We start from the raw sequence: 58,914 nt of genomic DNA, 5'->3' as shown, positions 1-58,914 counted from the left end.
CTTCTATTCTAATCTAAAGACAAAACAAAAACTACTACCCGATTCAACTACATCCCGAGGAAAAGAACCCATGCACAAACGAGGGATTATTACTATCTATCTATCTATCTATATAGTCCCTCAAAAAAATTGTCTAAGAGATCCATCATCAAGAAAAGTTCAGTCATTTCATTTTTATTTTTATTTTTATTTTTTTGTTAATATTAAATAAGGGGAAATACGAAAATAAAAAAAATTAAACACACGAACTAATTAGTTTATCTAATATTTACAACAACAACAACAACAACAACCCAGTATAATTCCACTAGTGGGGTTTGGGAAGGGTAGTGTGTACGCAGACCTTACCCCTACCCTGGGGTAGAGAGGCTGTTTCTAAATGACCCTCGGCATCCTTCACTCCAAGAACTCCTCACCTTGCTCTTGGGGTGACTCGAACTCACAACCTCTTGGTTGGAAGTGGAGGGTGCTTATAATCAGAGCAACCCACCTTGTCATGCATTGTCCCCAATGTATAGAGAATACCTTCCACCCCACACTTAGTTCATGCATTGTCCCCAATGTATATATAAATTCATAAACATAAAAACATGTAAGGTGGTAGGAAAAATACCCTGATCGGTCATCGTCATCGCCCTCATAGTCGAAAGCTCCATCTGTAGTTGTCATGTCCTCATTCTTAGCTCCCTCATCTGCATCATCATCATCATCATCATCATCATCATCATCGGACTTCTCTGGCTCGGCCTCGAAACACTGCGATGTGTTGATATCCTCATCCTCAGGGAGTCTTTGGCCAGGGCCAAGCCCAACCATTTGTTGGGCATGAGCATTGAGCGGAAAACGCTCCTTCATAATGGCCCTTTCCTCTGTAGTGGCCGGCCTTAGTAGGAGCAGTAGCTTTGTCCTTGCCTTTACCATCGTCTTTCTTAGGAGGCATATTCCTACCTACGCAAGTGAAAGTTCCTCAGTCATATAAAATATGAATCAAGTCAAAACATGGTCTTGCGACCCCACACTTAAGAGTTCATGATATGATGTTCAACCATTTTGAGGCTACTCAGACTTCACCTCTTTATTTTAGCATAAGAATCAAGCAATGGCAAAATGATCTTTACTACAATTGCGATGCATTTAGCTACCCGTGAGCCCACCTAAACTTTCAATTTGGAGTGGTGATAGGCAATATAGCACTAGTATTACAATCCCAGAGACTAGAACTCTATTGGGGACAAAGAATGCCTTTGAGGCATTTTGACAAACACATAGCGTTGCCTCACCCTCCCAAAATTGGCATGGGGATTTCATGTTATCATCCTTGTACACAACAACAATACCAATCCTATGGGTTTTATGGGATTAGGGCGAGCAAGCACATTGTTGCTATGAAGATATACCCAAAAGTTGTGGAATTGCATTACTTAACTCAATTCGAATTTTTGACAAAGAAAAGAGTTAGAAACATACCTTAGATGCTTAGGAGGGGGATTTTCTCTTTAATTGATGTTGCTATTGAGAGAATGAGTGGATGAATGAATGTCTTCAATGGTGCTTGTGTGTGAGGGAGAGGGGAAAATAGGATGGCAATATTGTGTTTTAACTAATGTGGGTGTGTGTTTGTGTGGTGTTTTAATAGAAACAAGTTAGAAGAAAATAAAAGAAAAGAAATTAAACGTCAAACTAACCTGGCGTCGCGAGCTATACATCGAGAGTGAGAGCAGGTGACGTGATGTTTGCCGCTAATTGGGCTACGCGAGGTTTGTCGCGAGGTGGAAGGGTGGCGACGCGAACTCTACTGCCATGTCCGCTATGCATTGGGCTGGGCAACACGAGGTACGCAACGATGTCTGTAGCATACACATGTGATTTTTATTTCGTGTTGTGCCCGACTCCAAGCGCAATGACTTCCCAACGTGCTCCATTACCTGTTCAAACACCAAGACTTAACTAAAACTTGTTAGTGACTAAAAACAAAGAGAAATTTCTAGTTAAGCTAAAATATATTACAAATTAGTTTGCCTTCCAACCAGCGCCTGATTTAACGTCGCGGCACGACGTGAATCAACTTTACCACTTTTCTCTCCACTTAGAAGATATGAATTGGGCACTTAACTTGGAATCAAGCTTGTGACCACGAACGGTAGGGGGTGGTAAGTATATGATCAAGCCAAACTTTAATTTTCTCGTTTTGCATTTCTTGGTTTTCTTTGAGGCATGTCATTGTGTGTTCTTGAATTTTCAAATTGCAATATGTATGGCTCTTGTCTTTTTTCTTTGAACTCCCATTTGGATTCACATGGTTCGATTTATATATCACCAAACAAGTCCAAAGTTGAAAAATGCTTGGAATGAGATAATTGCCTCCCCACTAGCAACTTTTTTCGGATTTTGACATCCTCTTTTTCTCCCGAACTAGAGTCATTTTTAACCATCTTTTCAACTAATCCGGTTGACTCTAATTCCAATTTTTTCTTGTCATCACCAACAATCATGGAGTCAGTTAGCAGATGTTCAATGCTTGATTCCTCAAAATAAAGCTCACTTTCTTCCTTGAAGTTGGACTTTTCCTGAACTCTTTCCACACTCTAAAGTTGGTGGGTATAATGAGCCTCAACCAATATTTTTATTTGATCTTTTAAGGTGCGGATATTCTCATCATTTTGAGTTAGTACTTATTTCAAGTCCTCGAGTGCCAAGTTGTGCTGCTCCTCGTTTTCAAAAATGGCCTCCAACATGAGTATCATTCTCTCATTTTTAGCATTTGAGAGTTCTTCTTGGTTTTGATCAAGTGCCAGAGAAGGATTTTCGACTTCAACCTCTAAGGAAGGTTCTTAACTATCATCCACTTTCGAGGGTTTTTGGACCTCTAAAGCTTCAAGCATTTCTCCCATTTGTAAGTTCAACCTTTCAAGCGCCAAATCATTTTGGAGACTATTTTCCAAAAGCTCTTCCAAGGCCTTCTACTCTTTGTTTCCTCCTTCAAGTAGGCATTCCATCATGAGTTTGAACTCTCCATTTTGACCATGCTCAATTTCTTTCACTTCCGCATCCCTATAATTATCATCACAAAAAGTAGAATCATCATAGCGGGGGGTCGGGGAAGGGAAGGACATATAAGCACAATTAGTCCAGTGACCATTTTGACCACCACACTTATCATATATACTCCACTCATGGGTTTGAGATTGTGCGCACAATCCGCCCCGAGAGAATTCAAATAATTTTGCCATGAGTGTGGACAGGGGTCATCAAGTATGAACAACTACCATACGATCAATTTTCATTATGCGATACCATTTTTTAAAACTAAGAAAATAAACAAGAAAATAATTAAGAAGATAAACAAAGATAAGAAAATAATAACATAAATATTCACAAGCTTGGACCAAACTAAGAATTCTAGCAATCTTTCTAATTGTAATTAATAACACCGTTAGTTCCCCGACAACAACGCCAAAATTTGATCACGCCCAACTATGCCTCCTAAGAGGTCTAGCGGTCGTTGCAAATATAATCCGGTTTACAAGTTCAGAGTCGAATCCCACGGGGAAATAACGTACTAATTACAACCAATAGTTTTGCATGAATTCAAGTAATCAACCTTTAGAAATATTATATAACGATATGAGAGTTTACTAATTAAGATCAAAGTAATTAAAAATGCAGTAATTTATAACTAATAAAGCAAATGTTATAAACAATATTTGAAAAAGTCTAAGATTATGATTTCCCATATTGTCAAATCTTTTCCGCTATGTTTCCTATAAGTTTGCCTAAATATTCTCTACCAATAATGAGTACTTTGATTGTCGTAGCTCTCTCGAGCAACTACCACAATTTACTAGACATATTCTCTCGAACTACGCTAGCTGACATTAATTTACCGCTCACTACGATCGCACCAAGACTTCGTTATCTCTAATCCCGTCTTTAAACCCTACGTATTGATCTCTCAACTACGTTAGGAGTGGTGTTGTTCAATATTGACCTAAATGTGTACTCTCTATCGAGTAATATACACACTACATAAGCACAGTTAATTGAGAGCTCTTCAATTAACAACAATGAAAATGTAGTTGAACAAGTAGAGAAAAATCAAAGGTAAATCTATGTTAAACGCAGTAGAAAATCATCCTCCAATAGGTTCCATCAAACCTTAGATAAGAGAGTTTAACTACTCATAAATAAAACAACAATCAACATAATGTTCAAACACATTAAACTACAAAGTAAAGAGATAAAGGAAGAGAAAACTCATTTGATTCTTGCTCCACGGTGCTTGGCAACCTTTTTCTTCTCCAAAATCGTGTCCAACCCTAGAATAACTCATTTGGGGAGTATTTATGTCAATCCCCGGGTCCAAATCCGGGATTGGATCTTTTAACTTGGGACTTTTAATTACCGTGTTATAGACCTCGCGAAGCCTGATCTGTAGCATGGTCAACCTGGCTATAGACCTCGCGAAGCCTGGCATATAGCACAATCGACCTGGCTATAGACCTAGCGATGCCTTGTCTATAGCACGGTCAACCTGGCTATAGACCTCGCGAAGCCTGATCTTTAGCACATTTTGGGTACTTGATGCTTTTTGGCTCTTTTCTTGCATTTTTGTCCTCTTTTTGTGCAACTTTCGTTCGATGACTTATTTCGATGTTCCTACACATAAAAGAACATAATTTAGCGCAATTGTCGCATAATAACTCACTAAACCAACAAAATATAGGGCGAGTAATGTGCTAAAAGTATAACATTTTGGCCTAACATTAGGTTTATACTCTAATTGGATGTTTTCCTTTTATATATAAACTCATGGGGGGTCAATAGGTTTGGTGGCCTAATGCCGAACTTTAATGAGAGGCTTTATTTTAAAAAAATATTTATTTATTTTTGTTTTAAGTCTATGTTTTTATCATTTTGAGGTGTAAAGTTGTAATTAATTTTTTATATTTTTTTTGTTCTAGTAATTTTTTAATTGATAATATAACTAATCCATTTATCAACATCATTTCATTAGCCAGGTTACGAAGAATTTATTCTTTGAAAAATCTTTCTCGGTTGAATTCGTCCCTTGTATTTGTGATGACCCAAAATATCATCTTTAAATTTAATAAGTAATTATGTATTCTAAAACCTCAAAAAGTACCATTTATCATTCCTCGACTTGCGTGCACAGTCCGTATAATTTTCTGAAAAGCTTTTATGTGAAAATGGATTAAAATATAAAATAGAGCTTTAAAATCTCAACTGAGTTGACTTTAGTCAACATTTTGAGAAAACAGACCCGGATTCATATTTTGACAATTCTTGTAGGTGCGCATCGTGATTTGGGACTTGGGCATATGCCCGTAACTGAATTCTGAGGTCCCTAACTCGAGATATGGAATTTTGATGAAAAATTAAAAGCTTGAAAGCTTAATAATTTTTAAGAATTTACTGATGTTGGATTTATTGACACCGGATAGGTATTTTGGTCCCGGAGCCTGGTATAGGTCCACTATAATATTTATGACTTGTGTGCCGAATTTGGTGAGAATCGGATTTGATTTGATGTGATTCGGACGTCCGGTTGTAAAAATATAAGTTTTAAAGTTTTTTTGAAAAATACCTTTGATTTGGTGTCCGATTCGTAGTTCTAGGTGTTATTTTGGCGATTTGATCGCGCGAGCAAGTTCATATGATATTTTAGGACTTGTGTGTATGTTTGGTTTTGAGCTCCGAGGGCTCGGGTGAGTTTTGGATAGGCTATGCGATGATTTTTAATTTAGAAAATCTGGATTTTGAGCTTCTGCTGTCATCTGGTGTATTGTGCTTCGCGATCGCGAAGGCATTCCTGAGATGGTGAAGAGAAAATTGTTAGTAGTGAGTTTTACCCTTCGTGTTCGCGAAGATAGGCATGCGATCGCACAAGGTAAACTCCAGTGCATTGCGAACGCAAGGGACCAGCTGCAATCACGTAGAAGGAAGGAAGGCAGAAGCTAGGCACGTCAATTGTGCTACGCGATCGCACAAGTAAGTACGCGGCCGCGTAAGGCTGGAAAAATGTACCCCGCAATCGCATGAGCATTTACGCGATCGCGTAGAATTAAAAGTTTGGGCAGCCAAAATGTTCTTCGCGTTCGCGAAGCCATTCCCGCGATCGTGAAGAGTAAAATGAACCTGGGAAAAAGTTGTTCTACGCGATCGCGAACGAATTTCTGCGATCGCGATGAGTAAAAATCCCAGAAACAGAACTTAAGTTGTGAAAATGTTGTTTCGACCCATTTTTAACTATTTTCCATTTTTGAGCTTGAGTAAGGCGATTCTTGATCGATTTTCACGGAAAAACATTGGGGTAAGTGTCCCTTATCCTATATTGATTATATTTCATGATTTCATAATCATTTATATTATGAATCCGTGAAATTTTGGAAGAAAAATCAGATTTTTATAAAATCTTCCAAAAACGAAAATTTAAGATTTGAAGGTCCATTTGACATCGGAAATGGATAATTTTTATATGGTTGGACTCGTCTCGGAATGGGTGTTCGAATTTCATACGTTTTTTTCGATATTTGAGACGTGGGTCCCATTGTCGAATATTTTTATGAATTTCGGATTTTTATCCGAAAAATTTGTAAATTTATATTGAATTAATTCATATGATTCGTATGGAGTATATCAAATTGTTTGTGAATAGATTTGAAGCTTTTGGAGACAAATTTAAAAGGAAAAGTTGTGGTTGAATAATTGATTGGAATTTACAAAACGAGGTAAGTGTCGTGGTTAACCTTTACTTGGGGGAATAGAACTCTTAAACTATTTGTTATGTGAAATGCATGTGAACGACGTATAGGCGAGGTGACGAGTGTCTATACGTCGCCAAATTAATTGTTTGCATAATTACTTGGAAAATCATAAATTATTTTAAATTATGAATTAATTATTATAATAATTGTTTCTCTCCTATTCCTTGCCAAATATTAATTCTTGAATTCCTACATTAATTGTTACATGCTACTTGAATTATGTGTCTTAATTGTTATTTGGCATTTAGCATATTAAATATTAAACTGTGTATTTTCTTCCTGATTTCTATAATAATTTGCTATTTGACATTGTTTGTTTCATGATTAAATCATAATTATTGTATGGCTTGTTGTCTTATAATTTCATATTAATTATTGCATTTATTGGGGGAAATTCCTTCTATAAGAATTGGTAAATGAATATATTAGAGGAGCGGGTTGCACGCCGCAACCGAATTAATTGAAATGAATATATTGGAGGATCGGGTTGCACGCCGCAACAGAATTGATTGAAATAAATATATTGGAGGATCGGGTTGCACGCCGCAACAGAATTGAATTGGTAAATGTATATATTGGAGGAGCGGGTTGCACGTCGCAACAGAATTGATTGAAATAAATATAATGGAGGATCGGGTTGCATGTCGCAACAGAATTTACTTTTATATATTTTGACACACCTCAACGAAAATTCTGGCTCCGCCACTATTCCCTCCCTCACTATCTATATATTAGAGTGAAATCAATATGTAAAGCAAGACGTATACGCTATAGTTCAGTACCTATAAGTGGTTCATATATGAATCGATTCAACTTAACGATACATTCAAACGTCAATTCATGTGTCAAATACGCTGCTAATTTTTGTGTGCTAGAAACCTATTTAGACAACAATAAACGTGCTTTCACCTTGAGCTTTCCTTTCAGTACTTTTTTCACGGCAAGAAAATGTCTTCCGGTAAATACTTACCCGGCCGTTTACATCAAACAAACCCAACTTATCATGATTAAGTTATTTATGTAGTGAAGATATACATTAATTAACAATGATTAAGTTATAGAAATGCATATACAAACACATGTTATATCCACAGTTATCGTGAAGTTAAGATTTTTAATTTAAAATTTTAGGACAAATAAGTACTGGCTAATCTCCAAATAGCATCCCGAGAATGACTACCTGTGCACTTGCCCCTTTCTTTTTTGTGAAAATGACACTGAGTAGCCACTTTTAAGCATGTTGTTTAAAATATATCCACAGTTTACAATACATTTAAAGATTAGCCACTTTCGCTCAAACTTTATGACACAACGTCCTAGAGTTTAAACCTCAAAGTTCAAATTTCAGGACATCGTATCCTAAAGTTAGAAAAATTGTGTTTAGAAATTCGAATCTTATGTCTTGAATTTTAAATTAGTAGTTCATAAATTTAGAGTACTTAGTCCTGAATTTTAAATTAGCAGCTAAAAAATTGAGGACACTAAATCCTAAATTTTCAAATTCAGGATACTTAGTTATGAAGTTTGGGTGAATTGGCTAATCTTTAAATATATTGTAAATTATAAATATATTTTAAATAGCAGACTTAAAAGTGGCTATTGCTGCACTTCGCCCTTCTTTTTAGCTTTGGGCCTTTGGCCCATTCAATTTCCTACCAATTATTGCTGCGGCCTTTATGTTGTTGCATTTCTTCTCTTCTAGAGCATACAAGGGAAGATGGAATTCCAAAATTCTCATCTTGAGTATTCCCAAATGTATCAAAAAATTATGCTTCATTTGGGAATTAAAAGTGATAATATATAATGACCTTAAGTTGACTTACAATAATAGTTGGCTCTTTATAGCAATATTAATATAGTAATTTGAAAAATATAATAATACAACTAATAACCTATTATATGAGCGTTTTTTTAAATTTACTTAGATGAGCATTATTTTTTCTATGATTTTCGTTATATAAGGGGTTTAAATGATAAATTTTATAATATAAAGATCATTAAGTGTTTGGTTTAAGTGATATCCATCATATGAGAGATTTAAGGGTTTGATTTACAAATACATAGAATATCTGTAGTTGAGTTATATTATAAGGGGTAATTTGCTCAAAAAAACAAATGCGCAGTCGGGTCATGATAATAAATATGACGGCTCAATCACAGCCGTCGAAAAAATCACGAGGGGAAAATAAAATGACCTTGAAAATGGCGGGAAAAATCCACCATTTTTTCTCTGCACTTTGCTCTCTCACTTGCCCTTCTCTTCTCCACTGAATAACATTCATTTTACAGATAAACATATTATGGAGAAATACTTGGCTTCTTCAGATCTCTCTTCGATAAATCCTAAAGCCAGTAAAAGGTAACTCCTTTTTCTTTTTATTTATTTTTTAAATTTGGTGAAATTTGTAAAATAGAATAAAAAGGGATACTTTTTCTTAATTTGAGGTCACAATGGAAGAGAAGTCTAGTGGAATTAAATGGAAAATTTGATCGAAAGTACCAGCATGATGTTTCTGGGTTACTCATGCAATCTTATTCAGAGGTCAGTTATGTGTGTGTGTGTGTTTCCTTCAATTTTGACTATTGTATTTTAGTTGCTCAATTAATGTTTAAATTTTTTTGGTTGTTTTCTAAGGTTATGGCATTACCTCATACTTATCACATCAATGGAGCACCTTGTCAAACACATGTACTGTTAATCTATGCCTTTCTTTTAGTTTTCTTTTTGTTCAATTTGTTGCTAAACTGTTGTAAGTTTATCATCATGTAGTATAATTTTTGAAAAAGGTAAGATCAATTTTTTCTTGTTGACACTAAATTTCATAAGTTTTAATTAAGAAAGCTTGCTACTTTGCACAAATTACTCCTTCCGTCCCGGAGTTTAAGAGAAAGAGATCTTTTTTTTTAAAAATTTGTGGTTTAAAACCATTCATAGATATTTTTGTAGCTATAAATCATCTCATTGAAGGTAAAATAAAAAGATTAAAGTTAAATTGCTTCTAAATATAGAAAAACATTTCTTTTTGAAATGGAAGTGCAACAATAACAACAACAACAATAACCCAGTGTAATCCCACAAGTGGGGTATGGGGAGAGTAGTGAGTACACATACCTTACCCCTACCCCGAGGGAGTAGAGAGGTTGTTTCCGAAAGACCATTGGTTCAAGAATGCGAACAAAGGCATTAAATCAATACCATCAACAGAAACTATAGAAATAATAACAACATAAGCACCAGAAAATAGATGAGAAGCAATAACAATAACAAGTAAATAAGGCTCGGTACTATGTAAAACGGAAGAATAGTGTAAACACAACATTAACCACCAGCAGTCTAAGACAAAACCCTATCAGACTAGTTTCTCACCCGGTACGAAGTAGAAAAATGCTCAACTAGCTCCTAACCTACAACCCTAATGCTCGACCTCCACACTTCTTATCAAGGGATATGTACTCAGAAATGGAAGTGCATCACATAAATTGGGTCGGAGGGAGTATTAGTGTATACTTTGACGCCCTTTTTTGAAAAGTTAAATATCTCTAATGCGGTCTTCGTCACTTATTCTTATGTGAGCTTCCAGGTGAACTGGTTTCTTGGTGGTGCTGGTTCTGACTATAGTCAAAATCCGTCAGGCGGGTACTGTCTTCTTTTGATTTGTTTTCATTTATTTGGTTGTTTGATTGATGGAGCAATTAAATTATTACTTGTGTCCGAGTCTTGTCTTGTTAATGGCCCTTCTCTTGATTTCATTTCTTTCTGCTTCCAGAGAGGGTATCTCAGCTTTGGAATTTGATAAAAAGGTAACTGCTGGATTATTAATCTTTTGAACTTGATCTGAAGCATTGTTATTTCTTTTTTCCCCCTCAAGTTTGTTGTGTTCTTCCTTGTCTTGGAACTATTTGGCTGCTATGATTTTTTGCTTTATCTCTTGGTCTTTTTTTGTTCTTCCAGTAGATGCTTTTTAAGTATGCTGCTATCTTGCATAGAATTTCAATTTCCGTCTCATTTCCATGTAATTACTTGGGAATTCGGATTAACTGTAAACAATGGCAAAAGAGAAGCTTCTTGTATCCTTGTGCATACTCATCAAAACTGAGAGAACACATCTTGTTCTACAGGCTGTTCAAGTTTGAAATTTGAGACAGCAACAAGATATTTTTTCTTAGTCTATATCATCTCATGCCAGATAGAATAACCTCTCAAGCAGTTGACCCTGTAAATAAGTGTTCCCCATATCAATCCAATTTAGGCAGAAATGGCCGACATGAAAGTTAGAACGTTGTGTTGGCTAAATAGAAGTAAGATATGGTATCAGAATGTTCTTCATCATACGTTATGAATCCAAATCAGGTGTTAGATCAACATAACTGTGTATTCCTGCGACAAGTTAGAGAGGCGAATAGTTTAATGCTAGTTATTAAATAGTTCAGTCAGTATTATTGATTCTATAAGAATGAAATACATAAAACTGTTGAATTTTCATCTTCAGCTGTCTCAATTACATGACAAACTCAACCTTGATTACTGAGTCTGATCAGGATTCTACATAATTCGGCCACTTAGTTGTGTTGGTGTGTGCCCCTGACCCTGAAGGTCCATTATCCATACTGCTAAGCCAACACATCATCTGTTTGCGACTTGAAGACTAGTCATTGTCTATTACAATTTTGTTTACAATTACAATCTGTTAGCTGTTCAAACAGTTCTTCTTAACCATACTCTTCCCTTTCTCTAATACTCCCTCCGTTTCAATTTATGTGAACCTATTTCCTTTTAGGTCCGTGCCAAAAAGAATGACCTCTTTCCTTATTTGGAAACAATTTACCTTTATGCAATGATTTATAGCCACATAAAATATATGTGCCTCATTTTGCACCACAAGTTCAAAAGTCTTCTCTCTTTTCCGAAACTCCGTGCCCAGTCAAATGAGTTCACATAAATTGAAATAGAGGGAGTAATAAGCAACAGGAATCTAACAAACTCGCAGTTAGAGTTCTTGTTGTACTTTTTTCTTTTTGCTGCTTGAGCAACACTCAGCATGCCTTTTCTCCCTTCAAGATACCTATTATACTGGGAGATGCCTATTACTGGAATTTAATGGTGATTGGTGAAGGTTTTAAGTTCTGGTGAATTTCTTATAAGCAGAAGATAGTAAACGTGGTGGAGCTGTGGCTCGGGCAGAATTGGTAAGAAAGAATGGGAAGACCATGGTAGTTAGCTGCTTTTGAGTAGGACAGCCAAATAAGAAAGAAGAAAAGGAAGTCGTGTGCGAAAGATGATGAGAAACTGTTAGATGTTATTAAGTTCACTGTATTTTCAATAGCGGGGATGTAGAGAACCATAAACTTCATTATGGATTTCTCCACCTCAATTATTTTAGTGTTGCATTTTTTGTTTTCTTAAGGAACTATCAAGGGAAGAGGTTTCTTTTCATAACCGTAGACAAACTTATAATTTATGCTTGCTTTAGGATTACCTTATCCTATGCCTGTCGGTCCCTTCTCTTAAATTATCTCCTTCTGTTCTTCAATTCGTCATATTTTATTGCATCTTCATTTTTGGCAGGGCGTATATCTAGCATCAGTGACTAAATCAGGTTGCTTAACTGTGCATGACTATGAGAGTCTCTATTGTGATGGTAAGATATAAGTTTCTTCATCATATGTATTTGTTCTTAAATTTATGTTCCCGAGAATTTGTTGTCTAACCATTCTGATCGTATTAAATGGGGTTGAGTGAACACAAGACTCTTTTAGTTTGATAAGTCTGTAGGAGTTGTCTGTGTTTACAAAGTTGGGCCTTATTCTGCTAGCCAGTTTTAGTGGTATACAGTATGAACATGCAGATTAAAAACACTGCTGGATTAGATTAGGTTAAGCTGATAAAAGATTTAAACTATGCATTTTCATGTGTAAATTTAGTTAACTCTGGAATTATTCCAGGTTTGTTTTGTCTACAATTTTTTGGGTGATGATGTGCTAGAGATATTTGACCCTTTGTCCATGGTAACTTTGCCAGAAAGCTATACCTAGTTAACAAAGTCAGCTTGACTTTTTTATGAGGATGAACACGAGAGAGATAGAAGGGGGAAGTAAGTGTTTACTCATCTGCAGTATTCCATATATAAAAAAAAGAAGGAAGGAAGAAGATCTTATTATCAGTCTTTATGGATCCTACAAGTAAGTTAGGAGAGAGTTTCTTTGGACGGGCTACTATAAGACTAGATACTTTTTATGTACTTGTGTCTGCACCCGAAGTCTTGGACATATTCTGCTGTTGAGTTACACCCATTTCCTGCTAAAATTTTTGTAGGACACTAATGTTAATTGGAAGCAAGACAATTTCCCTTGCAATTATCCACAAGATCATACTATTCACTTGCTATCAAATTCATACTTTTATACTCACATTTAGTGATGAATAAAACCAACTCTTTTACCTTTCTTATATTGTGATTGTTTATGCATGCATTTTCCCACGGTGTAGGTGTTCCTAAGAAATTTATTCAGTGCTGGAATTCTAACTATGAGAAAGATATTTCGAAACATAATTCAGCCTCCGCATCTCGAGTTGTTTAATGAAACAGGATAAATTTTTTCCCTAAACTTGCCACAAGTGCAGATGTTCGAGGATAACTGTTCCGGTTCCACGATAAGATCATGGATATTGAAAGATCAAACTGGACAAGCACTGCATGCTTTGCCTTTTGATGTAGTTCATTATTGAGCTACTTCTTACAAAATGTTGTGGAATTTGAACACTTCATATAGGCTCAAAAGAGGATGAAACAAAGCAGTTGCTGCACATTTCTACTGGTCAACAACTTGATGTTGTTCGATGGAATGTTTCCAATCAAGATGAGGTTTGAGCACTTTCCCACTACAAGATTTTATGCATCGGAAAAGTTCAATCTTTCTTCAGTTTTTGATAGCTTAAATATCATGATTTGAAGTTTATCATTTGAAGTTGATACCGTATAGGAAAATTTGGTGAAGTTGTTGAAAGAGTAGTGCAGCAAGTAGAAAATGAGAAAAAAAGAAGATAAACTGAGTAGCAGTGGATCAATTACCAAGATTCTTGGTAGGAAAGCTAAGAACTTAATAGCAGTCTCAGTAAAACATAGGAAAAAGATAACCCAAAAGGTGAATAGAAAGCTCCAAATTATAATCCCTTAGGCCTTTAGTAAAATAATGCTAAATTTCAAGGAATACCCTTTAGTTAAGTCTATGTTACATAAACTCTTTGTTTTTTTAGATGTAAGTTGCACAGTCATGATGTGGTTATTAGTACTGCCTATGGGTCTTTAAATGATACCAAAGACCTGCTAAAACTAAAGATACTTGTGTTAGATTCATACACCAATGCGATTGTTACGACCTAGTCCATGTAGCCTAAATGTAGCTTAGAAACTCGTTAAAGAGTGCCTAAGACTAACAAAACACAATTTGATATTTAGGTTCAAGAGAATCATTTTTTGTCCGCTTTGCACCGCATAATTCTCTGTAGCTGATAGGAAAGTTTCCCTTTAAGATCTGTTTTTTTTTTTTTTTTTCAAATTGATCAGCTTTTGCATCTTGTTCTAGCTGGAATGTATGACTTTTAGTTGGACTTTAGAATTAATACTTCTTATTTTTTCATTATCAGGTTGCAAGCACATCTATGAAAAGTTCTGAAGTATGTATATTTGACATTGGCTATGTATCCTCAGAACCTGTTGAAGTAAGTACCATCTTCTGTTTCACTAGAGTTTCAAATAATTACATTTTGTAATGTGGTGTCGCTCCGCTCCCTCCTTCATAGTTATCTACATTTGATTAGCCACAGGGCCCAAAAGTGTTGATGAAGTAGTTAACTCGTAATCATTGAAGCTTATTAACATAAAGTGGGTCTCACTTCACAAATAATGTGAAACTGAAAACACAGGAACTTTGTGGTTTTCTATTTGGTGAAGAGTGGCTGCTTTTCTTCCCCCTCCCCCCCCCCCCATTTTGGTTACCTTCTCAAAAAAAAAAAAAAAAGAATTTGTCTGTCAATTTAGTAACTTGGCACATCTATGAGAAAAATAGAAGAAGTGGCTGGATTTCAGTTTGATACCCTTTTCCTGTGTTCCAGGTTTAAGTCAAATTGAATTTACAAAGGAGCATTTCTGTTATCTAAGCTCATCAGTTCAGAAGGCTCTGAATCCCCGTTGTCGGGAGAAATTAATTTACTTTAAGAACCGTAGTTTGACAATTGGAGATGTTTTTAATTTTACCTATCAAGGTGTGAACTGATAAAATTGTAGGTTACTGAACTTTTACTTAGGACATGAACCTGGACAAGTGTAATTAGTTGTGTCATCTAGAGCTGGATCAACCAATTCTTCTCGGATTTTTATTGTGTTATTTGCGAATAAGTAATTAAACTATAAATTAGGCTGATAAAGGATCTTTAAGAAACCAGGCATTGGTACTAGTGTCTTTGAAGTCAGTCCACCATTACAAGGAAATTCCCTATAGCTCAGTCTGAACTCTGAAGAAGCTGAGAATGAGTGATCTGAGAAGTTATTTGTCTATGCTGGTTAAACTGACAGAGATAGATAATAACACAAGAACTATGTCAAGTATGCATAGAACTTTATCAAAAAAGTTTGCGTGGAACTCCCTGTTCATATAGATGCATATTATGCAGATATCTTTCATGTGCCTAATATTTTCAGCAAACCCAAGGAGCAAGTATTGTGGCTGGCTTATTTCTTTTGCTTATAGTACTTTTTGATAAGCACAAGAATAAAATTTCCTACTAAAATTTTTTCCTACTAAAATTTGTTCTTTTGCCTTTATAATTTGTGCAGGTGTTAAAGAAAAGGCCTACTATCTCCGTTCATGGATATAATGTTCATAAAGGTTTCTCTGATATAGCATTTTGTTCCAATGATGATTCAAGGTTAGCCAAATAGCCTTCTTTTAGCAGTTATTTCACTCTAGTAAATATATTTATAAATTATCAGTTGCTAAAAGATGAACTTAACTTTGGAGAGCCAATGCTAAAGCTAGGAAATAATGATGGAACTTCTTTATCGAGGCTTTAAGAGATTTGGCTGTTCTAATTTGCCTTAAAGTAAGGCTAAGTTTGGTAAAGCATCAATTTTCTGTTAATTTTACATAATTTTTTGATGATGTACAACCTTAAACTATGTTTTTGTAACATGTAGTGTATATATATCTTTCCTTATTTTAAGTATAATTATTTAGTAGAGTTTTAGGTTTATAGTTCCCTAACGAAAAATTTTCCGCATTTATTTTAGGCCCTAATGAATAATAATATGCTTGCTTCTTCAGGTTGCTTGCTTCTGATGTTTCTGGTGTAATAAATATATGGGATAGAAGAGCGAGTGATCTTCCATGTCTTGAGCTAGCAACCAATTCTAGTAGTCCTCTTAACAGTATCAAATTGAATGCTGATGATCAGGTTACTATTCAGTTGGAATCTTCTTTAGCCATCAATAACTTTATAGCCTTGGTAAAGTAATTCTTCTTTTCCTCTTCCCAAGACTGTAGCATCTCATTGCTTTCTCTTCTCAAAGGTTATTTTTGGAGCTAGCAAGCAGGGGACCATCTACATGTGGGATATTCGTGGTGGAAGATCGTCTACAGCTTTCCAAAATAACAGAGTGGTAGTAGTATTCCGTTAATGTTCTTTATGCTAGGCTGCCAAGTAGCTCATGGTAGAGCATGTAGGAAAATAGTTTATTGCTTTCTTGTCCATATAGATTTAAATAGTTGACTAGTACAATATCCAATGCTCTTTTTTTCTTCCATTGTAAGTTCTCATCACTCTGTAGTTACGAACTTTAGTTGATCTAAAGAGTTAAAGGACCTCTGGTGGTTGGTGTTATATGTTATATTTATGCCATCAATAAGTAGAACATGAGAAATTAAATGATCTAGGGTTCCCGATGACTTGTGTAAATTCTTAATAGTGTCTAATAGAGATCTTTTTGGTTTCCCAGATAAGTTATTCTCCTATAACAGCAGTGAAATTAGCATCTGAGCTAGAGAAAATTGCTTCTTTGAAGGTATGTTAACTTCTAAGTCATGTTAGCTAGCCATTGACTTTTTGCACAACTAAAGTGGCGTTATCTACTCTCTCCAATTTCACAAATATATTGTCATTTGTGATTCTTCTTGGTATACTGTTGAGTCCCACTGGTGTGGGAGTTTTGGGGTTGAGTTAGGCCCAAGGTCCATTTATCATGGTATCAGAGTCAGACCGACCCAATTTATTGTTATCGATGTTGGTTCCCCATTTATGTTGTCCATGCTCCAGTTTGTAGGCCTGGCGTGGGGGCTGCGGTACATGTTGAGTCCCACATCGGTGGGTGTGGGAGGCCATTTGTCTCCTTATATGGCCTTGCGTAATCCTCACCTCATGAGCCACCTTTTGGGGTTGAGTTAGGCCCAAGGTCCATTTATCGTATACATTTGGTCGTGCCAAGTAGGGCATTGAGGTAGTATATTGCATGTCTAAAGCACATGGCAGATCTATCACAGACTGCTAGTTATCTTCTCTTTTTGGGAGGCTAATTATCTATTTTCAGATATTCTTATCTATAGCTTTTTCCATAATTTCCGTACACTTTTTATTACTATCTTATTCACGACATCACTTTACAGGCTCAGTCAAATATAGTTTCCAAGGAAATACACTCCATCGATATAAATCCATCTTGCCAATATCAACTGGCATTTCATCTTGATGATGGTTGGTAAGTTGGAAAGAAAATGCGTAGACTTTTATTCGTTTTATTTCTTGATGTATTTGTCAATCCAATGTGTTCAATTATACATTGTTTATTACAGATGTGACCCCTGTAGATTAGAAGCTTTGTCTTGGTTCTTCTTTCTTTCTCTCTTCTGTGGATATCTATAATCAAAATAGATGAGTAAATTGCTGGAAAAAGAAAATCATACTGTAAAAGAAGCAAACTAAAACATATTGATAAACATTTATATGACACTATGTTACCACAGTATAGACCTCAAAGGCCTGACATATATAATCAGTGACTCCTTACTAAGGGGGGAACATGTAGTTTCTTTCTTGGTCTAGTTATTGAATTTTATAAACTTATTATATTGCCATTTTAGCAAATTTTCGGATAATATACAGCTTTTATTTATGTATATTTCTTGTGATAAATGATGATTTCATCTATGAGAATTGATAGCTGATTATATGCAAAAAATGTGGTGCACGGTGGACTGATGGAAATGTTAATATACCTCGAGCTCATTTACCATTTGTCGAATTTTATGTTTTCACCCCTTCTATGCACATAAAACTCATTTAGAAAGGTTCTGCCTGACTCATGGCTGTTTTCTCAGAATAAAACATCCAGCATAGGACCTGTAACTGATTAGATTGCCATACTGCGTGCTTCTGCTGATTTTACCAGATCATTTTTGCTGGGCAACCCCTTGTACTTGTCGTATCAAGCAGCCATGAATATCCCATACAGGTCTCGAGTACACATGCTAAAGTGTGAAATTTTTTGTCTCAACATATACTTGGGTGCAACATTTGTTTCTTGGTCCTCACCATTTTAGCTGTTACTATCAGTGTTGTCAAAAGCGAAAAGCTCTAAAAAGCGCTCCAGGTCTATTGGGGCTTTAAGCACAAAGCGCAATTAAAATGTGGGCTTTAGTAAAAAAAGGCGCAATGATGGAAAAAATAAATACATATGTAATTCAAGAAGAAAGAGTAACAAATTCACTCATAATGTTTGACTTAACAACTGATGCACTTATTTTTCAATTATTATTGTTGTTTAGTACTGCTCTATCAAGATAGAACTTATGGGCAATAAGGCACACGCCTTAATGCTTTGCTTACACTGAAGCGCAGCTTAAGCGAGGCGAAGCGTGCTCCCTGAGCTTTTCTGAGCTTCAGGGCTTAAGCGCGCCTTAAATGAGCCTTTGACAACACTGGTTACTATCAATAACCAAATGTGACATACTACAACAATCTCACGCTTACTTGTTTTACTATTGATATACATATCACTCCTTATAAGTAATATCTTGTTAGATGAGTGTCATTGTTTTTGGGTTTTCTACAGGTCAGGTGTTTTGGATGTCCACAGTTTGAAAGTCACACATATTCATTGTCCCCCTCCACCCTGGCTGTGAGTACACGGCCTTATCTTAGTTCACACTATCTCTAACTGGAGATTTGTTAATAACTTTTGACTTACATTTATTTGTCTTCTTCCTGAGCGTAGGGATGCCTTCAATGATTTGGCTAACTTACACTGCTTACGGAAACCTTCATGGCTACCAGCATATTCGGTAAGCTTAATCCTTCTGCTGCACATACTCTTTCAGTTCCGCCCGAGTTGTATTCATGCACATGATATTCATTTTTGTTGAGCTGGTTCTTTTAAAAAGTTATTGCATCCAAAATAGTGGTTTCTTTTATCTCTACATATATGATATATCAACCTGAAAAAAAGAACTTATATGATATACCAATGTTTTGATCAGTGTTTTAAAAGGCATGGGCGTAAGGCGAGGCGTTTTACATATGCCTCAGCGAGGCGTAAGCCCCGAGGCACGTATGGGTATTTAATTTTTAATATTTTATAAAATAATATAATTACAGTAAATATTTATAAACAAGTAAAATTGCATAAAAATTGAAGAAAACTATAAATATGTGAAAAATATATATATAGATGTGCTCCATCCAACAAAAAACTAGTCAAAACAATATATTATACGCTACTTACAAGCACAAGTAACTTGAGTCGAAAAGAATAAAGTTTTCTATATGGAGGAACAAAAAGGATGACTAACCTGCAATTGAACTTTGAATTTGCTGCTATGAAGGAGAATGAAGTTCTCTTTGTATTTGTAAAAAATAAATTGAATATTAGTTGCTTTTGGGAGATATTAGCAGACTAGCGGACAAGATAAAGAATTGAGAATGACCTTAAATTAGGGCTTCAATCAATAAAAAAGGTCTTGACTTTTAAATTTAATACATTTCAGTTCCTTTTTAAAACTTTTGAGTAATTACAAGCTGACTTTTGAGAATTTGGGTATTATATGAAGGACGTATTCAACAAATTTTGTTTTAATTTGAAAAAGTCTCTGGGGCTTACGCCTCACTACAAAAATGCACCTCAAACGCCCGGGCGTACGCCTCGAACGCCCGGGCATACGCCCCGAATTGCTGGGCGTACGCCTCTTGAGACTTTCGCCCCACACCATCGCCTCGGGACATTTTTGGTGCGCCTCGCCCCAGGGCTCGCCCCGAAAACGCCTTTTAAAACACTGATTTTGATCTCATACAACACTTGGCCATGCCAAATATTGGTATGGACAGGGGTTCTGTCTCTAATTTGCTATCTGTTTGAAAGTTGAGTGAATGAGTGGAATCAGTTGGCCTTTCTATTTTCTAGTGGTGTACTCATCAGTTTCCTATTTTAACAGGAAATCCTTTGGCATCGTTCCTACTAGAGTTCAAAAAAGTGAATAATATAAGAAAACTCATGAGAGTAGCAGGAGATAATAGTAGTTTTGTTTTCCTTTTTCAATTTAAAATTTTAGAACTTCAATAGCTGATTGTTTTCTTTTGATTCTTGACCCGAACATGGTGATATCCTGATCACCTCTCGGTTGATAAAATCATGATAGGGAATGCCGATAAAACCAGCTTCATTGCTTCTCTAATGTGGATGAAAGAAATTGATCTGTTTTACTTGACTGCATTAAACCAACATTGACACCATAAGAAACCAGTATTCTTGGTAGCTAGTTGAATTGTGCATGACGAAACTAGAGAGGAAATACTGCTATTTGGGGTAGGATTATATCTTAGTAAGTTGTTTCTATGTGTCTATAAGCCCTGTTTCAAACGCTGTTTTACAATGATGTCGATCATCCTTTTACTTTTATTCTTGCTTCTTTTTGGGTGGCTGCATGGGGGATAGAGGTAAAGGGAGAGTGCTTTATGAAGGCTGTTTGGAGATGCCACATGCTGTTCATTTTTGCATGGAAGTGAAATTGATGGTCCGGTTGTTATATGCAGCTTTCACTTCTTTAGTGTTTGATTTACATGTATGTTTTCTTCAAATAGAATCTTTTGCTGGAATGTGAGTTCTTATGTTCTACTGAAGTTGCTTTTGCTGCAGACTTATGTGGTTGGATCATTATCAAGTAACGGGCTCTATCTGTTGGATTTCTATTCAGATTGTAGCTCCCCTTGCCATGTGGATTTCAAGTAAGTTTCGGTTTTCTTTTCAGGATCATCTTTTTCCTTTGACATAATTGCATTAGATGGCCATAGTGTGGAATGTTTTCAGGATCATAATTGCATTAGACTAATTGCATTAGTCTCAACGTACTTGATGCAGACCTTTACATATGATTGCTTTGATGTCCATAGTGGACTGTTTTGATTTTATGTTTTTACTTTCAACGTACTTGATGCTGATTTTTAAACGTGATTGCTTTTGTGTCTTCGATTCTTAACTGGCCAACTTGACAAAATCTGGGGGACTCAATGTTTTTCATTTTGCTTTGAGAATACAAGCTTATATGGGCATTCTTCTTATAGTGAGGAGATGCAAGAGCTTTGCGGAGTAAAGAGCCAGCATAAGCAAAATCAGTTCATTCCAACATCTGAAGGTGTTACTGCATGTATTGCTCATCCCTTGACTGGAACCATTTTGGTCGGAACTAAGGTCTGTATTCTGAGGATTCACCTTACTTGATGGACCTTATTTGCTGGTTATGCTCAAAATACTTCCATATATATATATATATATATATATATGAAGCCTTTGTACCTCATGTCTTTGTAACGTACTCCTTTTGGCCCAATTTGCATTACATGAATTCTATGGTATGTTACAGAATGTTTTACGTCATGCCATTTATAATGTTTATTATATTTATATATACCACTTTCACAAGTTTCAAGAACTTCAAATAATTAATCATTTTCAAATTTGATGTTATGTTTCCTCTATCAGCAACCTTCCTTCAATTTTATTTTAACATTTTCTTCTACTGCTTTATGTAATATACAAGTCACAGCAATATTTTAAAGACAACAAGGGTGCTACTGGCCACCCAATGCAGCAGGTAAGGGGCAGTCGGCTGTAGAGTCTAGTGCTACCACCTCTCTTTTGGATCATCCTGTGGTTTCTTTTAGATGCAGTTGCTTTGGAGGCAGCCGTGCCCTTAACTCTGCTTTGTCTGCCACGAATATAAGTTAATCTGAGACTCATTTTGGAGGGGATTTTGATTTTGAAAAGAAATAAATAGAATTTGAAATGCTTGTAGTCTCTGGAAACCTCTTATAGTCATTGTCTTATTTATTGCTTATATAATTAGAGTGCTGTTAAGGTATTGCATATTTCGAAACAGCATTCTGGAAAAAATGTAATTATATGAGCATACATTCCAATTTGATGCTAATTTTCTGTTCTAACAAGTCATTATTTCCTCCTATGGATGCAGCATTCTTCGCTTTTGGTGATTTCACAAACAGGAGGCAAGTCATTTCAAGGAGCATATGATTCTCCAAGTCTTGAAGGCAATCTCCGAAGCACCAGCTAAATCTTGCTCGCATGCTTATACACACATCTACCACACTTGAGTTGTTCTGTGGTGCATCGTAACAAGTGCAGCAGGAAAATTGACGGTGCATCAGCTTTAGACAATGTGTGAAGTTTGTGTTAAAAGGCAAGGTCTCTAACCACATATACTGTGGAAGTGTATGAAGGAGTGCTTAGAGGGGCAGGCAGATATTGTTCCAGTTTCTTTATGACTTAAAACAACATAGAAGAGTTATTCTCGGAACATGTTATCCGATCTGAATGATTTGCTGAAGTTGAAGGATCTCTGCAATCCTTGAGCAAGTGAAGGAGGTGAAAGAAATCTAGCCTTCAAGTTTATGCTTGTGGTGGCGTAAGTCGGCTATCCTCTTTCTTTCAACGGTTCAATCTTGTCTAACTCTTTTCATACGTGGCATTGAAATGAAAAATCCTTCTTTGGGCATATGATACAATGTTAATTTTAGCACAAGTTTACTCCTGTTCTTATTTGTTTACCAATTACTACTGTAGGGATGGATGTAGTATGTCAGCAGGATTGAACTATATATATAGTTAAACAAATTTATCAAGAAATATATTTTTACGAATATCTATACCAACTGACTTAAAATTTTGGATTGCCTTTGACATTTTCCATTTCTCAGTTTTCATGCTACACTTGACACTCTTTCCTTTGTACTTATAGCATGTGCATTCATTCATTATTGTGCTTTAGCAAGGTATTGGTTGCCTGCAATTTCCAGAAGTTGCACCATTCTCAATATTTGAAATAGTTACACACTCCTGCTTATGGGGGTTTTAAAACTGAGTTCTGTTCCAAATTGATGTTTACTTTGTATTATTCTCAAGCAATATAGTCTATTTTATACAATTTCTTTTTTTGGGGGCAAAGTGGTGTTGGGATTGATGACTAATTTCTAAATAACAGCCCTGAAAAATGGCTACCTGGTATCATTTCTACGCATTTAGGATCTGTCAAAGATTATGATATAGTTATGCTTTGCTTTTGACTTGAATACAAATAAAAGAAAAAAGAAAGGCGATCTTAACATCGAAAATAAGACTTTTTTTTGGCACCCAAGGGTATGGCCTAGTGGTCAATGAAGTGGGTGAGAATTATGAGGTCTCAGGTTCAAATCCCAGCGGAGGCAAATACTTGATGATTTCTTCCCATCTATCCAAGTCTTGGTGGATAGAGTTACCTGGTAACTGTTGCTGAGATGCGCGCAAGCTGGCCCGGACACCACGGTTATCCAAAAAAAATAAAAAAATAAGACTTTCTTTTGCAAAGATAAAGGAACACAAATAATGACTTCTTTTGTTTGTTATTCAAAAGAAACAAGATAGTCAACTTATTGACAATTTGCATTTTAGAACTCAAAAAGCTCATTACACTAAAAAACAGAAATGAATATAGCAATTTATTACACGTCAACTTGACAAGATGAACTCAAAAAGATATTATTTATTTCAGTTATTTGAACCCAAGAAACATGCAAGTTAAGCAGAATTATTCTGAGCAAAATCAAGAGATTTCTTTCCTTCATGAGCTTTTCCAAAAAAGTTTTGCATGTAATCACCAAACAAGACTTGTTTGTAATGAGCAAAACCATCAATTTCCACAAGCTGAGGCAATGGACCTATCTTTTCACTTGGCTTTGGTGTAGTAAACAGTGGAACTGAAACTCTTGATTCTGAACTTGTTGTACGAACTCTATGTTCAGCACTTTTGTATCTACCATTGCTTAAGATCTAAATCCAAAGCCAAAAAAAAAAAAAAATTAGGAGAAATAGTTTAAAATGTAAAAAATATTAGAGTCTATTTGCTTTGATCACGTTTAATCCAGTGTACATTTCATAATTGGTTCTCGAGGCATGATTAATTTTATCCTACACAAGAAATAATTCAAATTTCCAAGGGATAGTATAACGGACATGTATAGTGTGTTTGGTACGATGGAAATTATTTTTTTATGGAAAATGTTTTCCGATGTTGTTTGGTGAGCCAAAAAAAAATATTAAACATTAATCATTATACTCGCCAATCATATAGCATTTTGACGACTCTTTTAATTTGAGAACTAAAGATTAATAATAATGTCTAAGCGTTAGAGCAAGTAATATGAAGTTAAAGTCAAGATAGTTGTACCGCTCATAAGTGATCGAGGGAAGTTAAATTGTTTGACGGAAATTAAAATGCGTCAACCAAAGTACACTAGAAAATGACTTTTTCATGAAAAATATTTTCTTGAAAAATAATTATCGTTATACCAACGGACGTAGTTAATTTGACATATTTAGTAATTGTGAGCTATGTTGCACTGACTCTCCAAAATGCTGCCGCACCCGTATCGGATCCTCCAAAAATACACTATTTTTGGAGGATCCGACACGCACCCGATGACATTTTCGGAGAATCCGAGTAACATAGATGTGGTAAGTACTTACTTGCATGGTATCTCCAACATTGATAACCAAAGCACCAGGAATAGGAGGAATTTCTATCCACTCATCTTTTCCTTCTTCTACATCTTCTTCAAGTTTAACATATAAACCACCAATTCCATCTTGTAGTAAAACAGTTAGAGTTCCCATATCTGAATGACGTCCAACTCCTACTGTTAGCTCTGGATTAGGGCAAGTTGGGTAAAAATTCATGTTAACCATTTTAAGTCCTGTTAATGATTCAAATCTTGTGTCATCTAGTTTTGCTCCAAGGTTTCTAAATAGTATCTCCAATAGTTTCCTCACCATTTTTGTTGATGACTTCAAGTATTCAAGAGCCACTTCCCTGTAATTTTGAGAAGAAAAAAAAGTAAAAAGAGGATGTATACACATATATTTGATATGGTTCAACTTAATGATATAAACTAAAAAACAGGGTAGCCCGGTGTACAAGACATTTTACATTCATGCAGGGTACGGGAAGGATCGCACCCCAAGGGATGTAATGTAGACAGCCTATCGGCCCTACCCTAATGCACGCATTAGTGGTTGCTTTCACGTCTCGAACACGTGAATTATAGGTCACGGAGATAACTTTACCATTGATCTAAGGCTCTCCTTTAACTTAAATACACTAATAATATAATTTTTTTTACTTTATCAGTTGTAGCAGGTTGCATATTATTGGCTTCCCACATAGATTGGATATGAGGTTATTGGACTCTTTATATAATTTCGGGCAATCCTCATGAAATTTAATCGGACCAATACAGATACCGAACACCAAATGAAAAACAGATAAATAAAAGAGAAAGTGAAGAAGCTTCTTACTTGCATTCATGAGGCCATTGTGAAAGTGCCTCATTATCATTAGTATACATCATACTAACATAATCTTTCCATTCCAAAGCCATTTCTTTTTCAGGTACAAAGCTAGTTCCATACTTTACTAAAGGACTTGGACTTACTCCTTTAAGATAAATGGCCTTTTTTTCAGGTGGTTGAGAAAAAAACTTATGAGCTGCATTTTTAAGTGATTCCAACAATTCCAAATTAATACCATGATTTATCACTTGAAAAAAACCAAGTGTTTCAGCAGCAATTGAAATATCTCTCACTACTTGATCATTTTCAGGTCCATTTAACTTTGATAAATCAATGGCAACCAATTCTTGGATTCTTGAATTGATGATTTTCTTATCAATTCTTTCTTTTGGTGGTTGTATGTATCTTTCTGGTACAATTTTAATGCCATTGTCTACAAGTCCCTTTACTCCATTACCCTTTTGGACCACAAAATCAAATAAGAAATTCCCATCATCAAAACTTGGGGCCATATTCTTGAAAAAAAATAAAAATTAATTAAAACTTGCTTTTGTCTTTTGGGTTGTAATTGGAAGATTTTGTGATTTTCAGTGAGGAATTTTGAACCAATTTATAGTAAAGGTTTTTGGTTATACTGAAAATGTTAGATATATAATAAGGTCAAGTTTGATTTTATATTCAGAAGGCAAGATTTTAGCACTTGAAGTTGTTGAGATACTATCAGTTGACCATTAAAAAAAATGGAATTAATGTAAAAGATTTTTGATTCTTTATCAGAAGGACAACATTGTACCGTTGTTTGAATTAGTTGAACACTGAAAATATATATATATATATATATATATATATATATATATATATATACATAATCAAATATCTCTATAACAGTCTCGTGTGTTTTTACATTTTTGGCTACTATAGTGAAATATTGTTATAGAGGATACATATTATAACATAATATAAAAATCGGTTCCGAAAAAAAACTTGACTTTTATAATGAAATGATTATAATATTTGGGACGTTGTTATAAAGAAGTCCGGTTGTATTGAATATTTTAGAAGACACTCTTCTTTGATTTTTTATTAGACAAAAACAAGATTCTAACCTTGTCTGTGCACTGACGGGATATATATTTTATACCATCAAGTTGATTTGACATATAATAACAAGTAACCTTTCAAAGAAAAGCTAGCATGATATGGTAATTTAGAAAATAGAGTAATAACGTGCTATAATCAATTAAATTAAACAGATTTTTTTGCACTGTCAGTGTATATTACTTAAATCCTTAGTTCAAACACAATCTACTGTAAAAAAAAAAAAACATATAATATGTTTGTGCATGACAATCCTATGAGATTAAAGATTAATAAAGGCATGATTCTGAACCTCTAAGTAGGTGATAACAAAGAAGACTTTTTTGAGATAGAACTAAATTTAATTCTTAAGGGCCCGTTTGGCCATTATTTTTTTATAACCTTTTTTAGAATTTTTTTAAACTTTTTTTTTCGGAACCAGTGTTTGGCCATGTAAACTTCAAATTTCACTTGAAGTTAAATTTTGGAATTTTATCAAAATTTGAAAAACTCCAAAAAGCTGTTTTTTAAAATTTTCACTTCAAATCGCTCACAAAAATTCAAAACCAGTTCCAAATTGTATTTATGTCCAAACACAATTCTAATTTTTAAACTATTTTCACTTAAAAAAATCACATTTTTTCAGAATATAATTTTACAATTCTTATGTCCAAACGCCCACTAATTCACGTAAATGAAGGTTTGGTAAGCCACTATAGTCACGCTCAATTTTATACACTATACCAAAACTCAACAATTTATTGGTTAGTGAAATTGTTGTATCAAATTATAACCTATCATATCAAGATATGGTTCATTTCAAGTGAGTAGGTACTTGCATAGGGTGAAATATAATTACTATGTTTTTGTTATTAGTCAACTGCATAAGAGTTGTTGATATCTCCTTATCAGAGAATGATTTCTAATTACAATAAGATCAAAACTCAAAAGGCATGAGCCATGATTTCTTTTGGTGGTCAAATTAGAGGCTTTGCACCAATGTGTTTGGTTGGTAGGAAGAATATCTTACAAACCTTTCTTGAGGATTCTTCAAAAATAATATCGCACTTGTATCTGATTCTATGAAAATATATTATTTTTGGAGAGTCTAATACGCATTCGATGATGTATTTGAAGAGTCCGAACAACAACATACCAAGACTGTAGTCATATATATATATACACTGAGAACAAGTAACTTTTTCATATTATGCGGCCCTTCTCCGAACCCTGCGTGAACGCGGGATACTTTATGCGTCGGGCTACTGTTTTTTATCATGTTTTTCACTACTTGGTTACTAATGAATAATTTATAATAGAGATTTATACGTAATTACATTATAAGCCAGTTGTATAAATATTTTTTTACCCCCTTGATCTATAACTAAATTCTAATTAAATATATTGTAACGAGATCATGTTCTTTTGGAACAAGGAAGACATGTTAAATTTGACAGAGGCGAATAAGCTTATTTGGATTGAGACTACACTGAAAGGAAACAACTTATCAAACTTACTCTCACCCACGGTAAAGTTATTACTTCATCTTTTATTATCTCAAACCATCATTACAACACTACTTACATCCCTCTAAATTAATAACCTTTTTGTTCTTTGTCAGGACTACTGGGCTAAAGTTCTTCTTCCTAATCAATATTTTCCTCAAAATACCACGAGCTAGTCAGTTTTCGGACTGGTAACTGAAAAATAACCAGCGTTTGCAAAATAATTGAAAAATAGCTACTATATTATTGCAACACGAAAAGTTCCAGTATAATATACTGGAGATTGGTGTACCTGTGTATGAACTTCCAGCATATTATGCGGGATCAGTATATTATACTGGAACTCCATCATAATATACTGGAGTTCCAGCATAATATACTGGTCCAGCATAATATGCTGGAAGTTCATACACAAGTGCACCAATCTCCAGTATATTATGCTGAAACTTTCCGTGTTACAGCAAAATATTGGCTATTTTTTAATTATTTTGCAAACGCTGACTATTTTTCAATTATCAGTCCGAAAACTGGCTAGCCGGTACTATTTTTACGAAAGTATTGATTAGGAAGAAGAACTTTAGCCCATTTGTTCTGACAAAGAACAAAAATGTTATTAATTTAGAGGCATGTAAGTAGTGTTGTAATGATGTTTTGAGATAATAAAAGATGAAGTAATAACTTTACCGTGGGTGAGAGTAAGTTTGATAAGTTGTTTGCTTACGCTGGAAGTTCATATGTAAATAATTCGAACTTCAATATATTATGTTGGAATGTTTCCTGGATTTTGAACAGTGTTTTCGTTCAGATTTATCTTTACATGAAAAATGGCTAAATTTCGATTACTTTTGAAATTGTGGCTATTTTTCAATTACCACTTATAAATCTGGCTATTTTTAAATTTCACCCAATATTTTCTAGAAAGGCCCATTTTCCGGAATGAGGCCCAATCTGTTATTTGGACAGGTTCTACAAAATCGAAATTAATCATTCGGGCATGAGAAAATTGTTCAATTGATAAACGCCCTCCACCTCAAATGTTAAGGTCGTACGTTTGAGTCACTAATGGAGCAAAGTGAAAAGTTCTTGAAAATGGATTAAAAAAATAATCTCCTGCAGGGTGCAAAACCCGTTCCAGAAAATAAGTTATTTAAAACTTTTTCCCGATATTTGGATGTTGAGTGAAAATATATTCATATAAAAAAATTTACTTACTAAAGATAATGTCTAAATACTTGTTAGAATAGTGATATGAAGTTAATAGTTTATGGTCCATAAGTGAGGGAGGTCATTAGTAACTTTATATTGGATAACAAAATTAAAATTTAATTTTTAGAATCAAAATATTTAAGTAATTAGTTTTAACGTTCATTGAAAAATTTGAAGTGTTAACTAGGTCTAAATAAAATAAGTTTTCTATTTTTACCTAGTCCATTTATTACACCTCCAATGAATTTTTTTATTTTTTTATTTTTAAAATCAATCTCAATTGCATCACATCAATCCTTATGTCTTGTTTCAAACACGATCTTCTTCCTAGATCTTCAAGATATTAAAAAGTAAAGACAGAAGTTAACAAAGGAATAACCTAAATATACTTAGGTCAAATCAAACTCTTAAAGTTCTTTCTTTCACGGCACACCTTTAATTTCCATTTTTTAGATATAAACCTTGACTTCTATAGTATATATAGACAAGGTAGAATAATTTTTACATTATTTAAACATTCAAAGAAGTGGAGATTTGGCGTAACAGGTAAAGTTGTTGTCATGTGATCAGAAGGTCACGGGTTCGAGCCGTGGAAACAGTCTCTTGCAGAAATGTAGGATAAGACTGCGTACAATAGACCCTTGTGTCCGGCCCTTCCCCGAACCCCATACATAACGGGAGCTTCGTGCATCGGGCTGCCCTTTTTTAAAACATAATATATGATTATATATGAAAGTAACCTAAAAATATAACATGTTATCTATTACAATAAGTTAAAATACATTAATAATATAAAAAATTGGTACACCATCAATAGTAAGTTAAATTTTCTAAATTAATTATAACGAAGGGTAAGAAAGGAAGATTGAGGAGGGGTAGTTATGTGTTGACAATCATCACACAAAATGGCGATTAATAGTGTATCTGACGCAAATTTAAATTAATCGAACCAATTAATCTCAAATACCAAATTATCTAAATATTCATTTTGAACTGATGGAAGAGTAGAGATTCTAGATGAAGTAAATTCTTTTTTTATTTTTTTAGTTAAAATTAGTGAACTCAAACTTTAGGCTGCAAATTAGAGACTTAAAACCTTTCGGTGGATTTAGACAGCAAAAATAGCCATAGCAACCACCACCAGAAATAGGGTTATTATGCCCTTTGGTCCGTTCATTTGCTTTCCGTACGAGTTCAATGATCAACATGGTTTTTTTTTTCTTTGCATTTTTTTTTCATGGTATTTTGTATTTGAGATTCGTCGACTCGATTAATTCAGATTTGTATTATATGTCAGCCACTTAGACGGGTAAAGCGCTCTATATCAAGGCGCTCTTACCTTGAAATCATACATAATCTCAGAAGCTTGGAGTTTTCCTTCCTCTCTACTAGACGATGGTCATTGTCTGAAGAATTTTCTTTTGTTTCCCTTTCGATTTTGCGGTATTCATATTGAGGCCCTGACAAATTCAGATACACATTCTTGCGTAACGTCCATAAAAATAGAAGCACTTCTTATCAGGATTTTTTTTCAAACCAAGAATTCGAACTTAAAAGCTCTAAACCGTCATTATCAGTATACATAAGATAAAAATTAAATGATTAAGTACAATTAACCTTTAATTAATTAAAATATGTATTTTTGATTCTTTTATATAGAAAATATGTAATATTTAGCTATTTGTCCACTAAAATTTTAATCAAGATGACTTGCTAGTATAACTTTATAGTCTAAATTTTTTCCCCTTAAATACTCCGTTTTGGCTTCAAGTAGTCAGTAGTGTTCAATTGTAGGTGTTTGACCTCGGCAAAAATATACTTGCACTTGATATTTACACCAATAATTAACCTAATTTATTACGGTTAAGTAGTTTACCATTTCACTCGTCAATATTTATTACCATTTCACGGTTAAGTGGGAACACCGATTCAGATAATTTTTTACCATTTCACTCCTCAATATTTACAACTACTAAATATTGAATCCCATCTTTATTTAACTGCAGTAGAACACGCTTTAGGGTAAAGAATTCCAATAGAATACATCATTACTTATTGTATTGAATCTCCCTAAAAGAAAATTAGTTTAATTTGGTGGAATTGTGTGTCAAAGTCTTAATCTCTTTTTATATTCATAATTCAAATCCGTAATGACATAATCATTGCTTTCAAGCTTATGTAAAATCAACACTTTTTTGCAAATGAAAAATAAATAAATAAAAAAGAAAAGATGTCACTCTCCAAACAAATCATATCCACCATTCATATATAACTTGACATGAAATCTCAAGGAAGAAATTGCCGAGCCATAAAAGTATTCTAATTATAAGCTATGAACTTTTCAATTTCTAACTTTTGACCTTTTTTTTATTCTAAAGTTGAATTCCGAAAGTTATTGAATATTACTTAAAGGCCCTTTTAGTTGTTCATTTTGCTAAAATATCACCCTCTCGCTTTGTATTTGTTTGAGCCAAATATTCTGGATCCTGAACCGTGACTGTGAGTAAAGAAATGTTTACCCGAAAAATCGGATAACGTTAAATTTAGATATGGTTCTAAGGGTATCAAATTTCTTCGATATAAAATGACAATACAAGTATTTTTGCTGTGAAAATGAAAAATGATGGAAGGGAAGACTGAAAAATATTAGAAGAACAAGCACAATGAAATCTTGATCTGCCCTCCCTATTGCAGTCTATCTCCTCTTTTATTGTAGAGGGTCACTACTTTATTTGTAACAACATAAAATAATACATATAGTGGAGAACCCATGATGGTTTGTCTCTCCCTTGATTCTCGCCAAGATTCTCTCCCTTGGTGCGGTTGTAACGGCTCTTGTCTTGCGAGCTTGGCACTGACTTGAGCTTGGTGCTAGATCGAATCCCCAGTCTTAGTTCGAGCTCGGTTCTGCCTTGGAGCGTCGATATTCGGGACCTGTGTCGGTCGTCGTTACCCCGTAGTCCGATCCGGATGCGGGTTCGATAATGATATCGAGTTTTACGGTTGATTGGTCTTATGGCTCGAAGCTCGACGTCTCTACTTCGGAATTCATCCGAGCTCGCCATGCGGATACCCTTCGATTGAAATGGTATTGTCTCGACCGGTCTTTATGACTGAGAATCGATTTTGACCGTACACAGATAGTCCCCTCGTTTCTCGGAAAGGATGTGGCGAGGAACGATATGATTTTCCTGTGGCTCGATCAAATTTATGCCGATGTTTCTATCGAACCCGATCTCAACGTATGTAATGATTGTCCCATCGGCTCGGTTTTACCGAGGCATTTAATGTGTGTCAGACGGTGGTCGACCACCGCTGATACCGAACCGTCAGGCCTCCGTCTATAAATAATCTTTCCACATAACTTTTACCCTTTTTGCGCCTTCCCTTCCTCCAGACTTTCCTATTTATCCTCTCTACTTTGCTGCTACGGGGCCGTTCATACCAGAATTTTGGTGCTGTCTATTTCTTCCTTTGTACTCTTTCATTTCAAATCAATGGCGAAAACTTCCAAAACTGTACCTCAAAAGGAAAAAGCCTCTTCCTCACGGCTGTCTGATGATAAGGCGCCGTCGGAGCCGTCAATTCATGACTATGTTCCTGGCCCGTACATTTTGAAAACTGATTTTAAGGTGGAGAACCCTTCTTCTGTTCCGGGTCGATGTGAACACGTATTGATGTATACATGCTCTATAACGGAGGATCACCTCGAGGGCATCCGAAAAGACTGCAACTGGGGTTCCGAGGTCGTGCTGCAAATTCCGTCTTCCGACGAGGATGTTACCACTTACGTGGAGGATTTTTTAAGTGTTTACACTTATCCCTTCACACTGGGACCCGTCGACCCGGTGATTATTGATTTCTGCAAAAGGTATCAAGTCACCCTTGGCCAAATCCATCCCTCTTTATGGCGTATAGTGATCTTATTGCGCTTCTTCTCTACCAAAGCCGGAGGGTTGGATTTTTCTCTGAACCACCTCATCCGACTGTATCGGCCTCATATCTTTCGAGGACTAATCAGACTTCATCGTCGGGCATCGAAGGCATTGATGTCGAGCATCGATGAAGACAAGGATCGAGGTTGGATGGGTCGTTATATCCGAGTTAGGACCCGTGATATCATTCCGGAGGAGAAGATGCAGTTCCCTGAGGAATGGAATTTTGACCGTAAGTGATTTTTGTTCACATTTCAGGTGCTTTTTCGATTTTTTCTGATGTCCTTCCCTGATGTTCAGCTTCCCCTTGGATGCCACAAGCGGTGCCCGACCTCGAGGACTGGGTTCGGAGGTTGGCCTCAACCTCCTCTTACGCCGAGCGCGCTAAGCGTGATTTGGCAAAAGGCAGATAGGAGGCCAAGGACCATAGTGAGGTTTGCTTCTTGTTTCCTTCGAAGTATTCTTTGTGTTCTATTCGTTACCGATTTTCTCTTATGCAGGTGTAACCAGGGATGCCGTTTTGAGGCCTTCGAGCGGCGAGGAAAGAAACAAGTCCCTGGTCCCTAAACAGGGGGAAGATAAGAAGCGAAAAGCTTCCTCTCGGTCAGAGGACCCCAAGCCCAAAACTCGCAGGGTGAAGAGAAAAACAATTGCCCTTTCGATTGACTCAGTCCAACGACTGAGAGAAGAAGAAGAAGAAGAAGAAAATAGCTCCTCGGCTTTGGTAGTTCGGTCTACGGAGGCCATCGAGGTTGCCAGAGCTCTCGAACCGATGGTGGCTGTAACTGTCGGGGTTGTTCCCGAAGACCAGAATCTCGACCGGAGTACTCCGAGCGATTTACTCGGGGCTATGACAATGGGTGATTCGCTTTCTCTTCCATCTTTTTCTGAGGAGGCGCTGAAGGAAGCTCGAGAATTGAAGACTCCTGATATCGACGCAGGCACTAGTGCAGGGGATCCTTTCGGGGATTGTTTTACTGGAGTCGACGACGGTTCCGATATCAGTGACGCTTCTCTTTTATTGGAGGAGGCTCAGCGTTTCATTACTCGGGTAATGATTCTTCCATACTTCGTTTATTTGTTCTTTTCCATACTTGACTTCGTGTTTCTTACTATGCAGGCCATTGGTAGGTTTCGAGTCGATTTTAGCCATTGTGAGGCCGAGCTCCGGAAGGTCTCAGGTGAGAGAGATGCCCTGCGGCTTCTCTGCAGCCAAAAGGACGAGGCTATAAAGGACCTCCAAGCGGATTTGGCTAAGGTCCGTGAAGAAGGGGTCGAGATTGATAAGCAGGTGAGCCTCGTTCTAATAAAGTATGGGTCTGACTCAACTGTGGAAGTTAACCCTTCGTTGTCTCAGTTGCAGCAAAAGATCGAAAAGATCAGGTTACTTCGAGAATAAGTCGATCAAATCCGAGCTGAATGCAATCGGTGGAAGGAGACCCTCGACCGCCTGACAGCGGATAAAAAAACCATCTTAACAAAATTATTATCGGTCGACGTTCAACTTCGAAGTGTCAAGCAAAAGGGGTCGGTTCAAGCTAAGAAGATCGAGGAGCTTGAAACACAACTTGCTGAGGCTAAGGCAGAGGTTGAGTCGTCAAAAGTCTTGGCGGATAAGTCCATTGCTGTATATCGAGCTGATGCTGAGGCTGCTCAGATGGAGGCCCGGGAAGCGGCAAAGACCGCCGATACTCGAGCTCATTGGGTTGCCGAACTTGCTAAGTGTAGGTCTTGTAGGGAGACCCTCGAGGAGATACACGGTCGAGGTTTCGACCTTGCCGAAGAGGTAAAAAAGGCAAAGAAGCTCGAAGCGAAAGCTGAAGCCTTGGCTTCTGACGATGATGATGATGATGGTAGCTAAAGCGGATCCGAGGACAGGGAAGAGCTCGACCAGGAAGCTTAGTTTCTAATTCTTGATGTTTGTACATTAATCTCGTAGGCAAATTTTGTATATACATGTGTAATCAGGTCGACTTGTTTTTGTTTTGTGAAGACTTTTAATCGAATGTTGACCTTGTAGTTTCTCTGATCGATCAGATTTGTAGCCCTTGGGTTTGCTTGTTGAGTCGATGATTCAAACTTTGAAGGAACATAATCTGTATGCGTAATGTAATGGTTGAGTTAATGTAAACTCAGAGTAAAAGTAGCTTATTAGCCGTCGAGTGAATGTTTCGAACTTAAAATATTGTAGCCTGTAGGCGTAACGGTCGAGTGAGTGCTTGCTCGAATTCGGAATAATAGTAGCCCGTAGGCTTAATAATCGAGTGAATGTTTCGAACTTGAGATCATGTGGCCCGTAGGCTTAATATTCGAGTGATTATTTCGAACTTGGAATGAAAGTAGCCCATAGGCTTAATGGTCGAGTGAGAGCTTGCTCGAACTCGGAATAACAGTAGCCCATAGGCTTAATATTCGAGTGAATGTTTCAAACTCAAGATAATATGGCCCGTAGGCCTAATTGTCGAGTGAGCGCTTGCTCGAACTCGGAATAACAGTATCCCATAGGCTTAATGGTCGAGTGAATGTTTCGAACTCGAGATAATGTGGCCCGTAGGCTTAATGGTCGAGTGAGTGCTTGCTCGAACTCGGAATAACAGTAGCCCGTTGGCTTAATATTCGAGTGAATGTTTCGAACTCGGAATATAAGTAGCCCGTAGGCTTAATGGTCGAGTGAGTCTTAATTCTGGTTGAACAATAAATCTCAAGTCATTGCACATATGTTTATGTTTGGGACAATCTATACGAGCATGGTTCATTTTGACCATTTGGCTCTTACAATTTATCCTGTTGGAACCCTATTGTTGTGAGATGACTTTCTTGTATCTGAACTCGAACTATTTGAGAGCCCTGATGCCCCCCGGTATTCGAGGTCTGTCGGAAAGAGGCCTTGGATATTGTTGAAAGTGCAGCACGATCGATGGTTGCCTTATTGAAAACCTTGCCGAAAAACCCATTTAGGAGAAACTCGGTCTAAGGGAAAAAGAGTGCAACGCGTGCTCTTGATTGGAAGATCTTCTTTAGCTCTCGTTCGGACTTCTGCATGGGTTAGTTAGATGAATATGGAAAGTCAGTGCCTTAGCAGTAGTACCGTTTTAGATGTGATACATTCCAACTGCTCGATATCTATTTGCCGTTTATGATGCTGAGCCTGTATGATCCTTTTCTAACATTCTCGAGCACCTGGTATGGTCCTTCTCAATTTGGTCCCAATTTTCCTTCGTTTGGATTCCGAGTATTGATGGTGACCTTTCTTAACACTAAGTCCCCGGGCTTGAAATGGCGGAGTTTAGTTCTTCGATTATAGTACCTTTCGATTCGTTGCTTTTGGGCGGCCAGTCGGATGAGGGCAGATTCTCGTCCTTTGTCCGATAGTTCAAGGCTGGTGTTCATGGCCTCGTTATTTGATTCTTCTGTCATGAATCAAAATCTTGGGACTAGGTTCACCGACTTCGACTGGTATCAATACTTCGGAACCATATACTAAGGAGAACGGGGTCACCCCCGTACTGGATTTTGACGTTGTTCGGTATGCCCAAAGGACTTCGGGCAGGATTTCTCTCCATTTTCCTTTCGCGACGTTCAATCTCTTCTTCAGGTTTTGAAGAATAGTCTTGTTCGTTGATTCGGCTTGACCGTTCCCACTGGGGTAGTATGGTGTTGATAATATCCTTCTTATTTTGTGATCTTCGAGGAATTTTGTGATTTTGCTGCCAACGAATTGCTTCCCATTGTCGCATACTATTTCGGCGGGTATCCCGAATCGGCATATGATATGATCCCAAATAAAGTTTATGACTTCTTTCTCTCTTATTTTCTTGAACGTCTGCGCTTCAACCCACTTAGAAAAATAGTCAGTCATAAATAAAATAAATTTGGCTTTATCGAGGGTCGACGGCAGAGGGCCGACGATGTCCATCCCCCATTTCATGAATGGCCACGGGGATAGGACCGAATGAAGTTGCTCCCCGACTTGATGGATCATTGGCGCAAACCTCTGACATTTGTCACATTTACGAACAAATTCTTTTGCATCTTTGTCCATATCGATCCAATAATACCCCGCTCTGATCACTTTTTGGACTAATATGTCGGCATCGGAGTGATTGCCGCAAGTGCCCTCGTATACTTCCCGGAGGATATAATTGGTATCTCCCGGACCCACACACACCGCCATCGGTCCACCGAATGTTCTTCGATATAGTGTTCCGTTCCGTAGCCAACGTAAATCGAGCAGCTTTAGTCCGTAGGGCCCTGGAATCTTTAGGGTTTGAAGGGAGCTTTCCGTTTTTTAAGTACTCAATATACTTGTTTCTCCAATCCTAGGTTAAGCTAGTAGAATTTATTTCGGTGTGCCCTTCTTCGATTACCGATCTTGAAAGTTGGACGACAGTCCCCGAGCTCAAATCACCTACCTCGACTGACGATCCCAAATTTGCTAGAGCATCGACCTCATTATTCCGTTCTCGGGGGACATGCTGTAGGGTCCATTGTTTGAAATGGTGTAAGGTGATAAGCAGTTTGTCCAGATACCTTTGCATCTTACCTTCTCTGACTTCGAAGGTTTTGTTTACTTGACTCACCTCCAGCAAAGAGTCACAGTGCGCCTCAATGACTTCTGCTCCCAAGTTTCTAGCTAGTTCGAGACCTGCAATCATGGCTTCATACTCAGCCTCGTTGTTAGTTAACCTGATAGTTTTAATAGCTTGCCTAATAATGTTACCCGTGGGGGTTTTTAAAACTATGCCTAACCCGGACCCCTTTATATTCGAAGCACCGTCCGTAAAAAGGATCCATACCCCGGACGATATATCTGATTTCAAAAGGAGTTCCCTTTAGACTTCGGGTATAAGGGTTGGCATGAAGTCGGCCACGAAGTCTGCCAAAATTTGAGACTTGATGGCCGTGCGGGATTGATATTCGATATCGTATCCACTGAGTTTGATGGCCCATTTGGCCAATCGGCCTGATAGTTCGAGCCTATGTAAGATATTTCGAAGTGGGTATGTGGTTAATACGCTTATGGGGTGACATTCAAAATACGGCCTTAACTTTCTAGATGCGCTTATCAGGGCAAGTGCCAATTTTTCTAAGTGCGGATACCTAGTTTCCGCTTCTCCTAAGGTCCGACTCACGTAATAAAAGGGAAATTACGTACCTTGCTCTTCTCGAACTAGGACGCTGCTTACAGCGACTTCTGATACCGCCAAGTACAGGTAGAGCTGCTCGTCCGCTTTCGGAGTATGAAGCAGTGACAGACTCGAGAGGTATCGTTTCAATTCCTGTAATGCTTGTTGGCATTCCGGCATCCAGGCGAAGTTGTTCTTCTTTTTGAGTAGGGAGAAAAATTTGTGACTTCGATCCGATGATCTTGAAATGAACCGGCCTAAGGTTGCAATTCTTCCCGTTAACCTTTGTATATCTTTCACGTTGTCCACGATGGTGATGTCTTCGATGGCCTTGATTTTTTCGGGGTTGATTTCAATTCCCCGATTTGAGACCATGAAGCCGAGGAACTTGCTCGAACCGACCCCGAAAGCACATTTTTCGGGGTTGAGCTTCATGTTGAATTTCCTCAGGATCTTGAATGTTTCCTGCAAATGGGCCACATGGTCCTCTGTGCGTAGGGACTTAACTAGCATGTCATCAATATAAACTTTCATTGTTTTACCTATTTGTTCTTCAAATATTCTGTTTACTAGGTGTTGATAAGTAGCTCCTGCATTTTTTAGCCCGAAGGGCATTACGTTATAACAATATGTTCCATATCGGGTCACAAATGAAGTTTTTTCCCAATCGTCCGGATTCATCTGAATTTGATTATACCCGGAATAGGCTTCGAGAAAGGTGAGAATCTCGTGGCCGGCCGTGGCATCGATCATACGATCGATATTGGGCAGTGGGAAGGAATCTTTGGGGCATGCTTTGTTCAAATCCTTATAGTCCACACACATTCTAAGTTTGTTTCCCTTTTAGGTACAACAACCACATTGGCTAACCATTCGGGGTATTTTACTTCCCGAATGGACCCTATATTGAGAAGTTTGGTTACCTCGTCCTTTATGAATGCGTGCTTTTCTTCGGACTGGGGCCTTCTTTTTTGCTTCACTGGTCTGAACATAGGGTTCAAGCTTAGCTGGTGCGCCGTTATGTCCGGCGGAATCCCTGTTATATCTAGATGGGACCAGGCAAAACAATCGATGTTATTGATAAGAAATTGAATGAGTTTCTTCCTGAGTTCGGGGCTCAAAACCATTCCCAGGTATACCTTTTATTCGGGCTAGTGTTCGATCAGTACGATTTGCTCCAGTTCCTCAATTGTTGATTTTGTGGCATCGAAATCATCGGGGGTTACGAAGGATCGAGGGATCCATCGATTATCATCATCCTCTTTAACGGTTTCCTTACCTGGTCGGGTCGAAGCCGATGTCTGTGATTGCTATTTGGCGCTCATCTTTGAACCTCATCCTTTCATTGGTGAAAGTGAGGATATTGATTTTGCTTCTTCGACGAAGAACATTTCCTTTACGGCCGGTTGTTCCCCGTACACTATTTTGATACCTTCCGATGTTGGGAATTTGAGGACCTAGGGTAGGGTCGAGGGTACGGCTCTCATGCTGTGGATCCACAGCCTTTCGAAGAGGGCGTTATATCTCATATCACCTTCGATTACGTGAAACTTTGTTTGTTGGATGGTTCCGGCTACGTTTATCGGTAGGGTGATCTCGCCTTTAGTGGTTTCACATGCCATATTAAATCCGTTTAGAACCAGAGTTGCGGGTACGACCTGATTCTGCAGGCCGAGCTGTTCTATGACCCTCGATCTGATGATATTGGCCGAGCTACCTGGATCAATTAACACATGCTTAATCTTAGTTTTGTTCATGAGTACGGATATTACCAGCGCGTCGTTATGAGGTTGGATGATTCCCTCTGTATCTTCATCACTAAAGGATAAAGTCCCTGCGGGTGCATGATCTTGGGTTCGAGATCGCTTCACAATCGACGTTTTAGCGTGTTTAAGCATCGGTCCCTGAGGGGGGTATCGACGCCGCTGACGATCATGTGAATGACGTGTTGCGGTTCTTCTGGCTCGTTTCGCTTACCGAATTCCTTGTCTCTAAAATGGTTCTTCGCTCTATCGCTCAGAAATTCCCAAAGGTGCCCTTTATTAAATAAGCGGGCCACTTCCTCTCTTAGTTGCCTGCAATCTTCCGTTTTGTGACCATGGGTGCCATGATATTCGCATATTTGATTGGGATTCCTTTGGGCAGGATCGATTTGCATGGGTCGAGGCCATCTGGTGTCTTTGATGCATCCGATGGCTGATACGATAGCGGATGTACCAATGTTGAAATTATACTCCGATAGTCGAGGGATTTCTATAGGATCCTTATATTTATCAAAGCCGCTCTTGCTCATAAGTCCCCGAGAAATTTGCCCCCGATCAATCCTTCGGTTGTTCCGAACCGTGTCACATGCTGAACTGTTGTTCATCCGATCTGTGTCGTACGGTTGGTATCGATCTCTGTTGGACCTTTGCTCTCTGTTGGCTTCCCTTTGATTTTTAGTGGTTCTGTCGTACGGGCCCATATGGAACTCCCAATTGATCATCTTCGACCCTGATTTTTGATTGGTACCGGTTGTGTACATCTGCCCAAGTTATTGCAGGGTACTCGATCAAATTTTGTTTCAGCCGACGTGACGCTGTCGAGCTTAGCCCGTTCAGTCCTTGGGTGAAAGCTTGTACGGCCCAATCGTCTGTGACCGGTGGCAAGTCCATACGCTCTATTTGAAATCGGGATACGAATTCCCTCAGCATCTCGTTACCTCTTTGCTTTACTTTGAAGAGGTTCGATTTTCTTGTTGCAACCTTTATGGCACCAGCATGTGCTTTTACGAACGAGTCCGCTAACATGGCGAAAGAATCAATGGAATTCGGCGTTAAGTTGTGATACCAGATCATCGCTCCTTTTGCGAGGGTTTCTCCTAACTTTTTCAACAACACGGATTCGATTTCATCATCCTCCAAATTATTGCCTTTGATGGCGCATGTGTAGGAGGTGACGTGTTTGTTAGGATCGGTCGTACCGTTATATTTGGAAATTTCGGGCATACGAAATTTTTTGGGGATCGGTTTTGGGGCCGCGCTCGAGGGAAAAGGCTTTTGTATGAATTTTTTCGAATCGAGCCCTTTTATCATTGGCGGAACCCCCGGAATTTGATCGACCCTAGCATTATACGTTTCCACTTTTTTTGTCATTGGCTTCGACTCGCTTCGTGAGTTCCTCGAGCAATTTAGCAATTTCAGGAGCAATCCCCAATTCCCGCTCGTTTGATTTCACTACGGCGGGTTCCGTTCTGGGTGTGACTTCTCGAAGAAGCAGATTGGAGTTCGGCCTGCTTTGCGTCTGGGTTCGGCTCTGCAACTGAGCTATTGCTGCTTGTTGGGCTTGCAACATTTCAAAAATCATACGCAAACTGACCCCGATTTCCCCCGTGCTGTAGGTATCTCGGGCTATAGATCGAGCACCGCCCTGAACGCTCCTCTCTGGTTTAGAACGCTGATTCGCTTCTAGAGCTATTTGCGAATTGATATCCAGTGGTACTTCGGCTCGAATTTTGGGTTTTTCGATTTGAGCCTCGTTACCGTTGTTAGGTAGCCTTCCGGCCCCGGGCACCAAGTTGTTGGTTTCATCTTGAAGGCCGGCTTCGAGGTCGATAGGTAGAGCCATGGCTGATTCGAAGTTGTAAGCTGGAGCGTACTGTAGATTTATATCAGACAATCACCGTTACCCTTAGCCCCACGGTGGGCGCCAAACTGTTTATCCGAAAAATCGGATAACGTTAAATTTAGATATGGTTCTAAGGGTATGCAAATTTCTTTGATATAAAATGACAATACAAGTATTTTTGCTGTGAAAATAAAAAATGATAGAAGGGAAGACTGAAAAGTATTAGAAGAACAAGCACAATGAAATCTTGATCTGCCCTCCCTATTGCAGTCTATCTCCCCTTTTATAGTAGAGGGTCACTACTTTATTTGTAACAACATAAGATAATACATATAGTGGAGAACCCATGATGGTTTGTCTCTCCCTTGATTCTCGCCAAGATTCTCTCCCTTGGTGCGGTTGTAACGGCTCTTGTCTTGCGAGCTTGGCACTGACTCGAGCTTGGTGCTAGATCGAATCCCCAGTCTTAGTTCGAGATCGGTTTTGCCTTGGAGCGTCGATATTCGGGGCCTGTGTCGGTCGTCGTTACCCCCTAGTGCGATCCGGACGCGGGTTCAATAATGATATCGAGTTTTGCGGTTGATTGGTCTTATGGCTCGAAGCTCGACGTCTCTACTTCGGAATTCGTCCGAGCTCGCCATGCGGATACCCTTCGATTGAAACGTTATTGTCTCGACCGGTCTTTATGACTGAGAATCGGTTTTGACCGTAAACAAGAAAATTGATAAATATCGATACAAAAATCTCATTATTGTGCATTTCAATCTTGTTGACGAAAGAATATTAATTTATATAGAATGTCATTGTCCTTCTTAGGCACGAAATATTTCCCAATCTTAGAGTTCATTTCTAAATTTCTATACTATGAATAAGATTATAAATTATTCTGTCGCATCGCTATATGATTAAGGCCATCTTTATAACAACAATAATAGCCGTGATAATAACAATAACAACATCTTTTTGATATGATATGATAATAAGAATATAAATCCGGTTCAGTTTTGAGTATATATGATTCCTTTTATTTCAATATTCCGATATATTTGGCTCCAAAGTTAAATTCAAATTCACATGCATACCATTTACTTTAATTTGAGGATAAAATCTCGTCAGTCATCATAGTTAACATCTATAAGCAAGATCTTATCCTAATCTACGTGATGTCAAACCATAATGTACTAAAGTAATTTGGTTAATTATCTAGTGGAATAATGTAATAAAGGTATATTTGTGGACCTCCATATATATATTTTAATTTTTTGAAAATTTTCAATTAGGTTTAAAAATAAATTAATAATTAATTCACCAAATAGCATGCCCACCAAAGCAAATTAATTACTAGGTGACTTACTCCATACAAAATCTTCATATTATGATGACATTGTCTAGTCTTTCTATAATCCTTATAAAAGATGATTAATCATCTCCACATTGTCATTCCATTACATTTAATTAAGTAGTATTTAATTTACTCTAACGCGTAAATAATCACTTTATCTTTGGACCAAAGCCACCACCTTCTTAATTAAGAAATGGTTTAATGAGGTTAATGTAAAAGATTTCCCCTAACAAACAAACATATGATGCCAAATTAGGTTATTATAATACCAACAAGAAGAAGATATGACCCCATGCCTCATTTCCCATATGAAATTCCATAGACAACATTTCACATGCCAAGAAAAAACTTATTGCTTTTGTTGGCCATGTTTGCTTATTAACATAACAAAAGAGATTAATAATAAGAAAATTTAATCGAAAATATCGAAGTTATAAGACAACGAGGGCCCATGATATGTAGAATCTCCTAGAAGTCCCATCAGGTAGGAGCATTTCTTTACTAATTGAATAAATAAATGAATAATACTAATCAAAATTAAGATCTTCACCACCAAAATCTATTTATGACAATTAAGTCTTGAAAGTGACATCTTATATATAATTAAAGAGTTAAATTAACCAATATTTACTATGCAATTAAACTATCAAAATGCCATATAAACTCAAAGGTAGACACGTTTTATATTCAATGAGTTTAATTGAATTCAGTATTTCGGATACACGATATGTAAGTTTTTACCTGTGAAAAATTACTAGAATTCCAATAAAATATAATGTCTTTTAAGTGCTAAAAGTATTAAAAATTAAATTCGTCAAATTTAGATCCTGAATCTATTTGTGTTTAAACCTTTGAAGGATTCAAGAGCTTAAACAACAAATGCACAAGTATAAAATGTCATTTTTCTTGTATAAAAAATTAATACAAAAGAAGAAAATGTAGTACTAGTATCAGTGATATTTGACGAGCGCAAAACATAACACAAAGTTATTGCTCGCTAGTCAAAGATAGTATAGTTATGATTATCATCTCCATAGGGATTGGATTTAAATAATGTTCAAGTAATTTCTAGCTTAAGCTATTCAAGATGATTAATACGTTGGTTGGGATGATTAAACTAAAATTAACTATGAAACTAAAACAATTAACAATTGATCACAGGAACACAAGAGTTGAGCAACACCGAAATATCAATGGGAGAAATAAGGGTCGTGACATGATAGGTACAAGATAGCTATTTGGGATCCAACTCTAGTTCAATTCACTCTAATGTTCTATGATTATCACGAATTTACTCGATGGTTAGATCAAACGTTTATCCAAGACTCTTCTCTCAATTAAATCTTAACTCTACGAGGAGAACTAATATAAGCACTGTGAAAATATGCAAGCATGCGTTAATAGATTAATCTTCAGGGAAACGTCTCTCGAATATTCTCCTAACTTGATTTAAACAACAATTCAACAAACTCTTCTGATTACTTAAAAGAATCCCCGAGTTAAACCAAGCAAAATAAAGCAAAGATAATCACCAAAATATTCCTTTTTCGATTGAATAAAGCGGTGAATAAAGTTGCAAATAATTCAAAGCTCCATAAAAGAATTCAACCAAAGAACTAGAGTTAAAATCTACAAATAACAATCAAAATACTATATCCGTCGAACCCTAAGGGAAACTACTCCATAATCATAGAGAAATTCATCATAATTAGAATTAAAGAGTAAGAAAATATCAATCTAACGTTACAATCCAAACTCCCGTATTGAATTGATGGAAAGATAATGGAATCGTGTGTCTTGTAGCCTCCAATGCTCTCCAAAAGCTTCCAAGGTCAAAAGTCCCTTCAAAAACGTCTTTTTGGTGTATTTATACCATGTAGGAGTGGGCTCGGACGAATCTACCCTTTTCAAGCCGAAACAGAAAAATACTATGAGAATTTTATACACGCGCGCCGCCCCATGTGCCGCATCATGCGGTGTGGTAGTGGGGAAGTTCAGAGAGCAGTTTGTGACATGCAACAACAATTTACACAGTCGCATCGCCCCATGCGGCGCGACAATGTTGGTTTTCCAGAGTAATTCGTTTTCTTCACTTTTTGACATCCAGACTTGGCTTCCAACCCCTGAACGCGTCTCAGTTTAATTTCTTGGGCTTTTACTGAGACTTCAAAGCTCCAAATTATTCGATTTAGCTCCAAATTATCTAGCTAAATAGAAAAATCCGTTACTAATCTCATTTAGTGATGGATTAGCAACGAATTATCAAGAAATTATGCTAGCTACGAGCGTTTTATCGACAGATTAGCGACGACGTTCGTAGCTAATTTTAGTTTTTTTTTTGTAGTGAGCTCAGAATCACTTCCTGCAAGGCATTAAACACACAATAGGTGCAATTTACATTTATTTAAGCTCAAACACAAGTAAAATACAGTAATTAGACTGCAAAATATGACTAAGACATGGGTTTCTAGCCTACCATCAACACCCCACACGTAAATCATCGCTCGTCTTTGAGCAATCAAATTGCACTTCATATAGAGACAACCTTCTCATCAGACAACTTCCCTAACGCATCATGCCAATAATATTTAAAGCAGCCTTAGCACCCTATCATAACATCCTAGCCTCAAGACTCGACTCAAAAGCACCACGTATTTTCAAAAAACATGCTCACTTACTCTAACACAAAGGCCAAAGACATTACCTTTCCTTCGCAAATCATGTGCCCTCACATCAAAGATAGAGAGTAGTTCCACACACAATAAAATTCAAGAATAAATAGGAACTCAAGATAGAATAAATTCACTCACTATCAAAATTAAAATTCATGTGCCATAGAAGACACACCATAGGCTTGCCTGTGTAATACTCTACTAATTTGAGCTCATTCAGTCAAGGATCAAGTAGGACTTATAATTGATTGTAATGTAAGTTGCGGGATGGGTAGGATACAATTTGGATAATAGTGACTACACCTCCCTGAGCACTTTAATACATATACATTAACAATTCAAACCCCACACTTGTATTGAACCACTCCGCAACCTTCATAACATAATAACATCAAGCTCCCAATTTCTTTAAGCATAGACAAGATGAGAACTACAGCTAGCAAGGAATTAATTTTTTTTCTAATACACACACAAAACTCTATCTTCTTTTTTCTTTTTCAAAGTTCTGATTGATTTTTTTTTCCAATTCCTTACGTGTGACTCTCACAAATTTTTAACTAGTGCACCTTTCTCCATTATTCTTAGTTCCACTCAAAAGCCTACCATACCTCCACACAGCTCGTAACAAGCTCATAACAATTTTAAGTGCTCACGAGAGGTAAAAGATTCAATCAGATGTTCAATTCAAATAAAGGGGTCAGGCTTGTAGTGTGGTTGTCCAAGAAGTAGGATTACATGCTCAAAGGAGCTAACTAAGATACGTCACAGTTAGGTGGGTAAAAACATATGTCTCGCTCAACAAAGAAAAACCAAGGGGGAATTATTACACTATCTAAGAAAGTAAAACAAAGATGAAAGATAATTTGTTTTTGCCTTCGACTTTAATCCCTCAAGAAGACAGTCGAGGAAATCCATCATTGGGAAAAGTAAAAAAAAAAAAATACAAACACACATATACATATTTACATCCCCCATCCCATACTTTGAATTGTGGCATGTCCTCATGACACACATATAAAAGATAAGAGGCAAAGGAAACTCCCCTGAATTTTTTCCGTTTTTGAGAACTTATGAACTTAATCGCCAATTCTGAATCCATTCCTCATTTTCGCTCCTTGAGATTATTTGTGAAGCTCATTAAAACAAAGTCATCTGACGACACCTGTAAAACCTGCTCTTTTCTTTCTTTCTTAGCCCCATTTTGAGCGGTGAATTATTCATTCATGATGATCCTCAACTTGTTCATGCATTCTTTCACATGATCAATCCACACATCTTCCTTTAAATCCCCAAAAATAATATGGTAATGACCCGGTTGGTCGTTTTGAATGTATTAGCCCCAACACCCTATTTACTGCATCCTCTGTATTATATTGTAGTTATGTAACTTGCCGGGGTGCTTGATTTTGGTTTCGGATGAGTTTCGGAGTGAAATGAGACACATAGTCCCTAAGTTGAAAGGTTGACCATAGTTTGACTTGTGTGAGGATGACTCTAGAATGGAGTTTTAATGGTTCCAATAGCTCCGTATGGTAATTTTGGTCTTAGGAGCGTGTCCGGATATTAATTTGGAGGTTCGTAGGTCATTTCGACATGATTTGGCGAAAGTTAAAAATTGGAAGATTTTAGAAATTTGACCGGGAGTTGACTTTATTGGTATCGAGGTCGGATCCCGATTTTGAAGTTAAAATAGGTCCGTAATGTCATTTATGACTTGTGTGAAAAATTTGGTGTCAATCGGAGTCATTTTGGTATGAATCGACGTTGGTTTCAGAATTCGGAAGTTCATAGTTCATAGGCTTGAATTTGGGTTGCGATTCATAGAATTTGTATTGTTTGATATAATTTGTGGCCTTGAGTAGGTCATTAGGTCCGTTATGTGTTTTGGAGCCTGTTGGTATATTCGGACGGGGTCCCGGGGACCCCGGGTGTGAATCGAATGGAAATCAGATCATTTTTGGACTTAGTGATTCGCTGAAGTGCTGCTGTTCTGGTGTTTTCGTACCTGCGGAGGGTCTAGCCTCAGGTGCGGTTTCGCAGGTGTGCCTTGGTCATCACATAAGCGGAGGAGCCATCCCAGGCCTAGGTTTGAATGTGCGGACGTCTGAGCGTAGATGCGCTTCCGCAGGCGCGACCCTTTTCTCCGCCTAAGCGGAATTTGAGGAGGGGGCCTGGAACAGGACCGCAGGTACGGTCTCCTTCTTCGCAGAAGCGGGCTCGCAGGTGCGAGCCATGAACTACAGAAGCGGAACCCCTGACTTAAGTGAAATCCGCACCTGCGATGGTTTTTTCCGCAGGTGCGGCATCGCAGAAGCGGCACAAGGGCCGCAGATGCGAGGATCGCTGGGCAGAAAAAGGAAAATTCGAGGGTTTGATTTCATATTCATTTTGGGACTTTGAGAACTTGGTTTGAAGCAAATTTCAAGGAATTTTCATAGGAATTGTTGGAGTAAGAATTCTTAACTCGATTTTGATTAAATTACACTAATATATCATTGTTATTGTCATGTAATTAAGGATTGGGTTGGAAAAATTGGGAAAAAGTATTAGAACTTATTAGACTAAGTTTTTGGGTTTAGAAAGGCAAAATGAGGTCAGATTTGGATAATTCTTGCATGGTTGGACTCGATATCGAATGAGTGTTTAGATTTTATAATTTTGGTCGAATTTTGAAACGCGGGCCCGGGGGTGACTTTTTGGGTCGATTTTTCAGTTCTTTGCAAAGGTCGTAATTTCATTTTTTAAATTAGTTTTCTATAGTTATATTTATAATATGAAATTTATTTTGGCTAGATTCGAGCCGTTCGGAGTTGGATAATCGAGGGAAAGGCCTTCTAGTTGATTGATTTAGCGTGGTTTGAAGTAAGTTACTTGTCTTATCTTGTGTGGGAAAAATTCCCCTTAGGATTCGGTATTATTGTGATAATTGTGATATGTGAAAGCCATGTATGCAAAGTGACGAGTGCGTACACGGGCTAAATATAAATTTTTTTATTTTTAGTTACGTAGTTTCCTTTCATGCTTTAATTGAGTTACTTTAACATATTGTAGTCATCATATTTAGTCTAATTTCATATGTCTACTTGTTTTATCTCTTATTTGCAAATTGTCCTACATGTTTAGTTGAATTACTTGCTTTCTTTTATTCCGTATTCATTATTTAACTGTTGAATCCTTACTTAAAATTGCTATTCTTGGAATATCTTATCGTTGAATTTGGTATCGAGTTGCAAAGGCCGTGGTTCCTATTGAAGCAAAGTGTAAGTTGTGAAATATTATTTTATTGAGTTACTATGCGGTTGTTATTGTTGAGACTTTGTGTGTATTGTAGTTGAGCCGTGGGCTCCTTGTTGTGAAATTCTGTTATTGTTTGGCTTTTCTGGCAAGTTCTGATGTTGGGCACTTGAGGTGCGAATTGTGATACGTTGTGATATTGATACGCATGAGGTGATATAAGGTCTGAGTGTTGAAACACATGCGGTGAGATAAGGTGGGCTTGATATATGTGGCTAGTAAGGGAACTACTAGAAATCATGCGGTGTGATAAGGTGGGCTAAAACGCGGGGTGCTATTTCGGAAAAAATAATTTTCAATACTAAATGTAAAGGCTCCCAGGATGATATAAATTTGAGATTTTAAGTTGTTATTTTAATTATTCCGCATGTTGATAGGCTTACCTAGTTTTAGAGACTAGGTGCTGTCACGACTTCCTACAGAGAGAATTGGGGTCGTGACAAAAATCCACATGATCAAGGTTAGAATAAGAAAACAAAAAAAAAGTCATGTGAATATTCCTCTTGTATGTCTAAGACCATTTGTTTTTCATTTTCTTCTAATAAAGATTGTGAATGTGGAAAGGTGGATGGGGGTTTGAACTCTTTTTTTATTGCTTTACAATCAACCAAAGCCTCATCTTCAATCATCTCAATTAAATCAGAGTCCTCTTGTAGAGTGAAAAGTTCTCTCTGTAAATGCGCATCCTCTTGGGTAGGCTCATACTCACCGGGTATCTCCTCCATATATTCACCATCACAATGCAATGAGCTTTCTGAAAGTATACTTACTATTTGACTCACTTGCATTGTTAGGTTGTTAATGGCTTCATCATCTTGTGCAAGTCTCTCTTCCACACTATTCATGAACTTATACATAAGCTCTTCTAAAATACCATTATGCTCTTGAGGTGGTTGTCTCACTTCACTCTCATTCCAGTCGTAATAAGGGTATTCATCCCAACTAGAGTTAAGATTACGCCCATACGATACCTCATACCTGTACCGACTAGAAATAGAGTGAGACTGTTCAAAAGACGAGCCATAGGAAGAATACTTACCTGCTTGACAGTCAACCCATAGATGATTTGTACTATATTTAAAACAAATAGCCGACTTGTGATAATGTTCAGCTGCTAACTCTTCAACCGTTTTCTTAGGCTGGTTGTACTCCATCTTCAACAACAATTAGAGTTCAATTTCAAGAATAATTCTTCAAACTTTATCCCTAGTACTTGTGAGGTACTACAAAAGAAATCTTGAAGACAAGTTATCTAAAAATCATAAAAGAAAAAGAATTAATTCTCGAATTACCACCAAAAATTATTTTAAACACTATAATTACCAATCCTTGGTAACAACGCCAAAATTTGACGAGTGCAAAACACAACACAAAGTTATTGCTCGCTAGTTAAAGATAGTATAGTTATGATTATCGTCTCCACAAGAGTGGATTTAAATAATGTTCAAGTAATTTCTAGCTTAACGCTTTTCGGGATGATTAATACGTTGGTTGGGATGATTAATAACTAAAATAAACTATGAAACTAAAACAACAACTAATTGATCACAGAAAAATAAGAGTTGAGCAACACCGAAGTAGCAATTGGAGAAATAAGGGCCGTGACAGGATAGGTGCAAGATAGCTACTTGGGATACAACACTAGTTCAATTCACTCTAATGTTCTAATGATTCTCACAAATTCACTCGATGATTAGATCAACGTTTAGCCAAGACTCCTCTCTCGATTAAATCTTAACTATACGAGGTGAACTAAAAAGTCCCTTCAAAAATATTTTTTTGGTGTATTTATACCACGTAGGAGTGGACCCAGATGAATCTACCCTTTCCAAGCCGAAACAGAAAAATACTCTGAGAATTTTGTACATGCGCGCCGCCCCATGCGGTGTGGTATTGGGGAAGTTCATAGAACATTTTCTGACAAGCAACAGCAATTTACATAGCCGCGCTGCCCCATGCGGCGCTGCAGTATTGGTTTTCCAGAGTAATTTATTTTCTACACCTTTTGATATCCAGACTTGGCTCTCGACCCCCGAACGCGATCCCGGTGTAATTCCTTGTGCTTTACTCAGACTTCAAAGCTCCAAATTGTTCGATTTAGCTCCTTTTTTTTAACTCGAAATCACTTCCTGCAAGGCATTAAACACACAATAAGTGCAATTCACATTTATTTAAACTCAAACACAAGTAAAATACAGTAATTAGAGTGCAAACTATGACTAAAATACGGATTTCTAGCTTACCATCAGTATTCGAGAGACTCATAGTCAAAAGCATTTAATAATGGAAATGGGAGCACTTAGTTCATTTCAAACATCACCTGCATGTGTCTATTGCATTAAGAACATATTTAAAAAGGCAACAATCGAGGGTTAGCGCGGGATATATAGAATTCTTCTGTCATTAATTAAAAGTTTTAAGGTTCGATCCCTGTGAATAAAAAAATCATGATAGAGAGTGCTTCCCTCTTTATGAACTGTATGCAAACTTGTCGTAACCCTAACAAAAAAATATCAAACACCGGATGAAAAATGAAACATTTTCAAAGCTGGTAGATCATAAAGGTATTCATAAAAGTAAAATATTTGTAGAAGATTTGGGGCTACAAAGTTCTTTATTAAATAACATAAAAAAAAAAATTAACAAGGATAATGTTGCTAATTTATTCTATATATTTATTCAGGAATGTCGGAAAGCGTAAAAAGTTTAAGAAAATTCTAAGCTAAATCCATGTATTTAACTCCAAAAGAAAACTTAATTGGCACTAAGCATAAAGCAGTCAGTTACTTTATTCAGGTTGTTTACTAAGTTAGTTAAAGTAATTATAGTGTTTAGTTAAAGGTGATTACATGGAGAAAGTGGTAACATTGTTATTACCAAAATTTAGACAAGTTGGTGGAATTTTGCTTTTAAAATTTAAAATTAAATAAAGGAAGAAAACAATAGTGTGGCATAAATAATGAGTTTTTAAGTTAGTCCTCCATATATGCTTTTGTATTCACCTTTGCCCCCCTAAGTTATTTTTTCTTTCTTTTTCTTCTTGAGACATAGCCAAAGAGAATTAAATAGGAAAAAGAATAAGAAACAAAGAGTGAGGCAGGACATTCAATTTGAAGGTGCCAAATAACAAGGATTACATTACTAATGAAATTTAATTCGTTTGACGTGGCTCTAATATCATATGTAACAACTTAATTCATTAGTGATATTGTTCGCTTTAGGCCAAGGCCAAGACCCGCACATCTTTAAAACATATCACTAGGGGTTTAAGGCTTTTTTACTTATATATTCAATATCTCTTTCGTGTTTTGTCGATGTTGGATTCGCTTGGGGTGTCACAAAATAAAAATAATTGAAAATTTCCAATTATTGTTACGAGTAACTTAACCCAATTGCTTATAATCAAACACTTTCAATGTACAAATGTCAAAACTTAAACTGATATGCTGTTACTATTAAAGTTTAAACCACCAGACGACTTTGATGTAATTAGTACACCGACCCATGCAAAATAATTAAGTCAAACCCATTAATTTCCAACAATACTTAACTGTTACAACTACCGTGAGAGAAAAAAGGTGTAACTATATGATGGTTGTAATTAAGAAGATCTGATTTTTGACTATTCTAAAAAAATTAAAATTAAAAGAAATTAATCTTGATGGGTTATTTTTCCACCATAACCAACTAAAAAACAGATCGAAAATAATTATAAAGAAAGGTAACTTGAATATATGAGTAATTGACTGAAGCTAATAGAATATGTATATTTGTTTTTGTATATAATGCCCATATATACAAAAACAAATATTTTATCTGTTATTATTTTTTTGGAGCGCCTAAAAATAAAAAATTTCTCTCATATATATATATATATATATATATATATATATATAATGCTTAATTTTATTGTGCCTACCCATGGAAATTGTTGAAGTTTTATTATTTTCACCTTTAACTCTTTCTCCTGTTTCATTTGGTTTTAGGGTTTTCATTTTTTATTTTTTAATATTATTGTAATAGCAAAGGCAATTATAAGAAGACAAGATGTCAAGATCAATGCCACATATTATGTACCCATATGTAAACGTCCACACGCTCCATTGATGGATTATCTTTTGATTTAAACTACTAATTATTTCTGAACATGTACTTAAACAGTGTTAAGCACTTGACATGAAAGGGACAGCAGCCAATCACAAGATTAAGGACGTTAATCAACTTCTTAAGCATGTTAAGACCACCATAATATTATTCTACAATTTCTCCATATAATTGTTTTTATTCTCACTCAGTGTACGGTACCCGCATTGGGGCCAACTAAAATCCGGATTCGCGCCGAAAATCTCTTCATTGGGATAAAACATTCTCTAACAAAGGCGACTCAATACCTAGAACTCTAAACCGAAACCGTTGGTTAAGAATGAATTGGTTCTTACAACTTCATCCCTTGTTGATTATAATTTGTCTATATAATGTAAAGATTTTTAAATCAAATTTACGCATGAAAAACATAATATGATTTTGACCGAAACAAAATAATAAATTAGTGCTTCACCATGTAATCGAAAACATTCATTATTCTTAATGATGTTATTTCCTTCGTAGTAGGGGTTGTCAATGAATATTTTAAAACTGACTAAATCGATCGAACCATAACGTACCGAACCGTTTTTTAGGGTTCTTTTAATAAAATCGTAGGTTCTTATTTAAATCTACAATCGTACCGATAATTAGTGTAGATTTTTTATTTTATAAAAATAAACCGAAAAAATACTTAACCGTACCGAATAAATTTATATGTGAAAAGTATATTTATATATTAAGTTTAAAAATAATAAAATATTAAATTTTTTGTTGGGCCTTGGAATTATAAAAATGGTTACAAGCCAACAAGTAATTAAAATCAAAATCCTAATTCCCAAACATATTATGCTACTCATACGAAGACTAAATTATTTCCAGTATATTCACCGGCAATACACAAAGTATTCGAGCAATTATGAGTAGCAAATTACAATGTATTGAATATGTTTCCTTTTGTATGATTTAGATTTATCTTTTTGAATATTTAATCTTCTATAGACTTCATTATTGAGTCACAACTTGGTTAATATCTTTCTATTCGTGTGATTTATCTTTTTTTTTTTTTTTTTGTCTTTGCTTAGTTTTTTTTTACGCTGTTGTAGAATATAGTTGACGGATACTCTAGCCATCTTTCATGTTTCTTAATCATCATTATTTAAATAGTAAAACTGTTTATAGAGTTTTGATAAGTCCTATAAAAGTATGTATATTATTGCATTCTACTTTTACTAATGACTTTTATATGACATTTAAAAAAATACCTAAAATTAACCGAATCGTACCAATACCGAAGAGAAACCGACATGATTGGGATGGTTTCGAAAAGTCTAATTTTGGTTATATATAATAGAATAACCGAAAAATTAATATGATACAAATTTTATAAAATAACCAGCCGAATCGAACCATTAATACCCCTAATTCGTATATCATCATTCTATTTGAAGTCACTTGCTTACTAAAGTTAAGTATTAGTAGATGAGTTTAACTTTTAATTATACATCGATAATGTAAATAAATTTTTATACCTGTCATCTAAAAGATAATTTCAAATAACCGTCTACACAAATAAATCAATTTATCTTTTATAATGTTTTAAATATATTAATGTAGATCTGCAAACATGAAATCTTTTAGGGTGATTTTCCACTAATCCAAGAGAACTAAATAATTATTTTTTAATAATCCTTTTCATTTGTTGTCATCTCTATTTTGTCATATACCTTTGGGTGCATGGTATAAGTTTTTGCGCTTTCAATTTCACCCCGTCGATTCTTGTCTGTAACTGTATGTAAAGTTTTAGGCAAGATCTAACACCAAGAGCCACAATTAATTAAGAAAATCACCCTTAAACAATTATTTTGAGAACCTATGACTATGAGCAGTGGCACAACTCGATCGGAAGCAGGATTTTCACAAAGGAAATTTAAAAAATAAAAAAAGCAAACACGCGAAAAAGTTAAGGAAATTCAACATCTAATATATACACATAAAAAAAAATTAACCTTATATAGACAGTATAATTTCGGTAAAGATGATTCGGCTGATCACCCTTTCGCACACTTAGCTCTGCCCCTGCCTATGAGAAAATCGTCTTATATATAGCTTATGTGTTAAGCTAATAGGTATCAAAACAACATAAATATGTTCCTTAGATTTCTATCCCCCACTCACCCTAAAGAGGTATTATATCTATATGAACATAATTAAAAATTGTAACGAAATAAATAAATAAATAAAGTATTGGAGACGTACAAATTTAAGGTAGAAACTAGTAGAAAAGGAAAAGGTATCAAATTAAAGCTACAATTTATGTAGGGAACGAGGGAGGTACAGAAGCCCCATATATTATTAGGGTTTCCTTTTCAGGAATTCGATAAAATGATTAAAACATTACTTGAATACCAAGTAATATCATATACGTAATGGGATTCATTATTAGACCATTGGAAGAAATCTTGCAACTTTTCCTCTGAATTTATTTTTGATGGGCTAAATCACCCAAAAGATATATTATGAACATAGAGTGATATTGTTTTGTTGGATCCAAATTATACAATTTTCTCAAAAGGCCACACTATATTAAGAGTATTACTATACACTGTATATATAGTTTTTTTTTCATATGCTTTCATTACGAGATTTTACTCGCACACCCAATAATCTTTCTCGAACTAAGTTTTATATCTCAAATAACACCACGATTAATTCTTGTGCTTTTATGGAGATTCACCGGTTGCATGTCAGTAATATCTGGGATATTACTCGGGGGCGGCTAAATCCTAAAGCAAGTGAAACACTTGCTTTAGGCCCCAAATATTTAAGGGCCCCAAAATTACTAGTATTTCTCTATATATAGTAGTATATTATTTATATAATTATCTTTTATTATTGATAAATTTATTTCTTTATTGTCATATTAATTTTTAATAACTCGATTTCTTCCTCTAATTAATATAACTAAAATAATTTTCTGTCAATCTTATTTTACTTTTTTACTTAATTATATTTTTCTATTCATTAGTTGGTTACATAACTATATCTAATAATCTAACTTATTATTTATTTTCCTTACATAAATTATACTCTCTCCGTCCCAATTTATATGAAAGTGTTTGCCTGGATATGAATTTTATGAAATAAAGGAAGGCTTTTGAAACTTGTAATCTTAAATAAATCATAGAAGTTTTTGGGCTAGAAATCATCTCATTAATGGTAAAAAGAAAAATCTAAAGTTGAATTGTTACCAAATATAAAAAGGGACTTACTAAAAAAAAGGAGTCACTTATGTTTTTCGGGTTCTCCTATTTCACCTGTGATGCAATCAACGTTAAATTCATTTCATTTTCTGTATTTTATAAAACTAAGTTCTCATTTTTTTAATTCCACATCCTCACTTGTCTAACTTTTTTAAAAACGAATTTTGCTTTAGGTCTCCGATGAGGTTAGACCGCCCCTGATAGATAGTAAACCAGTCCATAGACAGGCCAAGGCAGTAAGACGAGCCTCATGCCATCACTCTGTCCTTTTCATTCTCATTTCACTAAACATTAGGTATCATACCAATTGTTAGGCTAGTTTAGCAGAAATACACTATTAACATCATGTGATATTGTCCCCACTCAACATTTTTTTCAGAAGATCTTACACTATTAAGAATATTATTATACCTTATATTTAGCTGCTTGTTTTTTTCAACTTTTAATGTGAATTTTTTCTCTTCGCACACGCACCTAACAATTTTTACAATAACCAAATATTAATACACACATATTTCCCATACCAACCATCTTAAATGAATTATAATTTGGAATATGTCACTATCTTTCGCAGTATTCATTTCCCTCTTCACTACTCTATTTATTTATATTTATCGATTCTAGAATTCTCATTTCGTAATTGTGAAAGCAACAAGGACAAGAGAAGAATAATCAAATTTTGTTTCTTTACTAATCCAGATCGATTCACTGAACTAATATTGTTCATTCCTTGACTAATACAGATATGAGCATCTAAGTTTTTCTAGCTATAGCTTGTGAACATCATTTGATTATTCATGCAAGCTACTAATAAGACGTTCATCTTTAATTTAATTTACACCTTAATTCAAACCCTTAGCACTTATATAAACAAGATAACACCTTTAATAATATGTAAATATGATAAATTACTAATAGAAGAAAATTAGGGGTGTGTTTGGTATGTCGAAAAATATTTTTTCATTATACACCTATGCATAAAAGGTAAAATAGTTTGGAAAATGTTTTCCTAGATATTACATTTTTCTGAAATTAAAAGAAAAAGTTAGGAAAACATTTTCCAAAAGCTCTACCTACTCTCACATCTAACCCCAACCCCTCCAACTTCAATTTTCTATTTTTTCATTTTTCTGCACCACCTACCCCACTCCACCCCAGCGCATTTTTTTTAAACTTTTTTTGTATTTTTATTTTTTTTTATATATTTTCAGTTCTTTTTTTTTTTTTCAGTTTACAGGTTCGAAATTTTACGAGTTCCAAAGTTATGAGTTCAGAGGTTTATGTGTTTGGAAGTTTGCGGATTTAGAAATTATAGAGTTTACGGGTTCGAAAGTTTAGCGGTTCAGAAGTTTATGAAATTTGTAGGTTCAGAAGGTTGTTGGTTCGAAAGTTTATGGCTTCATGTTTATTGTATCTAAATTATAATTTATGAATACTTTTGAGAAATTATTTTCCTTAATTTACGTATCAAACATCGAAAAATGATGAATAAGATTACTACTTGTTTTCCAAGAAAACATTTTCTTGGAAAACATTTTCCGTTATACCAAACACACCCTAGGTGGAAAAGTATGGCGAGGGCATGAGGCATGGAATTTTGTCGCCATCATAAGATTTTCTAAATAATTCAAATTACATACAGACGGTGAATTTTTCTTTCCTGATTAAAACGTATTTATTTTTTATATCAAAATGATTACTTTATCTTCAAGATTACAAATCCAGCTTCTAGGAAGATCGGCTACTTGTAGATAACTTTTTGTGACCTGATAAATAATTTCTTCCCCAAACTATGTGTTTTTTTTCTACCCGCCATATGAGCATAATTATTTATTACTCAATGTTTTTACTCAAAATCTTAAGAAAATAAAAATGGAAAATAATCAAGGTTCATTCCAAGTCGTTAAGAGGTCGTTTGGTAGGACGTATAAAAATAATACTGAATATATATAGTGTATTAGTAATGCTGGGATTATTTCTTATCGGCTGTTTGGTTTGATGTATTAAAGATTTTAAAAGGGCAGTTCTGTCTTTATATATGCCTATCCATGCATTACTTATATATAGGATAATACCAAGTATGATGTATAACTAATACAAGTATTAATTATACATAGGTTGAAAAAATGTACCAAACAAAAG

General features: G+C 36.1%; 2 protein-coding genes across 2 annotated transcripts; one reads left to right on the top strand and one right to left on the bottom strand.

Moving 5' to 3' along the window:
- Positions 1-8,801: 8,801 nt before the first annotated feature.
- LOC107821680 (uncharacterized) lies at positions 8,802-22,984 on the top strand. The gene is made up of 18 exons (XM_016648116.2): positions 8,802-9,144; positions 9,231-9,327; positions 9,421-9,474; positions 10,367-10,422; positions 10,553-10,586; positions 12,352-12,424; positions 13,557-13,648; positions 14,431-14,505; positions 15,620-15,711; positions 16,107-16,236; positions 16,352-16,441; positions 16,778-16,843; positions 17,442-17,533; positions 18,887-18,952; positions 19,049-19,115; positions 20,963-21,051; positions 21,388-21,514; positions 22,296-22,984. The coding sequence occupies exons 1-18, from the start codon at positions 9,086-9,088 to the stop codon at positions 22,392-22,394; spliced, it is 1,458 nt and encodes a 485-aa protein (XP_016503602.1). The 5' UTR covers positions 8,802-9,085; the 3' UTR covers positions 22,395-22,984.
- A 706-nt stretch (positions 22,985-23,690) lies between these two features.
- LOC107821681 (scopoletin 8-hydroxylase-like) lies at positions 23,691-26,218 on the bottom strand. Its single transcript, XM_016648118.2, has 3 exons — positions 25,670-26,218; positions 24,842-25,184; positions 23,691-24,145 (listed from the first exon to the last, which is right to left on the bottom strand). Exons 1-3 carry the CDS (start codon positions 26,173-26,175, stop codon positions 23,894-23,896), a joined length of 1,101 nt encoding a protein of 366 aa, XP_016503604.1. The 5' UTR covers positions 26,176-26,218; the 3' UTR covers positions 23,691-23,893.
- Between the last annotated feature and the right edge of the window lie 32,696 nt (positions 26,219-58,914).

The sequence above is a fragment of the Nicotiana tabacum genome, chromosome 9, assembly GCF_000715075.1.
Source record: "Nicotiana tabacum cultivar K326 chromosome 9, ASM71507v2, whole genome shotgun sequence".
NCBI lineage: Eukaryota > Viridiplantae > Streptophyta > Magnoliopsida > Solanales > Solanaceae > Nicotiana > Nicotiana tabacum.
The sequence above is the reverse complement of the archived record's forward strand: the minus strand, read 5'-3'. Positions and strand labels throughout refer to the sequence as shown.

Excerpts from the sequence above, each read along its gene's own strand:
- LOC107821680 (XM_016648116.2), top strand. The coding sequence starts at position 9,086 with ATGGAGAAATACTTGGCTTCTTCAGATCTCTCTTCGATAAATCCTAAA. Across the intron at positions 15,712-16,106 it reads TGTTCCAATGATGATTCAAG|GTTGCTTGCTTCTGATGTTT; the intron begins GTTAGCCAAATA and ends TTGCTTCTTCAG. Across the intron at positions 17,534-18,886 it reads TTTCATCTTGATGATGGTTG|GTCAGGTGTTTTGGATGTCC; the intron begins GTAAGTTGGAAA and ends GGTTTTCTACAG.
- LOC107821681 (XM_016648118.2), bottom strand. The coding sequence starts at position 26,175 with ATGGCCCCAAGTTTTGATGATGGGAATTTCTTATTTGATTTTGTGGTC. Across the intron at positions 25,185-25,669 it reads CAATGGCCTCATGAATGCAA|GGAAGTGGCTCTTGAATACT; the intron begins GTAAGAAGCTTC and ends TCAAAATTACAG. Across the intron at positions 24,146-24,841 it reads ATGTTGGAGATACCATGCAA|ATCTTAAGCAATGGTAGATA; the intron begins GTAAGTACTTAC and ends CTTTGGATTTAG.